Here is a 72,089-nt window from a genome sequence, read left to right as displayed (position 1 = left end):
CATGAGGATGAATTAAGTACATGGGTACTGAGACTCAAGTTGTCTCAATGTTCGTCTTTTTACATAGTAATGTCATTGCTACAGCTGGTAGAAGTACCTTGCTTGGGTTTTGATTCTTTAACCATTCTTTGCTAAACTGGGTCTTTGGTCTTTTTCTCTGTAGAAACCAACAGAACCATGACGACTCCTTCTGCTACCTTTGAGTCCCTTATGACTGGAGTGACAAGCTGGGATATCCCTGAGGATTCTGTCCCATGTGAACTGCTTCTTATTGGAGAGGCTTCATTTCCTGTGATGGTGAATGACATGGGCCAGGTCATCATTGCTGCCTCTTCCTATGGCAGAGGTCGCATGATCGTACTAGCTCATGAGGACTACTTGGTGGAAACTCAGCTCTTTGTCTTCCTTGTCAATGCTGTGGGATGGCTCCGTTCCTCCTCTAAGTCTCCCATTGGCATACACCCAGCATTAGAACCATTGGTGAAAATCCTCGAGAGTTGTGGAATAGACTCACAAATTGAACCTGAAGTAAATGACTCCCTGGGAGTTTACTGTATTGATGCCTACAGTGAAACCATGGCTGACAAACTAGTCCAGTTTGTGAAACGTGGAGGGGGCTTGCTCATAGGAGGCCAAGCCTGGGATTGGGCTAACCAGGGCGAAGATGAAAGAGTTCTGTTCACATTTCCTGGGAATCTGGTGACCAGTGTAGCTGGTGTGTACTTCACTGAAATTAAAGCGGACACAAGTTTCTATAAAGTCTCTAAGAAGATGCCAAAGATCCCTGTCTTAGTTAGGTGAGTATCTTACCACGATGGGAAGTTGGCCTCATATTAAATGCATACATGATTCCATCTGTGGGTTCCTTCCAGACTTAATAGAAAAGAATAGACATGTATTTGCTACAGTCAATTAGATTTTTTTAAAAAATAATCTGAGTCTCGGGATGGGCAAGGTTTCATTGACACTACCTCCACAGACCAATCCACTTTTCTCTTTGAGAAGAATTCCTACTAAATCTGATATTCCTCAGCACTTAGCTTAATAAAAATATTGTTTACCTCAAGAATTGCCATGATTTGGCAGGGAGATTCATAGAAGATTTCCTTACAGTGAAAAGGAAAATATTAGGAAAAGAAAATCATAGAGCAATCCTATGGGCCAAAGTCTGGAAGGTGGTGAGTATTTGAAAATGTTTGCATGGGTTTAGGAAGGAAACAGAAAATTGTAGATTTTGAAGTTGAGTTTAAAAGAGACAGTACAGTTATATGTATAATGCTAGGCTTTGGAAGAGGACTTTTATCTCTGGGGTCAAATGGTTATCTAAGAATGAAGATGACAGATGCTGGTACAGGGGCAAGCTTCACTGAAGGTTCCAGAGAGTGTATCCCGATCTGTTTTATGCACATATGGTGTTATACATGCAGCAGATTAATAAGCACTTAGCAGACATTCATTAGGTGTATGATTAGATTGAGGAATGTGGAGTATTAAAGGCTGTGGTCCTCTCAAGAGCAGAAAACGTCACTAGGTCACTTTCCATTATACATAAAAATTCTTAGCTTTCTCATAAAAATTAACACTGTTAGTTCCAACTAGTGGGAACAAAGTGAGGAAGATCCAGGGAGGCCTTTAGAAGGATGATAAATAAGCTAAATTAATCAATCTTCATAACAGATTAATCAGACAAACTGTGTCCTCTCTATTTTTGGAAAGAAGTCACCTTGTCTCATTTTAACCCCAAATTGGGGCTTCAACAAGAAGTGCAAACTATCTTTCTGTTTACCCATTAGTTATTCCAGAATTTATTGAATATATTGTTTCAGATATTATTTCTTATCTTAAGACTGAGTTACAAAGATTTGAGAATGAATGGCATGGGAGTATCTCTAATGACAATATCTGGAAGACATTTAAAAAGCCAAATAAGATATGATGCATTATACTGCAGAAGAATTTGGAAATGAATCTAGAGCTAGTAGCTGTACAGTGTTTCCATAGAATGTCCTTCCAACTCTTTCCACCTAGAAGGAGAGTGTCGGGATACAACCTCTGGGTTATCCTTTTAGGTACCATTCCTTTCAGATCTGGTTAGTGTGATCCTGTGTGTTCCCAAAGTCAATAGGCATACAAGGAAATGAATGTTCAACAAGTGATCATAGCCTGCATATTCAAGTGCCCTAAACACATTCACTTAAATACCATGTTGAAACCTAAATGAGCCAACCTTCAAGTTGACATTATATGTGTCCCTTCCATCCTGAATATTAGTGAAATGATATTATCCACAGAAGAATCTTTTGACTTTCAGATTACTATAAGAGATTTCTGAGTTTTGCAAGTTGTATCCCCAAGTGACTTAGAAAACATCAGGGTATTGGGAGAAGCTGTTAGTTCATTCCCACTTGCCCAGCCCTGAAATAATCACGCAGAAACTATATTATTTGTGATACTGTTTGGCTAACAGCTTAAGCATATTTCCAGCTAGCTCTTATACCCTAAAGTAACCCATCTCCATTGATCTGTGCATCATCATGAGGTCGTGGTCTATGGGGAAAGTTTTGGTGGGCTCCAGCAAAGGTGTCTGTCTCTGGGTCGCAATGTGTCTTCTCACTGACTCTGCCTACTCTCTCTATGTATATCTCTTTCAGCCTGGCTTTACTTTTGACAGAAGTTTCTGTCCCTACTGGTCTCACAGTTGTTAAGTCCCAAAGAAATCACACAGAGATCTCCATTAGTTATAAACTGATTGGCCTTGTTATTAATTAATTCTTATGTCTTATATTAACACATTATTCTTGTCTGTGTTAGCCACGTGGATTGGTACCTTTTTTTGGTGAGGCAATCACATCTTGCTTGCTCTGTGTCTGGCTTCCTCTCTGTCTGCATGACAACTGCAAACTAAAACTTCCCTCTTCCCAGAATTCTCGTTGACCCACCTCTACTTCCTGCCTGGACACCCCACCTATACATTCTGCCTGGTTACTGGCCAATCAGCATTTATTTAAAATACAAGTGAAAGGGTACAGACCTTTGTCCCACAGCACTTTACCCTGTTAAGCCATTTCCCAAAAGCAGCTTCTTTATTAACCAATGGCAATAAAACATATTCAGAGCATATATCACCTCCCACATCATTGGGGTAGGTATAGATGAGTATTTGCAAGAAGGAGCTGCAGGTAGTTCTGTGCTGAATATATGTAGGATAGAGCAAATCAGTAAAGTCAATAATTGTTTGATTGAAAAAAATCAGCAAAGTGATAACCACTAGATAACCTGATCATGACAATAAAGGAGAATTAAAAATGTAAAGAAGGGAAGTAAGATCATTAATATGGATCTACAAATATTAAAAGGGTAATAAGAGAATTTGCATAATCTATACCAGCAAATGCTTCAATAACTCAGGTGAAATGGACAGACTTATTGATAGACACATGTAAACAGAGACTGTGCATTGGTTTCCTGGTTGTCCAGACCCAAAAAATCACACAGAAACTATATTAATAACAACACTGTTTGATCAATGGTTCGGGCATATATCTAGCTAGCTCTTATATCATAAATTAACCTATTTCTATTAATCTATATATTACCATGAGTCTGTGGCCTACCTGTAAGGTTCTGGCATCTTTCTCCTTCAGCAGCTACATGGCATCTGCCTGACTCCACCTTCTTTTTCCCAGCATTCAATTTAGTTTTCCTGCCTAGCTCTATTCTACCCTGCCAAAGTCCAAAGAAGCTTCTTTATTAACCAATGGTAATAAAACATATTCACAGTGTACAGAGGGGAATCTCACATCATCTCTCTTTTTTGTCCAAAGGAAGGTTTTAACCTTGACATAGTAAAAATTACATATAACAAAATAAGTGTCAAGCATGAATTTCAGTTAGAAAAATTCTTTGTGAGCCTAAAGCATCATATCTAATTTATCTTTTATCATAACTAGGGAAAACTATAACTTTCTTCAACTCCACCAAAGACACCAGAAGGATATAATATTACCTTCGTAAACAGGAAGTGAATTATAAGCAACTTTCAAAACTCTAAAATAGACAGAGGCATCTTGTTGCCTGGACAGTCACCCAAATTTCTTTTGTAATGTTGTTGCATTCATCTTCAGCCTATAGGCCCATAATATCTGGCAAACTTTTCCATGAAGCAGGAAATTTGAAAGACTGTTTTGCCTGCATTGGTAGTTTTTCAGTTACTTTTGTTTGTATCCTCTATAATGTCTGGCAGACTCTTTCATGAAGTAGGAACTCTGAAGGACTCTCTCACCTTCTTTATGCAAGTTCAGCAGTCATTTTTCTGTGGGTCCTGCATGTCCAGTTTATATAACATACCATCAAGACCACTTCCTTCCTCAAATGGCTAACCAACACCATAAGGAGCCTCTTCAGTGCCCATCCTCTTCTTGAAGTAATTGGTACTGCCAGGAGAAGATGTATGTCAAGTATAGTCTAAGTTCTTAAAACTTTTTAAATGCCATATTCTATAGATCTTTGAAGTGTTGAAGATTATCTATCTAACTGAAATATATTTCTGTATATCTAGAAAACATAACTAACATAACTACAAGTTTGACTATTATAAATGATTACCTATTAATCTGAAATATTTAATTATACATTGCATTTTTAAATGAGCTATATAAACATAATACCTTAAATAAGAGTACAAATACACATATAAAAAACTGACTTTAAATTTTATATCAATAAACCAAAGTCCATACCAAAGTAAAGTATTCATTTCTTTATCATATTTCTCTTTAAATGAAAACAAGCATTTATAAACAATCATTCTGGGAATTTGGGCATAGTTTTCGCCAAACTGCTTCCTGCTGTTTGTTAGGTGAAGTAACTTTAGGGTTCATGGAGACCTTTCGGGTGGTCTTGTTTCATCAAACCACATTAGCTTAGAAGGAATCTACAGGTTCTCATCTTCTATAAAAACAGAAACAGAATCTCTTTTCCAAAGTAACATATCCTTAGAGTCAGATTTTCAAGTCATGATACCTTTAAAATATACGTGTTGGTTTAGCTTAGCAGGTCCCAGAATCAAATGTTTTTCAGCAGTTAACTCATTAATAGTAAAAAATCCAGTGAAAACACAGTAATACACATAATACAGACTCTCTGTGTATATTCCATCTTTACAGGACTTATTTTTTTTAATCTATTACTTTTTAATATTTATTTTACTATCTTTACTTTTTTAATCTATGACTGTCTATACTCTTTCTTCTCTCTCTCCTAAACCCATGTACATTTATCTAACACTGTGACACATTCAGAGGTATTTTTGTTTGAGTCTGTCTTATTGTGTATCTGTAATCATTTTCTGACATGGAGAGGGTTTTTTTTTTTTTAATGCTAAGCAGCATGGCTAGGACTATTGCTGTGGCTTTGCCTGTTGCCCCATTCAACATGGCAGCTGTATGTTCACCACCTCTATGAGCCATGCTCATTGCCCCAGATCCAGGGACACAGTGGGTCTGTGTTGCCATAAAGCAATTTGTAACAAGCTGCTCACAAACCCCATTTAAGTGCTCTGTAGCAGAAATTCTGGGAAGAGCCAGAGCCTTTCATGCTGCCAGCACAAAACAGGCAGTTTTTGCTGCTAACACTGAGTCAGAAAGTCTTCTCTTAAAGGAGCCATGCCTCTGCTCACTACCAGCAAACAGAGCCTTTCTGAAAATATGCAGGTACCACAAAGCTCGGATTGACTCCCATTTTTTGTGGGTCTAGAAGCCCCCTTTTTTAAAGCTTAGGCATTAAATGAATGCACATTGCCCCCACGTTGAATGCCTTTATGTAAATGGAAATTGTGCATTGGTTTCCCAGCAACCCAGACCCAAGTAATCACACGGAAACTATATTAATTACAACACTGGCCAATAGTTCAGGCATATTCCTAGCTGGCTCTCATATCATAAATTAACCCATTTCTATTCAACTATGTATCACCACAAGATTGTGGTCTACCAATCAGGTTCTAGTGTCTTTCTCCTTTGGCAGCTACATGGCATCTGCCTGACTCTGCTTTGTTTCTCCCAGCATTCAGTTTAGTTTTCCTACCTAGCTCTATTCCACCTTGTCATAGGCCAAAGAAGTTTCTTTATTAACTAGTGGTAATAAAACATATCCACAGAATACAGACGGGAATCCCACATCAGACACAAATTATGAAACTAAACATAAGAAAAGAGACAATATGTACTAAAATAAATTGAATGGTAGTTAAAGCACCCCAGTTCTGTGTGGAAGTTGGTTTCCTGGATTGAATTCTAGAAGACATTAACAGTAAAGCAAGTAAAAAATATACAGTTTTCAAGGTATGGTGGTACATGCTTTTAATCCCATCACTCAGGAGGCAGATATTGCTACATCTCTGCACTGTAAGTTCCAGGCTACCTGGTGAGTTATAGGCCAACCAAAACTACATAGTGAAATGTTGTAAATAGTAATAATAATTATTATTATATTATATAATTACTATATGTTTATATAAAAGTACAGTATATATAATTATATATTTTAATATCATAGCTATTATAATAATAACAAAACTATAATGATAATGATAACAATAATCAAAAAGTTAGAGATGTTTGTTCATTTGCAGAGCTCAATGTGAAATACATACCATCGTTAGACTAATCATCATCACTTCGACCTCATCATCCTGTATGCTGGATGGTCCAGTGTTTACCACCTGTTAGCTAAAGATAGTTGTGTAGATAAACAGCTTTCTGTGTTAGCATGAGAACTTGAGCTGGATTCCCAGGAGTCTCCCCAAAGAAGAAGGAGGAGGAGGAGGAAGAGGAGGGGAAGGGGGAGGGAGAGGGGGAGAGGAAGAAGAAGAAAGAAGACAGCTAGTCAGGGTAGTCTAATTGTAATCTCAGCATTGAGTAAGTAGAGCAGAAGGATGTCTGGGGCTTGCTGATAGGCAGTCCAGCTCAGTTGGTGAGCTCAAGTTCACCAAGAGACCCTATCGTATAAAATAAGGCAGAAAGTGGTTGATAGAGGAATGGCCACATCAAACACACACACACACACACACACACACACACACACCCCAAAATGAAATAATAAAGCCAGTGAAAGACACTTTTAAAGGGAGAGGAAATCTACAGAGCAATATCCCATAAATGCAAAGTTCTTTATTTTTATTTTTTTGTGTTTTTTTATTATTATTTATTTATTTATTAAAGATTTCTGTTTCCTCCCCACCACCACCTCCCATTTCCCTTCCCCTCACCCAATCAACTCCCCCTCTCTCATCAGCCTGAAGAGCAGTCAGGGTTCCCTGCCCTGTGGGGAGTCCAAGGACCTCCCACTTCCTTCCAGGTCTAGTAAGGTGAACATCCAAACAGCCTAGGCTCCCAAAAAGCCAGTACATGCAGTAGGATCAAAACCCAGTGCCATTGTTCTTGACTTCTCAGCAGTCCTCATTGTCCGCTATGTTCAGCGAGTCCAGTTTTATCCCATGCTTTTTCAGACCCAGTCCAGCTGGCCTTCTTTTTGTTTGTTTTTTCAAGACAGAGTTCTCTATAGTTCTGGCTGTCCTGTTAGTTGCTCTGGAGACCAGGCTGGCCTGGCCTCGAACTCATAGAGATCCACCTGCTTCTGTCTCCGAAGTGCTGGGATTAAAGATGTGTACCACAATAGCCTGGAACAAAGTTCTTGATTAAATATTAACAACTGAAATAGTTTAATATACAAAAGAATAAAACAAAACTCAACCATCCTACTTATAAATGGCTGGTTTGTTAATCAGAACCCAAATTAATTTAGCATGATAACTGGAGAAAATGAGATTATACAATTCAATAGATATACACAAAGCATTTGAGACGATTTCATACTTGATCATGCTAATACACAGAAAAACTCAGTATAAAAAAATAATTTCTTCAGTCTGAAAAGAGGCATTCACTTTGTTCTGTTCGTTTACCTTGTTTTGTTGGGATTTTTGAAAAAGGGTCTCATAGCATAGGCTGGTCTTAGCTTACTGTGCAGCCAAATCTGTCCTGGAACTTTAATAAATCCTACTGCCTCCACCTCCAAAGTGCTGGGGTTACAGGTGTATGCCTTTGTATCCAGCTATAAAAACATTCTTAAAGATGCAGCAGTGTTTTTACCTTAGAAATGAGAACAAGGCAAGACTAATACTGGTGCCGTCTTTCTATTCATCATTGTATAGAAAGCATTTATGAGCACTGTGGGGCAAGAAAAAGAGATTAAAAATCAGGAGGGAGATTTTTTTTCTTTACATACCTAAATATACGAAAAAAAAATTTAAATATTTATTTATTATGTATATAATATTCTGTATGTGTGTATGCCTGAAGGCCAGAAGAGGGCACCAGACCTCACTACAGATGGTTATGAGCCACCATGTGGTTGCTGGGAACTGAACTCAGGACCTTTGGAAGAGCAGGCAGTGCTCTTAACTTCTGAGCCATCTCTCCAGCCCTAAACTAAAGTTTAATTTATAAATGAAGTACATTGTGAGTGTAACAATAGCTATTAATAAAAATCTAAGAATTGTACAATATATTCTAATAAAAGGATTATGAATGTGGTCTTTCAATCTGTCTTTTAACAATTTATTATTATTCTTTGTGTGTGTGAAAGAGAGAGAGACATGGAAAATAAAGTGTCAGAGTACAGCACACTTGTGGAATCAGAGGACAACAGAGTCTGTTCTGTCCTTTGCCCTTTACATGAATGTCAGGGGTTGAACTCAGGTCCCTACCCTTGTGCCAGCAAGGCCTTTATCCATTGAGCCATCTCACCTTCCTCTCACAGACGATCTCACTGCACTATGGTCACCCTTTTGGTGGGTGTATGGATAGCATAAATAATAAAAAGCCAGAGACAGATATTGGGGTTCAAGCTGAAGATCAGAGAAGCAAATCAGCCAACCACTAGAGAGCTCTACGAAATTTTCAGACTGAAAAGAGAGCGAGTACCTGTCTCATCCCTCTTTATCTTCCTCTCTAGTGCTAGGATTAAAGGCTTGCATCACTACTGCCCAACCTCTATGGATAACTAGTGTGGCTGCTGGGATTAAAGGTGTGTGCCACTACTGCCTGGCCTGTGTGGCTATCTTTGCACTCTGATCTTCAGGTAATGATACAATGCCTGTGTGGCAAAGTGAGTTGAAGTGAGCGAAGTGACTGAAATACTGTGCTTCTCGCATAAGGGTAGACAAATCGGCCACTGAAACAAGTTATGTAGTTCAGGCAGACTTGCTCAATGAGGAAAAAGCTGTGTTCTCAACATAAAGTTCAGGAACAACCAGATACCATAATGGGAAAGGTGAACTTTGACCCTTATTGTAGTTCATACAATACTCAAACATAGGTCTGGACTCAAGTACAAAAGAAAAACTGAAAAACTTTTAAATGATAGCCCAGAAAGCAAGCAAACAAACAAAAGCAAGAAAACCAAACCAAAAACAACCACAACAAAAACTCTTGCAACCTTGCATTAGGCAGGGATGGCCTATGGAAGACAATGTACAAGACTATAACATGGAATGAGGGGTAGCATCTCAGCCACCTCATTCCTAAGTGTTACCTGAGAGACATGAAGTCATGTCTTCCTCAAAATATCACGTAACATGTTCCCTTCTTATCACTGGGTACCCTGAGATTTTCTTCTTTTTCTTGGCTATTGTGAAAATGCTACAAGGAACATGGAGTCTCTGGAAGGCACCAGTCTTATTGCTGTGGGTACATACCCAATGGAGGGTTGGCTAGGTCATGTGGCAGCTCCCTTTTAGGTTTCCAAGGTCTCTGCAAACCATTTTCTATAATGGCTCTACCAGTTTACATTCCTCCCAGCAGTGTGCAAGAACTCCCCTTTCTTCACATCTTGGTCAGTTTGAGAGTACTCATTCTAATAGATGGGGAGAGGTTCCTCCCTCTGGATTTGATTTCCACTTTCTTGGTGAGTAATGGTGGCAACTTTCTCATAGACCTGTTGACCATATGCATGTACGGTCGTGAGGTGAGGTGATCTTGTCCATTGTCAAGTGCACTGAAGTTCTCCGCTGATCACTATTGGCTCCTGGGAGGTGTTTTCCCAAACAAATGAGAATCCTGGCACTTCCGTTTCTCCATCTTCTCTTCCTTGTATGCGTTCCAGATTCTTCTGTTAGCAAAGGTTTCTGATTCAGCTGATTCCATCTATGCTGTGTCCTACATAAATACCCCTCTTCCAGCTTGCTGAGTGTGCCTTGATCGGGTGATAGTTTGAGTTTATCTTTATTTTAGTAACTTCTATCCCATCTCAGAATGCTGTGTGAAAGAGAAGAAAATCGGAGCAAGAAGAGATAGTTAAAAGATTTTTATGGTTGATGCCTCAAGGAAGGAGAGGACCAGTCTGCAGCAAGGCCTTAGTTTCCCTGCCAATTAGTCAGAGCTCTGTACAGTACAGGAGCTGAAAATCCATTGTCTATCTGACACCCATTTTGTATCTCCTCTCTGCCGGCTCCTGTCATAGCTTGACACCTAGCAGAAGTGACAGATTTTATTCTGGAGTTGCAGGCGTGTGGAGGTCATCCTACACATCAAGGGCTCAATCTCCCTTTGGAGTTTGGAGGTGACTTGAGGTCCTCATGGTGGGAGGGGTGGCTTATGCATAGGAAAAACACTGGTGCTGAGCAAAATGGCACAGCATGTAGCACTGCTCTCATCGTGGGCAAGCTGCAGACAGGCGGTGTTCAGACATGGTACTCCCTCCCACTAAGGGACCGCAGGTCTCATAAGAGTTGAGACTTATGACCGCCTCCTACTCCATCTTCTGAGGTCCTGACTGTTCACTGGCACCACTAACTCTGCTTTTATCCCAGCCGTTTTCTCTATCAAATTAGTGTTGTGAATATATACATGAAGCTCATTATAGAATAAAAACATGATTCCTCGCCTAATTCTTCACAATTGGAATACATACATGGGTGGAATAAGCGTGAACTTAAGTCTGTACTGTTCTGCCTTAAATATAGTATCTGATAAGCACACAGCGAGATTTTCCGTGCAATTTCCTTTGAAGAATTGTTGATTTGAAAATGAGCATAACAGAATTAATGGTCAGAGTTGTGCCCTCTTTCCAAAAAAAAAAAAAAAGTTCATCTTCTCAGTTCTCCAAAATCTTCCACAACATCTTAAAAAAAAAAAAAAGAAAAAAGAAAATAACAATATTAGTGAAAGTGTTGGGACGCTTGTGTCATAGCGTTCAAGGAACTGCATGCGGAGTGGTCCTCTAATCAGGAGTGTGTATTCCTTCCACAGTTGTGATGATGACCTCTCAGAAGACAGAGATGAACTTCTGCATGGCATCTCAGAGCTGGACATTACCAACTCGGACTGTTTCCCATCCCAGCTTCTAGTGCATGGGTCTCTGGCTTTTCCCTTAGGGCTAGATACCTACCATGGCTGTGTGATAGCCGCCGCCCGCTATGGCCGGGGACGAGTGGTTGTAACTGGTCATAAGGTGTTATTCACGGTGGGTAAACTTGGCCCATTTCTGCTCAATGCTGTCCGCTGGCTGGATGGGGGCCGCAGAGGCAAGATTGTGGTACAGACAGAGCTGAGAACACTAAGTGGTCTACTCGCAGTAGGGGGTATAGACACCAGCATTGAGCCCCAACTGACCAGTGATGCAAGTGTCTATTGCTTTGAACCCACAAGCGATGTAGATGTTAAGGAGCTGCAAGAGTTTGTAGCAGAGGGTGGCGGGCTGTTTGTTGGAGCCCAAGCCTGGTGGTGGGCATTTAAGAACCCAGGAGTGTCCCCTCTGGCTCGCTTCCCAGGAAACCTGCTCCTCAACCCTTTTGGCATCAGCATCACAAGCCAAAGTCTCAACCCAGGCCCCTTCCGCACCCCTAAAGCAGGAATAAGGACCTATCACTTCCGTTCCACCCTGGCAGAGTTCGAAGTGATAATGGGCAGGAAGAGAGGGAATGTGGAGAAGGGCTGGCTAGCCAAGCTGGGACCAGATGGGGCAGCTTTCCTTCAGATTCCTGCAGAGGAGGTCCCTGCTTACATGTCCGTGCACCGACTCCTGCGGAAGCTGCTGAGCCGCTATAGGCTCCCAGTGGCAACCCGAGAGAACCCTGTAATCAATGACTGTTGTAGGGGGGCCATGCTTTCCCTGGCCACAGGTCTGGCCCACTCTGGAAGTGACCTCTCACTACTAGTCCCAGAAATTGAAGACATGTACAGCAGCCTCTATCTGCGCCCCTCAGAGTCTCCCATCACCGTGGATGTCAACTGCACCAATCCAGGTATGACGGCAGGAGGATGGAAGCTTAGTTTTATGGGCATCAGCGAAATAGGGACATGAGATTGCTGCAGTGTTGGGAAGTTTGGTCACCTGAAGAGGGTCATCACTATCCTTCACTATCTTCCTCTTCAAGAAGATAAGGGCTGGGTATTAGGCAGTGTTTGGCAGAATCAGAACAGTATTGCGGGGGAAGGAGTGGCTGATGTCATGAGGGGTCTGTGCAGCAGTGTATGGAGCAGTCTGCCCTTCCTGTGCTTTGGCAGGCACGCGATACTGCTGGATGAGCACCGGACTTTACATACCCGGAAGGCAAATCATAGAGGTCTCCTTGCCTGAAGATGCTGCGGCTGCTGATCTAAAGGTAGGGCCACTCCCCATCTCACCATGTGATGCAGAACCCCGATGCTCTTGCAGAACCCTGATGCTCTGGCTAGCCTAGTTGGCATTGGATAGGGTCTGCATAACACACTACTGACAATACAGTTTTTAAACACCTTTTCCCTTCTTAATGGTGAGGAAACTTTGTTTTGATATATAACGAAATATATCAAATAATACATTTTGGAGCCCAGGTCTCTGTAAATCATCTTGCCTCAGAATAGCCATCTCTGCTCTTAAAATTTGTTCTTTTGACTTACATAATAGAATTAGGACTAAGAGACCTCGATAGAAGGTTCCCTGACATTCTATAAGCATTCAGTCAGTGAGTATTACCTTACTTTATGTCTCATAACTTAGGACATATGAACTCAAGAAATGCTATTTTATGACTACCATACATGACATCATGAATGGTACATGGGGTCATAGCCTAATCCCCTTCCTGAGTCCATCTCCTGTTCTTTCTTCTACCACCCACACATACTCCATGTGACTGTGAGGGTGATTTCTCTGCTTCAGATACAAATTGGCTGTCATACTGATGACCTGACCAGGGCCAGCAAGCTTTTCCGAGGCCCCCTTGTGATTAACCGGTGTTGTTTGGACAAGCCCATGAAATCCATCACCTGCCTCTGGGGTGGCCTCCTTTATATCATCGTGCCTCAGAATAGCAAACTGGGCTCTGTGCCCATCACCGTGAAGGGCGCTGTCCGTGCTCCATACTACAAGTTAGGTGAGTCGACATTATAAGGACACACTGAAAAGTGGGAAGCTGAGAATGAAGAAGTTTCTGGGACTATTTAGTACAGGAGACAGGGGTAGACCAGTGGAGGGAGGTGGTTGGTTTCTTTAAGTTCTGCTTTGGTAAATTAAATCATACCCATAGGGGCTTCCAAGAAGGATGGAGAAAAGGGATGGCTTTCATCTTGGGGTTCTCATCTGGGGTTCAAGTTGTAAGCATGTTTTAACTTAAGGGACTTAAGGACGGTTCAAAATCTATTGCCTCTCTTGAAAGGGGAGACATCCCAGGAAGAATGGAAGAGGCGTCTCCAGGAACATCCTGGTCCATGGGGAGAGCTAGCCACCGACAACATCATCCTGACTGTGCCAACTGCAAATCTTCGAGCTCTGGAGAATCCTGAGCCACTGCTCCGCCTCTGGGATGAAGTGATGCAGGCTGTGGCGAGGCTGGGTGGTGAGCCCTTCCCTTTGCGTCTGCCTCAGAGGATTGTGGCTGACGTACAGATCTCAGTCGGTGGGTATTCTGAGCGACACTTGCTTCCCCAAGTATTTTCTTCCTTCTTTCCACAGCCATTAAAGCAATGAGAGTAAAAATGGTTTTTTGCTAGCAAGACATGTAGTTATATTCCTTGTGGTTTAAATGGAAATGGGAGAAATTACATCAAAATAAATACTAGCTTCAGTTAGCATGTTAAGAAATGTAATCAAAGAAATCAAAAGATGACACTTGATCTCTGTTAGGTTCCACCTGGGTATCTTAAGAAGTTTGAAAATACAGCAGAGGGCCTTAACCTTGTTGAGGTAACTGGAAAACTGAGAACAAAGAGCTATTTGAAAATGAGTCCAGAAGCCTAAACAAAGTGGATAGGTACAAGCCTGGAAGCACCAGGGAAATTTTTCTAGATCCTCATTTTTACACTGCATGACTGTATCTTGCAGTGTGCTGTCAATGTAGGTAATCCCACATGGGAGGATGGAGCAGAGGCATCTTCAGAGAGTTTGAGAAAGGGTTATAAATTAGTCTCACATGGTTACTACCACCACTCCACCCCATAAAAGCTGGACACTCAAATAGCAGCATGAATGGCCTTCAGCAACCTGTACTCCTCCAGGGCTCAAATCAGAAGAAAGATGAAAATGTCACTGTAGAACGAGCACAAAGAAAACCTGGAAGTTGTCTGGGCTTGGATGACCTCTTGGAGCAATAGGGATGTTAGAAGGAGCCAGGGGCTACTGTGTGCTTTGGAAAAGAAACAGTTCACAGACAGACTTAATGACGAGAAGAGAGGATGCTGACCTGCCCTTCTTCTTCTGTATTCCCTAGGCTGGATGCATGCCGGGTACCCCATCATGTGCCATCTCGAATCAGTGCAGGAGCTCATCAGTGAGAAGCTCATCAGGACCAAGGGGCTGTGGGGCCCTGTGCATGAGCTGGGCCGCAACCAGCAGAGGCAGGAGTGGGAGTTCCCACCACACACTACTGAAGCCACCTGCAACCTGTGGTGCGTTTATGTGCATGAAACGGTCCTGGGAATACCTCGAAGCCGTGCCAATATTGCCCTGTGGCCCCCTGTTCGGGAAAAGAGAGTCCGAATCTACCTAAGCAAGGGGCCCAATGTAAAGAACTGGAGTGCCTGGACTGCATTGGAAACATACTTACAGGTACTGGGAAAAACTGCAGGGTGGTAAGGCAAGGGGGGCACCAAAATCACATGGTTAAATGATAAGATAGTGACCCTGGGGACCACCTACTTTATCAGCTTCCCACATTCAGCCACAGGAGTCCCTGAGAGAGTCTAAGGCTAGCAGCACGTGATGATGGCTCTCTGTGCAGTGCTTTGTGTGACCCTACGAAATGTACAGCCCTGCACTGGGTTAATAACGTCAACTATACTCCCTTAGTGTGGTAAAGTGTGCATAGTACTGAGAAATCTTAAATCTGGTTGAGTTACATGGTAACACACTCTATTCTCCGTGACTTTCAAGCCAAATAAATATACCAGTGATTGAAACCAACCTCTCCTACTTTATAGCTCTCAGGCCGCCCTCCCTACTCATTCTATGATAGGTTGTGACCCATTTTTTTTCCTTGCTATTAGAAAGCTTTGCTATGCTAAAGCTTTGCTAGAGATTCCACTGTATATAGACAATCCAGGACTCCTCTCTGCCTTGGATATGGAGGTTCACCCTGCCTTTAAACTGACTTTCTATACCCCAATTTTTCAGCCCCAGTGTCTAGATCAGTCCCTAGATCACTCTGGGGAGTGACGTCATCTTGGATTTAAGCCCGGCATGATTTATTCTGGTTCCCCCACCTGTTCCAACCCTTCACTGTCCATGCTCAGAGCTACTTTCTCCTTATGTGCTCATCCATGAAGCGAAGACATGTTTGTTCTAATAACTGCCATGAGGCCCCTGAACCCCAAAACCTTGTGACCCTGGCTAGCGTAGACTCGTTCCAGTAGCCACATGAAGGTTGCTTTTAAACAGGCCCTGTGGCTCTGTCAAGTATGAGCTTTTTCCAGTGGCTCCCAAAGATGACAACTTCTAAAATTCTCGTTCTTTGTTATAATTATCTATAGACTTCTACCTGATTCACTTACTCCCCCAAAGACCACTTTTAGTGGCCTTGTGAATTAGTATTAGGATGAGGGTTTGGGGGAGTTCCAAGCTGTGGGAATTTAACCTGGCAACTGTGAAGGCTAATGAGATTGCTCCACCCCAGCCGGTTTTAAATCCCTGTCTTCTTATCACATTGTTCTCTTCATGATCTCGCGAGTAGATGAACACACAGTGTGAGAAACACTGATCTCTGGAGCTACTTCTGTGACTGTCACTCACTGAGGGTCTGCCCAAGCACTGTCCCGGCCTCGACACTTTTCTTAAGATTAGTAAATGAGAGAGGAGGGCCTGAGGCCCACACACAGAATGATCCGTGGTGGATGAAAAGCTAAATTTAGCAAGCTGAACTGACTAACTTCACTTGTGTGTGTGTGTGTTGCGCCTTATTTTGGTAGATTGGGCGTCTCACCTGCTTTCTCAACTTTCCCTTCTAGCTCCAAGAGGCCTTTGGTTGGGAGCCGTTTATTCGTCTCTTCACAGAGTACAGAAACCAGACCAACTTGCCGACTGACAATGTCGACAAAATGAATCTGTGGGTGAAGTTGTTCTCGCAGCAAGTGCAGAAGAACCTGGCTCCATTCTTTGAGGCCTGGGCCTGGCCCATCCAGAAGGAATTGGCTACCAGCCTAGCCTATCTGCCTGAATGGAAGGAAAATATAATGAAATTGTACCTCCTCACACAGATGTAAGGAGTGCCCATCAAGGTGGCAGGTAGAGAGGTTTGGGGAGGTAGGCAGAGGCCGGGGTTTACTCCTCTACCTCTGTCTTCTAAAGTTCTGGCTTTGTCCTCTTGATTCATTGCTCCTGTGTCTTACTCCTGACTTCTGTCTCTACGAAGCGGGTTAAGAACACGGCACAAAAGTGAAGCCAGACTTTCTTAGGAATAAGGCCTGTGTTTAGGAGCCCTACCCCTTTGCCCTCCTGACCCTGTACTGGCCCAGTGCTGGGAGCTTGGGCATCTGTGTCTGTGCTGACCACTGGTCTATCGTGACGGGCCATAGAGGGCAGTCTTTCCGTTGTCTTCGGGATAGGTATAGAAGTCTCTGCCTCTTGGGGTGGTCATGGAGTGTCTGACTGATGGTTTTGAAGAAACTTGTGAACTATATGGTGCATGCCGACTAAGGGTTGCTTCATTTCATGCTGACCCGTCATTCTCTTCCACAGCTCAGAGGTTAACAGCAACCTTTTTCTTAGCAGACTCCTGGTGCCCAAACGCTAGGTCTTTTATTGACCATTTGTATGTTACTGGCAGCAAGATCCTTGACTTGTCGTTGGCTCTATGATCTCATCCTATAAATTGGGATCTATTTCATATGATTATTGGGAGAACCGAGCTTTGCAATGTCTCTAAAAGTGATTTTAGCAGTTAAAGGGTGTGAGAAAATGTCATATTTAATTAACCCAAAATTATTATAGAGCTAGACTTCACTTTTAGGTGGTATTAACAGATGTGGTCATAGCCCTTTAAGGTTTTTAAGCTGATATATGAGAATATAAAACCAGCATATATTAACAAGATGCCATGTAATATCTAATGTATGAATACAGTTTTTTATATCTGAATTGGATAAAATGCATCTGTCTACTCCAGCATCTATCACTTCTTCAGACAAAATGCCTTCAAAATCATTTATAGTTTTTTTTTTAATATACAGTGCATAATTGTTACTGAAGGCCAGTGGGTAAAGACACCTGCTGCCGAGACTCAAGACCTGAGTTCAATTATCAGAACTCATTTAGTAGAAGGAAAGACCCAACTCTTGCAGGTTGTCCTCTGACCGCCACATGTGTTCTGGGATACACACACAAACACACTAAATAAATTTAAAAGAAATGATTTATCTGCCCTACCCTATCTTACACTACACATACCAACCCCTAAGATGATTTTGGTACTTTGCTTTATGAATATAAAGAAAGGATTTGACACTCACAATGGAGTTTTTCGATGGTTGTTTGAGACCAGGCCTCTCTATCTAGGTAGAGCTGGCTGACTTCAAACTCAGTGATCTTTCATCCTCAGCCTCCAAGTGTTGGTGTTACAGGTGTGCACAGCCACACCCAGTTTCACAATGCAGTCCTTTTTCTTTTGTCTTTCACATCTACTTATATTTGACCTCTTTACCCAGTTCTTTCAGTTCAAATTCCTTCTTTGAAAAAATCCAGAGTGGAGATCTTAACAAAAACCAGAACAATCGTAAGATAGTGTTTAGCGTTAGCAAACAATAGATCCCCAGCTTTTGATATGTTTCCACAGTGAGGTTCAAGACACAATTGCTGTCAAGGGTTACTGATTACATATCTACAGAAAACTTCACTTTGGAGCAAGATAATTCCACAGAGCTAACCCAAATTTCATTAGTTACTACACATTCAAAGATCTCTTGGTTTTCCCCCATTGTCTTTTAAAGTTTCTTTCATAGTTTTAATGAGTGCTTGCCTCTAGGATTGATGTTGTGCATAACCAGTGTTCCCTCTTATTTTCAATTTGTTTTAGTCTAATCTATTTTATTTATATAGCTTGTAAGTGGGTGAATGCACAGACTATAAAGTTTATGTATGTGTTTTTTTATCATGCAACTTCTCAATTCTAGATTTATTTCATGGATATTTATCACTGAGGCATTTTGAACATAAACATTCAATATTTATAAAATAATTATTTTTAATTATGTGCTATAAGTATGTGCCAGGCATTGTACTGGTTCCCATATATAGGTTTATCACTTATTCTTCCCAATAATCTCAAAGTAGAAATTATTATCACTCTTATTTTATGAATAAGAGAACTGTATTTTATGGAGATTAAGTCAATTATGTGGGACTCCACTGCTAATAACTCATAGGTCTATGAGTTTGAAACCAAGCATTCTGATTGCAGATTGGGTATTCATAATCGCGGTGCTTTGAATTGCCAAATAAAGAAACAAATCAGTAACACAGAACATTTATCCTCCTGCTTGCCAGAGCATGGGCTCTTTAGGCTTAGCCCTTATCTAACCTTAGCAGGACAAAAAGTCTCTGATTGTCTGGAACATCTCTAGAGAGGGATAATTTACGTCAGACTCCTAAAGTGCTTCCCTGTAGAAAAGTGGTGAGCCATTAGCATCAGGCAACTCCTTAGGTTCTGGTTATTCAGACTATTTGTCACTCTCCCCGGAGTACGTGAGAGCATTTTGGGGTTTATTGGATTTTGAATCATGATCTATTTTAGTGAAGTACCTGATTTCCCGAAGTCCCAAATGCTTCGTGTTTGCAGAGAGAAAATTGGATCTTCAATCTTTTAGGATAAGCTTTTTCCATTCTCACCCCTCCGGCTTAATCTGTTTCCGTTCTCACCCTACCCCTTTAATCTGCTTTCAGTTGAAAAGCCTGGGTCTTTTCAGTAAAGTTATCTATGCTTTTTCCCTGTCGAAAGCTTCCAGTGGTGCTGCCCATTTAAGATGATGGACTAAACCTGTGCATTTGCCTTCCCTCCTTTCCCAGGCCCCACTGAAACCGAAGACAAGGAATACAAAAGAGAATTGAGACATTGAGACACTCAGCAAAGAAAACTAAAAAAGCATTTGGTTGAAGAAGATCGCAACAAATTTCTGGAAGAGATAAAGTAAATGAAGCTTGCTAATGAATGGGAAATATGAAGGCACGTTTCAGACAGAATACACTGATCTGACCATCGTAACCCCAAAGAGACTTAAACACTAGAAAAGTCTAGCTACTAAATAATTGTACCAGTTGTAAATTGATCCCCCCATTCTACCCTACCCCAACCCTTGTACATAGAACACAGAAAATCTACCATTGGTACTAGTGAAGCTGTTATTGTTATTGTTGTTTGAATAAAGGAATCAAATAAACCACCTGAGGAGAGGGAAGAATTAGTGTTCCAAAGAATACTCTTTTCATGGAAATAAGTGGCCCCCTAGCCTAGCCTTTTTGTTAATTTTCTTCTGAGATGTGGGACTCCTGTTCACATACCCAGGGCTTCTAGTCATAGGAGAGATTTGCTGGAGAAACAGGAGTTCTTTTAAAAGACAATAGTTAGCACAGGTTCTTAATGTGGACTTTCTGACAGGAATTCCATGCATGGAAGGAACCAAGGGAGACTCCTACCAAAAATAACAACTTAGATGTAAAAATGTTTTAAAAAAATATTATAAACTTAAGGAAACAAAATTCACAAAGAAAAAATTTCCTTAAAAATTTGGCCATCTCTCCAGGGAGATCTGAAGAGCATTTGTAAGATAATATACAAAGGGAAAATTTTGAACATTTTTAAAGCAAAATAAGACTGCCAAAAATGTTCAGTAGATAGGCTGGAAAGTGAAATAGAATGAATCTCCCCACATACACAACAAGATGAAGTAAGAGGAAGGAAAACAAGAGGAAGAAAAGAAAGAAATAGACAATCACTGTTTAACCACTGTGAGATCTCAGAAGACAGGACATAGATAGCATGGATAAACAGAGAAGAAGAAAGACTTGAGGAACCCTAGAATGAGGGGACCTAATGCCAACTACATCTAAGTACAGTGCTAATAAAATGAAACAGTAGGTCTAGAGCATATTCGAAGTGCCCAGAGAACGGAAAACAGTTGAGCCAAACCTGGATGAGAAGTGTCTGGCAACTTCAGCTGTGGCGCTGAAGGCTAGAAGTCAAGGGAGCAGTGGATTTACTTTACTTTTGAAAATGCTTGTTTCTGAAACTCCATATGGGTCAGATTGTCGAGAGTAATGTAGAATTAAAGATTGCTTTTGGCAGGTGAGTTTTTAGAAACCCTCTTTCCCTCCTCTGCTCTTATTAAGGAAATTTTTCCATGTTAAAAAAAAAAAGGATTAAAGTCCCAAAAAAGAAGGAAAGTGGTCCTGGACACAGGTGGACCTCACCCAGGATGTCTTAGTCTGGAGTGGGAGTTATCTAATAGACCCATTTTAGAAAAAAACACAACCATTGGGCTCCGAGAAGAATGCGCCAGAGTAGTTCTGAGTAAATGAGGCATTTGGAGATGTGGAAGACATACAGTCTTCTATCACAAAAAAAAGAAGAAAGAAAAAAATAAAGAATACGTCAAGAAATTTAGGCTCAACTGTGCAAGGAGATAGAATGGGATAGGATTCTGAATGGGCTATGAGAAGGGATTTGATTGGCCATTGGCAGCAGATAGATAAGTTTTGTTTCCAGTGAATCAGGCATATGACATTGGGAGTGTAGAAATATGTATATCTGTCCACCTATCTCAGTAAAAAGTATTTTCTAGCCAAAATAATGTAAATGCCACTTATAGGTCTTTAGTGTTGATCGCCTAGGAACAAAGCCTGAAAGAACAGAACAGAAGTGGGAAGTGACATTATCCTGCTGAGGGACAGCAGAGTGGAGGCTGGACTCATCGGGAGAAGAGGAGTAGAGGGAAGAATGAGGCTACTTGAATATTCAGAGTGGGGTTGAACACAAACTGTTCAATTAATGGAACACAGCTATATGGTCAGTGCTAAACATTAGACCCTCAAAAGAATGAAAAATGACATATCTATTAAGCATTTGGAGAAAGCCAGGTAAGGGAAAGGTGGAGAAGATGTACGTTAAATCCTTATCTTTTGTAATGGTGAATTATTAAAGATTGTCTAAAGTTAATAAGCCAAGAGATTATTGTTCAAACATGTTATTTAAAGGTAGGAAGCTAGCCACCAAGAAGATCCAAAAAATAGATATTGTTAAAAAGCATCTGGGAAATGGGATTAGAGAAGGGGGGTGGGGTGGGAACTGTGTTTTCATTTCAAGGTCCTCTGTATTATTTAATTTTTTTACCTTGTGCATGTATTACTTGGAAAAGTTTGTAATAAACCAAAATAAAACATCCTTCAGAGACTTCATATTGACCAAGATATGGTTGACTAGCTGGCAAGGGCAGCAAGCACTGGGATTCATCCAATGTGCCAGTCTAAGTGGTCACAAGTCCTCCATTGATGGAGGAAGGTCATTGGTTAAAAAATAAAGAAACTGTTTGGCTGGCCCTCATAGGTTAAAACATAGGTGGGAGGAGTAAACAGAACAGAATGCTGGGAGGAAGAGGAAGTGAGCTCAGACTCGGCAGCTCTGCTCTCTGGAGCAGAGACGCCATGCTCCCCTCTCCCGGGCAGACGCGATAGCTCTGCTCTCTGAGGCAGACGGCAATGCCACCAGCCACCATGTCAGACATGCTGAATCTTTCCTGGTAAGCTCACCTCATGGTGCTACATAGATTATTAGAAATGGGTTAAGAGGCTGAAACTAATGGGCCAGGCAGGGTTTAAAAGAATACAGTTTGTGTGTTGTTATTTCGGGTAAAGCTAGCCGGTGGCAGGAGCTGGGTGGCGGATTGCAACCTGCAGCTCCCCATGACCCTGTAATTCTAGCTACTCTGCCTGGCAAGATTCAAGCACACTTCACCTCCTCTTATTTCTATGGATATTCAACAGAACACAAAGCCTGCTGCGGTTCTCACAGGCCTTGTGATTAAGCTTCCTGCCTAACAGGCTTGCAGTACTTTGGAATGAAGGAGTGTCTGTAAGGGTGACCGTGGGGCTGTATTACTCTCGGATTTCAGGCAAACTTTATTTATTAAAATACAAATGAAAAATTACTCATTCTGTTGTTTTGGGCAGGATATGCAGCAACTACACCTGAGACCAAGTATTCTTTCTGTAGGCAGCCACTCCCTGGGTTAAACCTCCTGTCATCTCCCTGAAGGAGCAGGAATAAACTTGAATTCTCTGACGTTTGATCAAGATGGAGCAGACTCACCTCTATGGGCCGTCTTAATATCTAAGAACCAAGTAACCACACCCTAGGTTGGGATATCTTGCTTGTAGTCGCTTCTCAAGGCAGACCTCTTGTCAATAACTTTGAAAGAGCAAGAGTAGGCATAAGCTCTCTGACCTTCAGTCAAAGTGGAATGGATCCACTTCTGTAGGCCCCACACAAAATGAACCTGAATATTCATTTCCATTAGATTGTGTCTGTGTGTGTGCGTGTGCATGTGCATAACCTAATAAAGGGTAGTAGAAAATATTTTTATCAGTACTCAAATTACCTCCCTGAATTTATAACCTGTGTATGACTGGAAACTAGGTTGGTAAAAGTTTTGACTTCATTTGACTTTCAACTTCTCTGGTAAATTAAATTAAACCACAGGATAATTATGTCCCCAAATAAAATCAAAACTGCTTTATATGGGGCTCTAGAGGCATGTCTCAGCACTGAGGAGCACTTGCTACTCAACCAGAGGACCAAAGTTCGATTCCCAGGTCTCACTTGACAGCACACAACTGTCTGTAGCTTTAGTTTAGAGGAATCTAATGCCCTCTTCAGGCCTCTGCAGAACTATGCCCACACATGGTACACAGACATACCTGCAGACAAAACACTGTTACACATTTAAAAATAATTTAAAAAAAATCACAGAATCATCATAAATTTAGGACTTTTGTACAATAGCTACCCAACATTTGAGCACTCTATTTTAGTCCAGCAAGTAAATTCATTCATACATATTTACATTTACCACAATTTGCATTTACATATACTTTAATCACAATTGTTCTATGGCCTAGAAATATAACTAATAAAACAAACCTTTTGCATTTCTAGTTGCCATCACAAAGCACCCTGATCAAAAGCAGCTTGAGTAGAAAAGGGTTTATTTGGCTTATACTTCCAGGGCATTATCTGTCATTGAGGAAAGTGAGTATAAAACCTCAAGTAAGAGCTTGAAGAAGAAACCATGGAGAAATTCTGATTGCTGGCTTTCTCACTGCCCCGTGCTTAGCTATCCTTCCTATGCAAACCAGGATGACCTACCTGCCCTGGGAATGATACCACCCTCAGGGAACTGAGCCCTATACATCAAATAATAATAAAGGCCATGCTGATGTGAGAAATCCCACAGTTGAGATTCCCTTCTCAGGTACAGTTAAGGTAATGTTGACTAGGACACTGGTCCTCAGGGTGCTTTGTTCTAATATGAACATAAATATCTAGAAGAAGATGTGAAGTGGTGTATGAAGTATTACGAAGAAAAATATTGTAGATAAGGATGGAAATGGATGGATGGGTGAGGCCCATAAAATGGGCACATTTGCTGCCTTATGTAATGTGATCTAGGGAAGCTTCTGAGGGTGATATTTAAGCAGATCCTAAAGAAGAATGGTGCAGCACACCATGCAATTAACTCATAACATAGGGAAGTAAAAGTATGCGGAACACATAGAGGAAACACTAAAGCAGACGCTTTGGAATGCCATCGGTAAACAGCTACTTTTCCAGATGTAAATCTTTTATGCTGATATTTATTTTTATCGATGTGCATTTGTATATATCTTCGCATGTATCTGTCATGTGTCGGCAGATTCCCAAGGAGACCGGAAAAGAGCTTCAGATCCCCTGGAGTTGGAGTTACATGTTAGCCTCCCAGCATGAGTGCTGGGAACTGATTTCTGGTTCCTCTTTGAGAACAGAAAGCATTCGCAACGCCCAACACATCATTTCAGCCCCCACCAAATGAAAGTCTTGAAATGAGGAATAACCATTAGTAGGATTCACTGACTGTTACAGTTTTAAGAATGAACGTGCCCCCATCCCCATCCCTGAAAACACTCCTGTTTTAAAAGCTTGAACTCCAACAAATTAGGTCCCTTTAAGAGAAGGGATCTAGTAGGAAGTTGTTCGTTAAGGATGTGGCCTTGAAAGAAGTGTTGGAAGTTCAGCTCCTCCCTTTCTCTGTTTCCCAGATGGCATGAGGATCACAAGCATGCTACACTACACATGGTCTACCTTGTCTAAAAGAACAGGAAATGGACCATAAGCAGAAATGTCTGAAACTTTAAGCCCAGAAGACCCTTCTTTTCTTCAAGTTTATCGTCTTGGGTATCTTGTCACATCAACGCATAGCTGACCAACACACTGACCTAGTGGAAACTCACAACTTTTGAATTTCAATTGTGAAACTTCAAAATTAAATTGCATTTTTCAGTAAAATTTTTGGCTTCTCCATTCTGAAATTACTGTCCAATAGGGAACAAAATAGGTTCATTTTAGTGGTTGCTATGCTTTTTGCCAAATGGAAACACAATTCTATCCATTAGCACAATAATATCTGGGTCCTTATCGATGATCTGATGCATTCAGGAAAATGGAAATTTAAACCAAATTCATATGAAGAAGATTGATTAAAAATATGATTTGGTTTACTCAGACATGGACATTTTAGTCTTATGTATTGGAGTTCATCTGGACATAAGATGGACTCAAGTCCCATGATACCAGGCTTCCCGTTCCACATCCACTGTCATCCCACCGATCAGACTGGTGTCTATTTAGCTTCAGCTGAAATTAAAGACACCCATGATCAGAAAATCTCAGTATAATGAGAGACTTTAAAAGACTTGGTTTTAATATCATAAGAAATTTTGGGAGAGAAATCAATAATTATATTTTCAGAAAAAAAGTGCTAATCATCAGGCACATGGATATTAACTTACTCATCTTCTGCAAGAGGTTTTTGGTTTTTGCAAAGAAACTTTGTTTTGTGGTGCTGAGGACCAAGAGGTTTGAACATGGTTAGGTAAACAATCTATCCCTAAACTATTTTTCCCATCCTTTCTGTGGGCACATTGACCATTAGTGAGTGCCAGCTCCCACCCTCTAACCCCTCTGGTATTTCAATACCTTCAGCATGAATAAAATTGTGCATAGAAATGTCTGTGAAAATATGGGCATCATATCGGTTTTGTTGAGTAAAGATAATTTGTCTACTGTGGCTAGTAAATAAGATATTTCAGAGTCTGAAAAACATCAATTGTTAGGTTCAAACTGACATAATTTTGCTGATTCCCAAAAGTTCAAGTCTTCCATAAATACTAAGGTTTATATATGACTAGAGGTGGCAGAGTTTACAGATGTAAGACCACCCTTGTCTCTTACTAGAGGAAGAAATCTAGACAGCAATCTGTATCTCTGCAGCAATAATGTGTTCTAATCTGTCACTAGAGTATTAGCGGCTTCCACCACAGATGGTCCATGCATTTCCAATACAAGCAGACAGAAAACATAGGTTCTAGTTAATTTCACAGATCTACCAAAGGAGAATGTGAAAGTTTTCCTAACCAGAACTTAGGACTGGCCACCTGCCAAAAGAAGCTAAGGAGCTCAGGTTCGTTGTTTTCAATGAAGCAGATTGATGCTTATCCTTGGAGACAGCCTGTGAGGTACTCCGAATAAAAGTTATCACAAATGTAGCAGAGAATAAATTGTGAAATAGTCTCCCATAAATGCTCAAGTTAATAATTTTCCCCTTGCTCCTATTAGAAGACAACTTTCATAAATAGACTTGAAAATCAGACTGTGTGGAGCTATATTTATAATAGTGCTTATGCTCGTCTCTCTCCTCTAAGAGGAAGAAGCCAAGAGAGGATCCCATGTGTTAGACATTTACTAAGGGAAGTGGTTGTTAGCTGATCTGATGAGGGGCTGAGAGGAGGCTGGGAGTAGCACTAGACTGCAGTGTAGGAGAAAGAAGAAAGCTAAGGCTGACATTGCATACAGATCTCATGGAGTTTCTTCAAGACCACTGTGGAGTCCTTGAGCTAAAATTACCATCAGCAGCATCCCTTGTCTTCCAGAAGTGCCCAGGCTTGCTTTATAATTCCTGGTATATTCACTCACTGGCTGGGAGAACCCTTGGGCATTATTGGTGCCAAGGTTTCCAGGACACACCAGCTGAGACCGACTGGCTCTTGTATGTCCTGCAGTTGGAAATCTGAGAGCAGCACTTTCATGGCCAGCACATTATTTTTTATTAAAAACAGCTGGAGACACCTGTTTTGGAACATCTCTGTGGCTTAGTGAACCTCTCCAGTGACTCACACCAGTCAAAGCACATCGGTGGATTCAGTCATTTCATCTCCTAAATTAGATCAGAGCTAATATTTTCCACATTCTTGAGAACATTATGGGTAAGAATATACAAAATCACATTAAGTTAAACTAGTGGCTAAAAATAATTGAAGAAGGCCAAGGACTATTAGTTATAGTTCACAATTACAACACATTTATATGAAGCTTTATCATTCGGTTTAGTGATAAACTGGAATAACTACAGATAATGCCTTCTAGTCTACAAAACTACACCAACATACCACGAGTAACAACAGCTTTTCAAATTTTCTATTATATAGTGGACAATTAAGTAGTTTTAGGAGTCATGGAGAATTTTCAGGAGGTCTTGTTCCATCAAACCACATTATCCCAGAAGGAATCCACTGATTCTCATCTTCTGTTGAAACAAAAGCAGAACCTCTTTCCGAAGAAACATATCCTTAGACTCAAATGTTGAAGTCAATGTACTCTTATTTTGGTTTAACTTAGCAGCCCCCAGAATCAATTATCTCTCTGCATTCAAAAAAATTCAAAGAAAACACAATGATATACCAAATCTAAACTCTATCTGTATATTCCATTTTTACGTGGCTTATTTTTCGTTACTCTTTTTTTCACTTTTTTAATGATTTTATTGAGCTATACATTTTTTTCTGCTCCCCTCCCTGACTCTTCCTTCCCCTCCTATCTTCTCCCTTGGTCTCCATGCTCCCAATTTACTCAGGAGATCTTGCCTTTTTCTACTTCCCATGTAGATTAGATCCATGTATGTCTCTCATAAGGTCCTCATTGTTATCTAGGTTCTCTGGGATTGTGATTTGTAGGCTGGTTTTCTTTGCCTTAAGTTTAAAAACCACCTCTGAGTGAGTACATGTGATAATTGTCTTTCTGGGTCTGGGTTACATTACTCAATATGATGTTTTCTAGCTCCATCCATTTGCCTGCAAATTTCAAGATGTCATTATTTTTTCTGCTGTGTAAATATACCACATTTTCCTTATTCATTCTTCAGTTGAGGGACATTTAGGTTGTTTCCAGGTTCCGGTTATAACAAACAATGCTGCTATGAACATAGTTGAACACATATCCTTGTGGTACAATTGAGCATCCTTTGGATATATACCCCAAAGTGGTATTGCTGGGTCTTGAGGAAGATTGTTTCCTAATTTTCTGAGAAATTGCTATACTGATATCTAAAGGGGCTGTACCAGCTTGCACTCCTACCAATAATGCAGGAGTGTTCCCTTTACCCCACAACCTCTCCAGCATAAGCTGTCATCAGTGTTTTTGATCTTAGCCATTCTTACAGGTGTAAGATGGAATCTCGGAGTTGTTTTGATGTGCATTTCTCTTATGACTAAGCATGTTGGTCATTTCCTTAAGTATCTTTCAGTGATTTTAGGTTCCTCTGTTGAGAGTTCTCTATTTAGGTATGTCCTCTTTTACTCTATGACTGTCTGTACTCTTTTATACTACAGCTACTGTCTCTTTAAAAAATTTTTTTTATTTTTTTAAACTTTTTTATAACTGTCTATACTCTTTTTCTTCTCTCTTCCAAGCCTCCGTACATTTTTAAACACACTGTGACCCATCCAGAGGTTTATTTCTGTCTAAATCTGTTTTTCTTGTGTATCTGTAATCATTGTCTGACCAGGAATGCTTTTTAAAATGCTAAGAAGCATGGCTAGGACTAATTGGCTCCACCTCATCCAACATTGGCCAAAGTAGGTTAATCCCCAGCTCTATGAGCCATGCTTACTGCCCACATTCAGGGATGCTGTAGGTCTATGTCGCCATTAAGCAAGTTGTAGTACTCTGCTCACAAACTCCATTTAAATGCTCCATAGCCAGACCCCCCAAAAGAGCCAGAGCTGTTCCTGCCAGAATGAACCAGGAAGTCATTTTTTTAAAGGGGTTGCATCTCTGCTTTCAGCCAGCAAACAGGGCCTTTCTGGAAATAATGTGGCTACCAAGAAGCTGCATTTGGCTCCTGTTTTGGGGGTCTAGAAGCACTCATTTTAAGCTTTCTTAGGTTTTATGTGAATGTACATTGCCAAATGTTCAGGCGCCATTTGTAAAAGGAGACTATTTGTCCATTTCCCAACTGCTCTGACCTGAATAGTTATACAGAATTAATTACAACACTATTTGACCAATAGCTTAGTTGTATTTCTTTCTAGCTCTTGTATCTTGAATTAACCCATTTCTATTAATCTGTGTATTGGCATGGGCTGTGGCTTACTAGAAAGGATCTGATATCTGTGTCCTTTGGCAGCTACATGGTGTCTCTCTGACTCAGCCTACTTTCTCTATATATCTCTTCCAGCCTGACTATATTTTCCCTGATATAGGCCAAAGCAGTTTCTTTATTAACAAATGATAATAAAACATATTCACAGCAGACAGAAGGGAATCCCACATCATCACAGCATAAAATATAAACATCCTAGAAACTTCCACAGCCTTTAGAATGTCAAACACTTTAAAATTTCCATCTTTTAAAATATCCAACATCTCTTGACCTAGGGTGTGGTTACTTGGTGCTTTGGATATTAAGATGTTAATTGCTTTGTTTGTTCCTTGCATCATGGTAAAAATGTTTTTTGTTGCTGGATGATGGTGGCACTTGTCTTTAATCGCAGCACTTGGAAGGCAGAGGTGGGTGGATCTGTGTGATTTCCAGACCAGCCTGGTCTATAAAGTGAATTCCAGGGCAAGCATCAAAGCTACACAGAGAAACCCTGTCTCAAAAACAAGCAAACAAAAAAGTCTTTTGCTTTCTTCCCCTCCTTTGGATTGGAGTATTTATTTAGAAATCATGAGAAATAAACACGGGCAGATTCAGCATTCACTGAGTTGCCCTCCAGACTTTATCCTATGTCTTTGTATCTCTTTTGTATCTGTCTATTCTGCCTAACATTTCTAATCCACGTGCCCCTACTCTGGAACGTATGAGCCCGTCGAGGTTGGACCCCAACAGAACATACATATATTCAAGCATACACATACATTTGAAATAATTAACAAAAATCATTTAAAAAAGAAACTAATGTTGTCCACTATACGACTTTTAAAAAAATTAGACAAAATTCATTGGACTGTATTCCTGGAAGCAATGACTAATAGTACATAGCAAAAAAAAAAAAATCTTGTTTTCTAGAGGGAATTTCCTCTTTGACAAAGGGGGTGGGGGCACTGGGCATTCAGTAAATTTAAAGGAAACAAATGGGCCAGGATCCTAGGAGAAGATAGGAACCAAGGTGTCAATGAAAGGTGGAGGCCCAATCAGAAATTACCCATGTGGATGGCATGTGTCTAGGTTAGGATCCCAGAGTTATAGGCAGTTAGTGCACGGCAGCTAATGTGATCATCCCTGAACTTTGGGATGGACACTGTAATGATGCCAAGATGCTTTGGTGGTAAGAGTGCTGGTTATACAACTTGCAAATCTGACCACTGTATGGATATCTGAATAAGTAATTCTGAACTGTCACTTTGTTTAAAATAACTTGGCCATGAGTATCTTCTGTTAAATAACCATGTATCCATTTACATAGAGTAAATTTCTATAACTGAGATTGCTAGGCCATGGAAAACATACATGCATATACACACTTTAATAAACATTCCTGGCTTTTCTTATTCTTATTGCTAATAACACGTGCTCTTTTTGACTTTATTTTTTGGTTCTTCATGGCAGTGAGTGGAAGGAAGACATGGTTTGGTTATAAAAGTGAGCCTTGCAAATGTATTTTCCACCCTAAAACCAAATCAGTAACTGAACACAATTTGTATGATGTAATGAGTCTTTTTCTGTCCCACTGACCAACTCCCAAATAGTGACATGAAGACTTTTTTATTAATTATGAAATCTCAGCATATAGCTCAGGTTTGTTCCTAACTAGCCTTAACTATGCCATAAACTAACTATTTACATGTGGTGCTACCTCTCTTTCACTTTGCACCTCCCATTTCCTCTCCCTGCCGTCTCTCCTGAATGTCTAGATTCATCCGCAGTCCTTCTTTTTGCCCAGAAGTCCTGCCTATACCTCCTGCCTAGCTGTTGGCCGTTTGGCTCTTTGTTAAACAATCACAATATATCTTCAAACAACACAAATATCCCCATACAGTATGCATGTATATGTATGTGTGTACCCATGTGAGGATAAAGTGTGTATGCACATGCATATGGAGGCCCAAGGATGACCAGTGCCATCATCAAGGATACTATCCACCTCCTTTGATACAGGCTCTCTCATTTACCTGGAGCTGGCCAATTAGGCTAGACTGGCCAGAGAGCCTCAGGGGTCCTCCTGTTGCTGCCTCTACAGCGCTGTGATCATAAGGATGAACCACCACACATAACATTTTCATGAAGATTCTGGGTATAGAATATCTAAATGTTAGGGGTGTAAACACTTTACCAACTACCCCCTCCCTTTGCTTCTGGGTCTGTGCAGGTCCAGAAAGCAATACAAAACTACTTGCTTAATGTTCCTAGGAATATACCTTTAACATTCGCTAGCTTGTTTAAAGTAAGGGGAGGGCATGTTTATTCCTTGTCTAAGACATAACTGTCACAGGCAGGGTGGTTTAACAAAGGCACTTCTGTAGCTTGGCAGTCTGAGATCAGGGGACAGGCAGGGTCTGCTTTTCCTACGGCTTTCCTCCTCGGCTTACAGGTGGGTAGCCATCGTTTCCCTGTGGCATCACACAGTATTTCTTCTGCATTCCTGTCTCCTTTTCTTCTCATGAGGACACTGGTTATTGTCTAGGGGGTGAGGAGGCTACATTAATGGCTTCCTTTCAACTAAATCATTTCTTTAAAGACGGTCCCTGAAAATATAGTTATAATACGAGATACTGAGCATTACAACTTTATTTGAAAATTCTGGGGTAGGGGCACAAAATATTAATATTATTAATAGTTTATTATGAGATGTCGTACTAGAGAGGCAGCCCTGGACTAAATTTAACTTAACTGAAGATATATTGGATAAAGTCCCAAACAGAAACACAGTCAACATTTGCCAGCTGTGGGCTGAAGGCAAGGAGGGAAGGCAACCTCCGGTGACCACGGAAAAACATGAAGTGTTGGAACAGAAGCTGGTTATAGTGCTGACCCTCCTCCACGCAGAGTGGATGGCAGGAAAGAGTGCCTGGTGTATACAGAAAAGTGTGGACGAGAGTCTAGCCAAGTAAACTGCCAGGTATCACCAAAAAAAAAAAAATGCAAAGTGATAGACAACTTCTCAGCAAGGTCCTGGGGTAGATGCTGTTCACTCATGAAGGGAATGAGCTAGGAATCTGCCTTGGCAAGACGGAGAGACTGCTGGGAAAATTCAGCATGGTGTTTATGATAATAACTAGTGCTTTTTAATAATGCAAATAGAAGACGAAGCACATAGTCGTTTTAAAAATAAATGCATAATTGTAAAAACCTCAATGGTTGAATGTATAGCTAGTGGTAGACCAAATGAGCTAAAAAATCTCTTTGTAAGTATTCTCATCGTATCTTTTTACCTCTCTTTTGGTCCCCTTCCTTTTCATCAGAAAACAAAATCATACAATATATTACAAAAGTATAAACAACACACTGATATACAAAGCTGTGCTCAAACCGACACACTTATCTGCCCTTCACCTTCATTTTTCTGACCCCCTTTGGGCAGAAATTCGGGCAGTATCGAAGCTTTAACTTTGGTTAACCTTGGTCTTGCCTGTGTAGATCACGCCCAGTAGCAATGTCTCTGGAATAGATTTCTATGCATACTCAGGCCAAAATGTCTAGTATGTGCTCCCCTCAGATCCTTACAGATGCACGGCCAGTGTCAACCACCAGGGGGCAGGCCCTGACGCCCGAGCCAGGGAGCCGGTTAACAACACAGTGAAGCTCTGACTCGGCACCGTGTCGGTTGGAGCCAGATTCCGGCTCTGGCGCAGTTGTTGGGTGATGTTCGCCCCGAAATCTGATTAATTGGAGATTTGGAGTTTGATTTTTCTCCCTTGGTCCATCAAGAGCTTTGCAGAGAGTCCTCTCTCTAGGTAGGTTGCGTCAGCCTTCTCAGGAAGAGGTTCGCCTCAGGAAGCGCTCCGAGGGCAGTCACCCCTCCCGGTTACAGGAACAGCTCAGCTTCCCGAGGGCCTTGCCTCCGGAACAGCCCCACCCCTAACCAGCCCAGTTCCCTGGATAGCCCACCCCGCAGGACAGAACACCCTTACCCAGCCCAGTTCCCTGGATAGCCCACCCCGCAGGACAGAACACCCTTACCCAGCCCAGTTCCCTGGATAGCCCACCCCGCAGGACAGACCATCCTTACCAAGCCCAGTTCCCTGGATAGCCCACCCCGCAGGACAGCCCATCCTTACCAAGCCCAGTTCCCTGGATAGCCCACCCCACAGGACAGCCCATCCTTACCCAGCCCAGTTCCCTGGATAGCCCACCCCGCAGGACAGACCATCCTTACCAAGCCCAGTTCCCTGGATAGCCCACCCCGCAGGACAGAACACCCTTACCCAGCCCAGTTCCCTGGATAGCCCACCCCACAGGACAGCCCATCCTTACCCAGCCCAGTTCCCTGGATAGCCCACCCCGCAGGACAGCCCATCCTTACCCAGCCCAGTTCCCTGGATAGCCCACCCCACAGAACAGCTCATCCTTACCCAGCCCAGTTCCCTGGATAGCCCACCCCGCAGGACAGAACACCCTTAACCGGCCTTGTCCCCTGGTAGCAAGGCTCCGGGAAAAAAATCCGCCCCCGAGAAGCTCCGCCCAGGAGATACAAGACGGCTCCGCCCAGGGAACCCAGCTCGACTACTCTTCTCCAGAGAACCTACCCTGCTTCGGTGACAGCCCAGCCCTCCGCGGCCGGTCCCCGGGAGGTCCCGCCCCTGTGCCGGCCTTCACCCGGACTGCGCTCCTCCAGTCTGCTGCTACAGTCTGCAGGCACAGCGGCCTCCTCGCGTGAGTATTTTAGTCCTTGCGTGTTCTAGAGTGGGGCTGGATGTTTGAGCACCTGGGCGACTCTGGGAGGGAACCCCTAAAGTGTCAGAAGGCTACCGGACGCCATTCCCGACAGTGTATCTTCCAAAGGTCTGTTTCTCTTTTAATTTCATGTATCTGGTACAATTTTCTACTTAACCCAGAACTGATTCATCTCTGCTCTTTACACTGGAGCGGTGTGTGTTCGCGCGTGCAAGCGCATTTAGTTACAAAGTGGTGGGTGGGCCTGTCGTTTCTGAACAGATTGCCCAAGTGGTTTTTGTGAGAGAACTTTCTTCTCAAACAAACTTAACATGACTTAACATTGAACTTGGAGTTCCTGATCCATCTGAATTTCCCACTGTTCACTTTCCTGAAAATTGCACCGCAGTGAAACGGGATGGAAAGTGGGAGTGGCGGTGGCGAAGAAACACATACAGACATGCCAAGGCTAACATAACAGACTTTCAACGCACAGGGAGTGGCTGAACCGAGGGCTCTGGAGTTCTTAGGCAAGCGTGCTGAATGAAAGTGGAATGCATACTACAGGCTCAGACAGGGTTAGTCAGCCTGCTTGTGATAATGAGTGGAGACGGACAACTTAAGCTCTTGACAATTCATGAGAACGGGAGGAACAAAGGAGACAAGAGGGGCTCTTGAGTCTGATCTGTTCAGGTTCTTCCCTCTCCTTGGAGGCTTTTTGGGGAAGAAAACCCTGAAAATCCAAGAGAATAACCTGGGGAGGGGGACTAGGAAGGAGGGAACTGAACAAGGTGAGCATTGGCCCTCTAGAACTGAGCCTGCCGAGGGACCCTCTCAGAACGCTCCTCCTTAAGGCACTGGGCAGGTGTCCATGGTTCCCTCCAGTATACCTGAAGCTAACTTAGGATATTACAGCCTTAGGATACCAGCTCACAGCCATTGAAGGACTGCCCTGCCAGTCATGTGAGTGGAAAGGAGGTCCCTCATGGGGAGCTATTCAGATGTGGGGATAGAGAAGTTGTGTGGGGCACCAGCTACGATCCACAGCAGCACTCATGGAGATGAGAAGGGGAAGAAGAGAGAGTCGCTCAAGGTGGGCTCACTGTGCCAGTACTCTGTAGTCTAATTTGTAAAACAAGGGAGAAACTCGCAGGGAGTACTGGAGAAGCTCAGCTGCTAGCAGACAGCCATCAGCAGGTTTGTAAAGATCACTGGCCAGAGAGTGGGCAGATTTGATCATCTGGAAGCCATTGGCAACAGCCTGACAAGTCATGTGACCCTTTTGTCTGACCAAATATAAGAAACACTAGGTCAGCTCCTGCATTTGATCCACCAGGCCAGTCAGGAATGTGAACCTCCAACCTACCTCAGGTCCTGTTAGGCCTTTGCCCTTGACTCTATGGCTGCCCTGGTGTGCCTCTTACCAAAATGTTCTTCCCATTCCCACAGCATTTCAGTTTTCAGCTTCAAGGCTACATTCTTACCAGGTCTTTCCTGTCAGTCAGTCTAAAGCAGCCTTCCAGTTGGCAGGTCTGTATCTCATCACCACATAGCATCTGGAAATTGATGCCTATTTATTTATTATCCCACCTTATTTATCATCCTTACTCTTCTTGTGTATTTGAGTCATGAAATTGGGATTGTAATAACGTGCTTGCTTTTTTTTTTTAAAACAGGTTCCTCAATCCATTTTGACCTACCCGAGTCTCTGCTTCCCCTGCAGCATCTGCAAGAATCATGGCAACAAATCCTGATGCTGCTTTTGAGACCCTCATGAATGGAGTGACCAGCTGGGATCTTCCCAAAGAATCCATTCCTAGTGAACTCCTCCTTATTGGGGAGGCTGCCTTCCCAGTGATGGTGAATGACAAGGGCCAGGTGCTCATTGCTGCCTCTTCCTATGGCCGAGGCCGCCTGGTTGTCGTATCCCATGAGGGCTACCTGCTGCATGCTGGCTTGGCCCCATTTCTTGTCAATGCAGTGAACTGGCTCTGCCCCTCGCCAGGGGCTCCCATCACAGTGCATTCCTCCTTGGCATCACTGGTAAACATCCTAGGTGACTCTGGTCTAGAAGCACTGGTTCAGTCTGAGCCTGGAGAGGCTCTGGGTGTTTACTGCACTGATGCCTACAATGACAGTTTGACTGAGAAGCTGGTCCAGTTTGTGAAGCGCGGTGGGGGCTTGCTCATCGGGGGCCAGGCCTGGTATTGGGCCAGTCAACATGGCCATGACAAAGTGCTGTCCAGTTTCCCCGGGAACCAGGTGACAAGTGTGGCTGGCGTGTACTTCACAGATGTCTATGGAGATAGAGACAGATTCAAGGTCTCTAAGAAGGTACCCAAGATCCCACTCCACCTCAGGTGAGTGTGCCATTACAACCCCTTGTAGATTCTAACTCTTTGTAGATAACGCTGGTGTCCCCTCTTCAGTGAGTGTCCATTTAAATGCTAGCGATTATTTTTACTCATTATTCTAACTGCTGCAAATCAAAAACATGGTCATGAAAATGCCTCAAGGCACAAGAAAAGCCAGTCCATCTGGCCACTCCCTGCTCTGGGAAAGCAATCACACTTCAGAGAAAAGCTCGCCCTATTTGCCATTGTTTCTACACAGGGAGTGCCTGAAACGTAGATTGCTCGTCAGTGTCCTAAAACACTGATGTATCTATATGGACTTCTGCAGTTGGGCCCAGCCCACTGCAGATGGGAATGTAGCAGAAGTCAGAACAGGCTGTGAGCTACTATGCCTATCAGTGGAAAGATCAGCAGGTCAAAGCAATAGATAAGAATTCTACCAGATATTGATAGGAGCCCCAGGGAAAAAGGCGTGACCTGAGATAAACAATTAGTGGGAGACAAAAGGCTGGTTAGCTCTTCAGGGAAGGCATCAATCAAGCTTGTTTGGAATTCTATGGTATTTCAAGCAGAAGAAATTTAACATACAGAACGCACAGTTCAGGTGAGAGACTATTAGAAAGAACACAGGACTGGACCTCTGTCCAAATAGCAGGACAGACTGAAGAAAATGGTGTCCAGGATTATGGCAGTTTCTCCAAGATGTCCCAGCTCCATGCTTCCCTCGCTGTCCCCATTTCCATTGCTGTTTTTGCCTTTTGTTACAACATGAACGGCAGCATGGCTCCAGGCTCGATACTGGCACCCGGGCATGCTTCCTGGAGCATACATACTACACGGGTTTATCTGTTTTAGAAAAGAACCTATTTCATTGCAGTCCTGGAAATTGCATGGATCTCTAGTTATATTCTAGTGATGAAAACTTAATCAGGTGGCAGAGGGTATTTTTAAATGGACTTCTCTGAAAAAAATCAAAATCCTGCCCCAAGGGAGAAAGGGAATGTCAGTGGTGACTAAGCGGAAGCAGTGCCCAGGGCCCTCAACCCCAGGAAGGTGCCTGAGATTCCTTCCCTGCAGAGAGGGTGGGGGTGAGGGGCTAACCTGGTACACCCACACCAAAATGAATCTGATTTGGCCTAAGCTTTGATTCTGTAGCCCATTTAAAGCTCGGACCTGCGGGCCAGCCCCTGTGTTTGTACATAGGGTTTTACTGGAGACCAACTATGACTTTTTATCCCTAAATTGCTTGTGCCTGCTTCCAAGTCACACTCGTTCTTTCAGCAGAAAACATGAGCCCCAAGCATTGGTCTGACACCTTAAATGGCTCCTGACATTAAGTCTCAGTGCCTAGTTCTCTCAGTGGCCTCAAAGAATTCCCTCTCTCAACAAAGAAAACTTGTTTTTCCTCATCTCCACCTACATTTTCCATCTCTGCTACTAAACCTGAAGCTTCCTGGCTTTCTTTTTTTAAAGTTTCATTTTCTATGAAACTTAAGTATTCACAGAACTAGAGGAGAGGCAGTAAACTATTCCTTTGGGCAGTTGTGGCCCACCCCTGAGAATGGTCAGCTTTTGGTCAGTCTTACCATCTACAGCAAGAAATTGGTCAGCAGAGGAAAATGGAAGAATACATGCAGTTCGACCTCAAAATGGTAAGAGCAGACTTGATTGCTCTGAGGAGCTGACTCCCCCAAGCCCTGCTACTCAGTACTGGAAGGTCCAGGAAAACATGATAAGCAGAGTCTGAGAATCACCTTCTATACTGGAGAGTTGGGAGGGTCTGGCTTCAGCAGGCCCTTAGCAGATATAGGCACATAAGCAATAAACCAGATCACCTGCTTTGCCACTAACTAGCTCCAGGCTCTCAAATTCCATGGACAGCAGGTTTCTGTAAGCCTGTTTTATAGCTCCGGTTTCAGGGTAGAGAGTTTTCCTATAATCTACAGTTTCACTTCAGATTAATTTGGAGCAAATAGCACATATTGATACCCACTATTTGCACTGCTGTATTGCTCCACAGACATAAACTCTTGTGAACACAACCACAGTGATGTCACCAATCCTTTCTACAACTATTGCCAGGCTTCCTTATAGTTTGGTGTGTGAGGTTTCAGGTCATTCATGTGCATTTCTTATCTCAGAGCTGGTGTCTGTGATTCTTTATGGGATTCTGTTCCTTTTGTGGGACATACTTATTTGTACTAAGCCATTGTCTATAGACCTTCCAAGTGATCAAAACTAAGAAAGATCTTTCTGTTTTTGGAGCAACAATTACATCAGCGTTCACACTGGTGCTTCTTATTTGAATTCAGAACAACAGGGATTTTATTTAGTTTCCATAATCTCTTTAGAGATCCGTTTTTATTTTTTCCCATTTTGTAAGACACCAACATAATAAACTACTTGCTTTACCATAATATACACCCAACAGTTGCAAAATCCAAATGATAAAACTAGCAACAGCAAAATAATTGTGGGATTGCTGACTGATGGGAATTCCAAGGAGTATTTGCTAGATTGCCAAGTTTGCTTTGATGGTTTCCTAAGAACAGGTATAGAGAAATAGAGAATTCCCCTTTGCAGGAAGGGTTTCCCAAGAAGTTGACTGTACAGAGAATAGTGTGCGGGAAGTTCCTTAAACTGCTTTCAGTGTGGAAAAAGAAGAAAGAAAAGTGGGACGGGGTGCAATTGGTTGGGGGGGGGGAGGTAGGCAATTAGCAACATATATTTAGTAGCAATAAATCATAGCAATGATTATTTCCTGTGCCTTTCATCCCTGCAGCATATTTTCCTAGGGATAGATTAACTTAGGTCACTGAACTTTGATGCCCTTTAAAATAGTTTCCTTTTCTGTGCTTATATCACTGAGTACCTGGAAATGTCTGGTCACTTGTTGATTTGATTTCCTGTTTAACTCTTTAGAGTTATGCCAAATAGTTCTATAGTGCAAAAATAAAAGTTTAAACCTATATTCTATCCCCACATGCAATTCCCTCCTCCCCTCCCCCGCTTAAGTCAATTAATGCTGCATCATTTCTTTATATACATGAGCAGACATTTACATATATATCAGTATTTTTCTACTTCTTTGAGAAGCAGTGGAGCACACTATCCATTTTTCTCCACTTACTCTTTCCACTCAATAGTACGCTGGATTATCAAGTTGGGCACGGCCAAAAAACAGAATACCAAGATACCCTGAATGATCTTTTGTGTTTCCATGCATAGTTACCATGTAATCTATTCTTAAGTTCCTTAATGATAGACTTGAATTTCCAATATGAGTTTTTATTTCTCCAGTATTTTTACTCCCATAGAGGGGCTGCAATGAATATCATGATAGATACATCTTTATGATCTCACTATGTCCGTGGAATTGGAATGGCTGGCTGATGGGGCATGCATGTGTAATATTGTTAGCACTGCCATGTTACCACTGTTAGAGACTGGGCTCCTAAGGAGCTTACACAGAGACAGAGATTGGTATGCAGAGCCCTCATTAAGAAGCATCCCCAGTGCAGATAAAGAACAAATACAGGGCAGGGACAGAGGGTAAGGGATGAGGCAGTATTCAGTACATATTTCTTAGTGACACTGTCACTATCAAGTGAAACACAGAAAGACACATTGTCTGCAACAGAGGACTCTAATAATCTGGGTGAATACTGCAGTTATAGAGTGGATGATTATGTGGCCATTAGAAATCATGTGTTCAGAGACCTCAAGGGGAGAGAAAATACTCACAATGTAGTAGGCAATATTAAGACATGCAGTTCTGTTAAAACGATGCCAAATTCATGGAGGTGATACATGTGCAGGTGGAATATGAACATGAGAAAACAAATGTGGAAACAGGCAGTGTATAACTGGTGATTGTTTCAACTAAAAACATGTTAAATTCTCAGCAGTTTCCCTATAATTACAACATTAAAATTACGTTTTAAATAACTTTTCCTTATTAAAGCCCTTGACAATAGGAAAATGCTTCTTGATCACGTTAAGGTGCCATCCTTTCACCTGATGTCAGGCTAAAATGTCTCTACAGGTGTATGCATCAAAGGCCTGAATTTTTGGCTCATGAGGGCCCTAACCTTGCAAGTAGGTTAATCAACTGATGGAGTAATAATTTGTTGGCCTTATTGGGGAGTGGTAGAAACTAGAACATGGGCTACTGGAACACTGGAAGGGCGTAGCTTGTTCACTGTCTTTTTCTTTTTCTCTGTCGTACCTTTTGCTTCCAGCAATCCTGAGATGAGCAGGGTTGCTCCAAGGTGTTTTTCCAGCTTGGATGTGCTGCCTCAGCACAAGCCCAAAACAAGGGAGCCATCTGACCTGAGCTAACCAAGAGCTGAAATGAACTTTCCTCCTTTAAGCTATTTTCTCCAGGGATTTAGTCATGATGACCAAAAGCTGGCTAACACAATTTATGTTGAGATTTCTTTTTAAATTTTTTTAATTACGTGTATGTATATCTGGAGTACATTATGAAGCCATGATGTGTGTGCGTGTGTGTGTGTGTGTGTGTGTGTGTATATATATATATATGTGTATATATATATATATATATATATATATATTATAAATATGGGATGCTTAAGTCAAAAGAATTGGCACATCCATTACCTCACATGTTTATCCCTGCTTGTAGTGAGGACATTTGCAATTTTCTCTTAGCAATTTTGAAGTACACAGCAGTATTATAATTGTGATCATGGTTTGTGATAGACCACTAGAATTGACTCTGTCTAACTTAAACTTTTACCTTTAGCTAATAAGGATATGAATAGAAAGTTATAATCTGTTTAGGACAGTTCAAAGTCATATTTGGCAGCACTGATATGCAGAAGATGCAAGTTGCCAAATAATATAACAATGTGTTATTATTTCTGTTAATATAAAATCTATATATTTTATATAAGCCTACATTTTACATATGTCCATAAAAAATACAAAAAATTAAAATACTCACTAATTTTTATCAATTGAATTTTAATGTATTAACTTTCAAAAATAAAAATGACATTAGGTGTTATTTTTATAATTTTAGAGCAAAAACAAAACTTTGAAAAGTGGTTTTCATAGGTATAAGTCATAATCATCAGCAATCAGTAGATCTCACTCCATTTTTTGTTGTCTTAGGAAAATATATTCCCCTTAGCAAGCAACTTTAGGTGTAAGTTATTTTTTTTTAGTTCATTTCATAAAGATCAATTGATGTTAGTAGAATTTTTGTGTTTCATTCTTGGCTTCCATAATGTTATTCTTTGATATGAAGAATGCATTTTTAGATGTGTTACTATGTAACTATTCACTTAATCTCTTGGTAGTATTTCTGAGATACTTAACTAAAGTCATGATGTTTGAGTCAGAGAGGCCTGGATCTGAACCCCAGTTTTGCACTTTTCTTGGCCTTTTGCCCATGAGGAAGTTGGCTGACCTCATTAAGCACCATTCATGCAATTGACTAATTGATGCCTTGTGTTTGAGTGCTGAAAGCTATGAAAGGAACAACCCCAAATGGATTTTCTTGTTATTCTGTCTCTCTAGTATACCGTATCTCTTACTTCGTTCATATGTAGTTTGCTAAATGCCTGTTAAATTCTACACTTCATTCTTGGCAAGGGTATTTAGACCTTAACACAGACGATTTCTATGAATGTAAGTTTTCACACTGCTACTTTTCATAATTTAAAAAAAACAACTGAAAAAAGAGCAGTGCCACACTGAAGCAGTTGAGTGTTGTTGCTCACAAAGGATTTACTCACATGCGTCTTCAGTCGCTGTGCATTACACACTCCTGCTTTCTGTTCTGTTTAAAAGCAATTTGATGTTTAAAAAGAATCTCCTGAATGAGAATTTTTAGTCACAATATAATGTCAAAATTTTTCATAACAATTTAATCAATTTTTTTGTTGAATGTGCAGAACTTTATAGTTTTGTCCTTTGAGGGAGAAGGAAAGGAACCCTATAATCATTTCATGGTCACTACACATCTTTAAAATAGTCTGACTTTCTCTATCAAAGCAAACACAATAACATGCAACGTAAAATGTCTTGTTTTATTAAAAAACTTAAGGTATCAAGGTATTTGGAAACCTGGTTATTAAAAAAAATCTAAACAATATATGTCAATACTTGACTTTCAAGGTGCTTTCTCTATCATGCATCTCTTAGCTCTTAAGATGCAGATCCTCCTTATACAAACTCAACATGAACACCCTGAGGACAGAGCCCTCTCCCAGCCCTATTAAACCAGAAGTGTCTTGGAGTTCCACTTTACCATAGTTTCCAACTCCTGGGCACATCACCTAGCACTGTCTCCATGTTAGCCACTGGCCACTACTTGCTAATGTTTCTAGTCTACCAGAATGTACAGCTTGGACAAGGTGTGAATGTCATCTGTCCTGCCCAATGTTTCATTTCGTCACCATCTTGTGGTCTTGATTGGTTTTGTTTTCCCTGTCAGTTAAAAATTAAAAGGCAGAAAAAGTCTCTAGGAGACAAAATCTCAAACATAGCAGATAGCAGCAGACAGATTCAACTGGTAAAGTAAGGCTTTTATAAGGGGTGAAAAGGCCAAATATACACAGAAATACACAGCAAAAAACCCTTCACAAAGCAGAGAAGGGAGGCCTCTTCTGGAGGTCTGGGGTGGGTGTTTTTTTGTTATATATATATATATATATATTTATATATATATAATTTATATATATTTAATATAAATATATTATATATAAATATAAATATATATAAATATATAAATATATATAATATATATAAATATATATAAATATATATATATATATATATATATTTGAAGGTTCTTCCTTCCCTAGCTTGTGGTTGGTCAGTTTGAAAAAAAGACAGAATAGCAGATCTACCCATAGCTTCACATCAGTGTAGTGGTCTGTCCTGTCCCTTTAAGAGACAAGCCCTGCACCTCCACCCCAGTCAGATTTTCCCTCAGCTTTCAGCCTTAGCTCTCTCTTTTCTGTTTCTCTCCTGATCTCACACCTCCCCCTTCTCTTTCTCTCTGCCTCTCTGCTCTTCTCTTTTCTCCCCTTCCCCCTTCTCCTTTTGTGGTCTCCCACCCACTGCTTGAGGCCACTTGGGGACCTGTGCCACTTTTATCATTGTGATCAGACAGGAACTTGTTGAGTCAGACCCTTGGCAGGGCCCCTACTGATGGGAGCAAAAGCCACCACGAGTTGTTTTTTTTTTTTTTTTTTTTAAACTGAGAGACTTTTGTCTCTGGTTAGGAAGGTGAGGAAGAAACCAGCCATGTTGGAATTTCAACATCTTTATTATTTTGCTATGCCTCCTGTCCTAACTCTCTGCCTACCAGGGAAACTAAATCCTAGTCCCTCAATCCTAAATGCCCCATGTGTGAAAAAACAGAGCTCAACAGTATTTGTAAACTGTATAAATTAATGAAAAACATTTTAGGCAAAGCTATCACGGGAGAAAGGGTGGCCTGTGCCTCCAGTGTTAGCTCTGCAGAGAACTTTGCATTATGGAAGATAGTAAGTACAAGACTGAGTTTCGGTAAACAATGAAAAAGGCTGACTACACCTTTAAACTCTGAAAAGATCCCTAGCTTAGGTTCTGCTTCTTACAGCCTTGCTGTTGAGGTTTCTGTAAAGTTCCCTGTTGAGAAGTCTTGGGCCAAAGTACCTCCCTCCCCAAACCTGACAGGTTCCTTATCTGCAAATCATTGCTGAGAGGTCCTGAAGGCAAGGAGATTCTTTTCTGCATCACCCACCCAGCTTCATCTGCTAAAAGGAAGGGTAGGGCCATAAATTCACAAAGTTTCTTCCCTCCTGGCTCCAAGAGCAGCTGACTACCTGTTTGTACTGATTGACCTCAGCACAGTCCTGTGGAGCAGAAAGACCTTTGTCCAGGGACCTCAGGTTGTAATCAGCCTGGTTCTTCTTTCAGAGTTTTGTATTTCATATAATCCATAAGCATTGACCATTACGAGGTAGGAATTTGTGTGAAACAAATGGCTCAAGGTCCTGTAAAAAGATTCACAACCAATGGTAATGCAAAACTTAAAACTGTGACTGGGGAATAGCACATAAGCAGGTGGACATGGAAGGTTCTGCTAACGATGCTGTGGATGGCTAAGGTACATGCTGCACCTAGCCAAGGACTGGATTCCTTTGCTAGAGCTGCTCTAACAAAGGGCACACTTCTAAAGCAGTAGAAATTGATGATCTCGTGGGTTTTGGAGGTATTACCTTAGATGAAAATATTTGTAGGTTAATCCCTCCTGAGCATGTGGGAAAGGCTGTGCAGTGCTTTTCTCCGATTCACGTATTTTGAAGGCCATCTTTCCTGGCCTGTCCTTTGACATCTAGAGGCATCATCTTAGGGACATCACTGACCCTTGGTATTCTTCTTGATGCTTGCTCAGTGATCTGGTCTCCATTCTTGATAAGAACACCAACCATATTGAGACACCCTACTTGAATAAGGTTTGGTCCTTACCTAGCTAACTATGATGCTATTTTCAGTCAAGGTCACATTCTGAGGTGCTGCAGTCTACACTTCAACATATGGATTTAGGGTGGGGTGAAATTCAGACCGTAAAAACAACCATTATTGTATTCCTTGTTTATCAGGTACAGAGTCCCTAATAATCAGATCTTCTTAGTGTATTCATATGCATTAAACAATCACTAGCATGTTAGTGGCTTACTGTAAATCAGACACTATATTAACTAGTGCATCAGTGAGTTCTTTTAGCACTGATATGAGACTGTTCCACCTTGACTAAGGGTCAGAGAGTTTGAGCTTACTTTACTCTTTCAAACCTATTCCTGGTCCTTCATTTTAAAACAAGAAATTTAATATAAGGAGTGGCTCCCCACAGGATACTTGGTCTAGAGTGTATTCACTGCATATCCTGCCCAAAACATCAAATGTTTTACTTAGGAAGTAATGACATGATGTCTCAAATATTGAAGCAAGTAACTGTTCTGGTTGTCCTTTGTGAGATGTTAAAGCAGTCTTTTCCCTACTCCCCGGCCCCTTTTGTATTGGGATATAAAAGCATATGAAAATTAAACACGGGCGAATTCAGTATGCAGTATACACCGAGTTGCCCTCCTGGTACTCCTATGTCTGTGTGTTTCTTCCATGTCTCCGTTCCTCCTACCTAACATGTCTAATCCATATGTCCCTGCCCTGGAACATATGAACCCATCATGGCTGAACCATGACAGAAATCACCCAAATCACCCCAAAAGTGTGACTTACGACAGTTATCTAGTTACTTTGCCAAAATACAATGAGTGACCCACTCCCCGGATCATAGCAGCTGTGTGCCAGCATGGAATGCAAACCTTCAGGTAGCTGTAACGACCACTCCTCAGAAAGCTCTCCACCAGCAGCTCAGAGTTCCAGAAGCCTGTCAGGAGATGATGGGGGAACACTGAGGGTGGCCTGTCTTACTGCCGGTTCTTGTAGCCTGGTGTCAGGACAACTCAGAGTAAGGCTTGAGCCTCTAAAAGGGAAAAAAAACAAAACTGAACCCTGAACCCACATGACACTTGCTGTGTCTGTTTGAAAATGAGATGATGAAATGAGACACCATGTTTGCTTTTCTCTGCGCTGACGTGGAATTAAGGAGGAACACTGCACAGGATAGACTTCCTTTCAGTAGTGTTTAACTTATTGCTTAAACATGCTTACTAATTTTACTTTTAAAAGTACTTGATTTAAAAGTACACTGTTTTTCAACTTGAAATGATAAAATTATATAAAATGATTTAAATAAACTATAATTCTAATAGTCAGGATGATCCCAGAAGACATTTTGACAAATATGGGCTAGATCTTGTTTCAAAGTCTAGTTTTATTATTTTTTGAAGTTTAGCATATTTTAAATTTGGCATAGTGTCTTGGGGGGTCTAATTTTTACATTCCATTCAGCCCACCCAATACCATATAATTACTTGCTTACTATATAGTGTTAACATGACTTATTTATCCATCTCCTATCGTTTCATTCTTAATGCATCTAGAAATTATTTTTTTTAAAATTTTGAAATACAAAACCTCTTAAAAATATATGTTTAATGTTAACCACTTCTCAGTAAAAGACAGAAAATACTCCTGTCAGAATAAAGTAAGAATTTTTAATATTTTTGCACTTACTTATTTAGTGAGGGTGTGTGTGTGTGTGTGTGTGTGTGTGTGTGTGATGTACACATATGTGTGTGTGGGTGAGTGGGTGCACATGCCATGGTCAGAGAACTTTCAGGAAATGGTTCACTCCTTCTAGGAATTGAACTCAGGTCATCAGGGTTGGTGACAAGTGCCTTTACCCTCTGAGACAAATCACCTGCCCTAAGTAAGATTTCTAAAAGATATATGGCTATATAAAGTAAGTAGAAGTAAAGAGCAATTTTACTTGTAACATGCTCCTGTTTCTGAGCAAGCCTGTGGAGAGTCCAGTGTGATGTGTCTTACTCCAGGGGAAGCATAGCATGAGTTTTGTCTTTCTCCAATATGGTGGGTTTTCCAGCATTGTTTATACACTTTGAAAATGTTCGAGACACATGAAATTTGAGCTACAATATTCACTTGGACAGCTAAAGTCAAGAATTCTTGAAGGGGTTTAGTTGGAGAATGTGTATTTTAATATATATGAATAAGACCACTATCTCTCTCTTCAAATTTATGATAATCTCAATTATGAGTAGCTCTGGTGTTCAGTGTGTTGCTAAGGAATAGCAAACATGAATAATATGTGATTAATTGTGAGATGATGAAAAATGCACTATGTTGATAAGACACACATTATTAAATTCCAAAATAACATTAGTAAAAAAACAAAGATTGTGAACCATGTTATCTTTCTCTACTTGGTGGACTAGAATGAGCGGCTCATCAGCTGAATACAGTCTCTTCAGCTCTCTCACTTTCTTCCCAGGTGTTGGGAGGAGATTGAGCGTGACCAGGAGCAGCTTCTGGATGGCATCTCTGAGTTGGACATCAAGACTGGAGGTGTCCCCTCACAGCTGTTGGTGCATGGGTCCCTGGCCTTCCCTCTGGGACTCAATTCCTCCCTTGGCTGCTTCCTAGCAGCTGCCCACTATGGCCGTGGTCGTGTGGTATTGGCTGCCCACGAGGCCATGCTCTCAGCTCCTAAGATGGAGCCCTTTTTGTTCAATGCTGTACGTTGGTTGGCTAGAGATCAGAAGGACAAAATTGGGGTGAACAAAAGTCTAAAGAATCTGCATTCCTTATTGTTGGATCATGGCTTGAATTGCAGTCTGGAGTCCCATTTGACCAATGACATGTGTGTCTACTGCTGTGGGGCTTATAGTGACCAGGATGCCAAGAAAATACAGGAGTTTGTTGCTGAGGGTGGGGGGTTGCTCATTGGTGGTCAGTCCTGGTGGTGGGCTTCGCAAAATACAGGCAGTTCTGCTTTGGCTGGTTTCCCTGGAAATATCATCCTCAACCCATTTGGCCTCAGCATCCTGCCTCGTACCCTCAGCCCAGGCTCTTTCCCTGTTCTTCCTACAGAGATAAGGAACTATCACTTTCGCAGGGCTCTCTCTAAGTTCCAGGCTGTGTTGAACCAAGAGGGTGGGGACTTGGAAAAGAAGTATTTGGCAAGGTTGGGAGTAGATGCTGCAGGCTTCCTCCAGATTCCTGCACAGGGTGTTCCTGCTTATACATCTCTGCACCGGCTCCTGAGGAAGATGCTTAGAAAGGCAGGCCTTCCAGCTGTGAGCAAGAAAAATCCAGTTTCCAGTCACTCCTGTGAGGCTGCAATGCTCCATCTGGCCACAGAGCTGGCACATTCTGGGACTGATTGCTCCCAGCTAGCTGAGGGACATGGCTCTCAGACAAGCTCCTCCAATCTCTGCCCCTCGGAGCACCCCATCACTGTGGAGATCAATGGAACCAATCCAGGTACAGAGTGGGCAGAGAAGGTGGGTTTGGCTGACTTTGCAGAACCTGGGAGGTTCTGATCCTCAACAAGGATAGCTCCTTGCTTGCTACATACTTCCAAGACAATGGAAGCTGGGGTGGTGCTTAATTAAGGCCAAGGAGGAAAGGATACAGGAAGTGTGGATGCTGACTTGGAGGTCATGGAAGAAAAGCTGTGTCTGTGGGAGGCTCCAGGTAGAGTCAGTCCAGTAGGAACACAGAACTCAGCCTTCTCTGTGTCTTGTCAGGTGATAGTGATGCCTGGATGAGCACTGGTCTCTACCTTCTGGGAGGACAAAGCGCAGAGGTCTCTCTCTCTGAAGCTGCTGCCTCTGCTGGCCTGAAGGTAAGGCTAGACACTTGGAACCAGCACAGCCCCAAACATAGCCAAGACTCTCTCACACCACAGTTACTTGTTTATATCTCCCTCCTTTAACCAGAAGGATTCCAGGGGAGGGTTCTTCTGCCTTTTTTATAGATGGAACAGCAGAAACTGCAAGCTATTAATCATGCAAGGTCATTCCTAAGCCTGATTTCCAATTTTACCTCCTTAGAGGAATAAGGAAGAGTGATTTTACCTACCAGTACTGACCATTTTTCCCTAATTCGGAGGCCTGAGTTTGTTCCCTTCACCTTGACTCCTACAGGATGTGATTAATCCCATTACCTGTATCATGAAGAGAAATGAACTTATGCAGAAGTTAAATTCTTCTGCCCTCTCAGTTCTGAGCCTCGTTTCCTACTACAGTTAGGGGCTCTTATTTTGGCATTCCAAATATCTACTTCAGTCTGACAAAGGCAAAGTGGAAACCCCACGGACGGAGCACTTAGCAATGAATTGGGAAAAGGAGAGCTGGAGAGCTGATAGTTTTCTGGAGTTTTCTGCTTCCTGGCTAGACTCTGTAGCATGTGAAAGACCTACTATCTGCTCATGATGGATTGACTGGGATGCTCTGCCTCACATAAAACAACTGAGCCACCTTGTATTTTAAGTTCAATGTCCAGGATTCTCCCTAGAAGTGCGACTCCATGAGTCCCTCATCAGCTATGCCTCGTAATTATCCAATGAACATCAAAGAACAATCCACTGTTGGACTGTTTCACACCCCTAGAAAACCTTAAACTTATGTTGAAGTCGGGAAGACTTTGGAGTGCTAGAGTTTCACAGATTGCAAACATCACAGAAAGAGGAAGCTGGGATTTTACATATAAAGTCCACCCTCCTTATGCCCCTAACAAAACACTGCATGCTTCTTGGGTGCTCCAGTTCCTCTCCTGTGGTGCAATTGCCTGTGCAGGTGCAGATTGGATGTCACACTGATGACCTAAGCGAGGCCGAGAAGCTGTCTCGAGCTCCTGTGATAACTTACCAGTGTTGTATGGACAGAACCCAGCGGTCAGTCTCCTGCCTCTGGGGTGGTCTCCTGTACGTCGTTGTGCCCAAGGACTGTCAGGTGGGCTCTGTCTCTGTTACCATCCAGAAAGCAGTGCCTGCCCCATTCTACAAGCTAGGTGAGTGGACTGGGCATTGTGGGAAGATTTACAGCAGGTGTCTGGGTGACTAGAGGGTTGTGATTGAAGCGGGAGAATAACAAGCATCAACAGAGGGGAAACGACAGAAGTATTCATCATGAATCTGCAGGCAGGAGGTAGAATCACCCTTGTCGATGGAGAATTTGGTACAAAAGAGAGGGATCTAGTAGTTTGTCCTTCACCTACAGCCTATGGGCCTGAATGATAGCAGGACATTATTTCGAGGATTTCCTTCTGGAATTCCACTCCTCTGTGTCTCCCTCGCCCCCTCCCTCCATCTCTGTCTCCATCTTTATGTCTGTCTCTCTCTATTTTTCTCTGTCTCTGTCTGTCCAATCAATGGGAAATGTACCCATGTTCCATGCTATGTACTTCCAGGGAAGACAACCCTGGAGGAGTGGAAGAGCTGTATCCAGGATAACGTAGGCCCCTGGGGAGAACTGGCTACAGACAACATCATCCTGACAGTACCAACTGAAAACCTCAAGACTCTGGAGGACCCAGAGCCTCTGCTCCAGTTCTGGGATGAGATTATGCAGGCTGTGGCGAGGCTGGCAGCCCAGCCCTTCCCTTTCCAAAGACCTGAGAGAATCGTTGCTGATGTGCAGATCTCAGCTGGTGAGTGCTCCAGGGGAGTGCTCCCTGTAAGCAAACTCTGTTTTGCTATTATTTTGCCTTTCTTGTAGTGCACAAGCATTGTAAAGCATCATTTCATTATTAAACTGCAAGAGGGAAGGACCTAAATGCATGGACCATAATGTGAATGAAAGAAGTTTACAAATAAACGGTCAATCGTTGGCATCTTACAAAATGCAATTTCCTAAGACAGTAATAATGACCAGAAACTCGGTGCTGGGAGGTCTCCAGGGGCTGTCAAGATCTTTTCAAAAAGAGTATTTAAGATGGACTACTTTCCTCAGACATATATCAAAACTGAAATGGAGGGGAGGTGCATAAAGCAGTCTGAGGTAGATATGGGAACCAAGGACTTTGCAGAGAAGATACATAAATGTAGGAAATCAATTCAGAGTCCTGCTCCCTATGATAAGGAAGCTAAATTTTTATCTACAAAGCTATCTCTATCATGACATGCAAATCTGGTTAACAATGCTGATTTGTGGGAAAACTGACATTACCCTGGCTTCTCTAGTCTGGACAATAGGGCATCATGTCATAACCTCACAGGCAAAGGAAGATCTTGAAAACCAAGAATTAAATTCCAGCATGGACAGTTCTGTAAAGTATCTTCCCACCCTTTAGAGTCAGAGCGAAAATGAGGACAAACCTTAATTGGTTGAATCTGCGAAGGTGTCAATTGCTGAAGAAAAGTCAAACAGCACAGATATTCTGGAATCAGTGGATATGAGCAGAATTGTGGAGGAAAAGCTCAACAGTAGAAGGAGAAAGTGGAGGCAAACTGTGCTTTCATGCTCCATCTTTGCCTTTGCATCCTCAGGCTGGATGCATGCAGGGTACCCCATCATGTGCCATCTGGAGTCTGTGCAGGAGCTCGTCAGTTTGGAAGACATGAAAAGTAAGGGCCTGTGGGGACCCATCCATGAGCTGGGTCACAATCAGCAGCGTCATGGCTGGGAGTTCCCTCCCCACACCACCGAAGCCACCTGCAATCTCTGGTCAGTCTATGTGCATGAGACAGTCCTGGGGATTCCCAGGGCTCAGGCCCACCCTGCGTTGAAACCTAAAGAACGAGAAATGAGGATCAGAGACCATCTTCAGAAGGGAGCACCTCTGGATAACTGGCATGTCTGGACAGCGCTGGAGACATATCTGCAGGTATGGAGCACAAATTCAAGGAGATGATGCTGACAGACTAATCAGTCATGTAGTAACCTGCCTCCTAAGAGTGCTCCAATTCCTACATGACCCCCAAACCTGGTACCACTACCACCACCCCTTGATGTGGATCATTGATAGCACCTCTTAGCTCATATACTTGTATGTTAAAAGTGAAACCTCTCCCAGTTCCAGACCCAGGATTTTGGAATATACAAGGTAATGGAAAGTATTTTGAGAAATTACATGGCATTTTTTTCTATACTATCCTGATCTTTGACATAAAGGGAAGGCCCAGGGTCATATTCCAGACTTTTTTTCTCACTGGCTTTGCCCTTCATCTCCTAATAACTCTTCCCTAATAGCCATTGTTTGGTTATAATTTGTTTTCCTTACCTTTAGAGTTTAGTAACTGTAACCAGCCTCTGTAACAGCAGAGAAATATCTACTTGCTATGTATAACTATAGACGTATCTACAAGTTGGTATTGTAGGAAATATACCTACTAACTTTGATTACCTCGCTAGAAGCAGAAGCATTGTTTGAATAAATGATAACCAAGCAATAGGAGAACAATGATGTCATAAAATTAGTCCTTTTTTTGTGGGTAAGCATCTATTCCTGCCCACCCACCCCCCCAAAAAAAACATGCTTCCTGGTTTCCTGGTCAGTCATCAAAGCTTCTGGCCACAGCAGACCTTTTGCATTGTCTACTCCAACCCTGTTCAGGGGACTTATAGAGCTAAGAAGTCACAGAGGTTCATAAACCGTAAGTTGTGAATTTAGCCAATTTTTTTCAAAAGCACCCCTTAAACAGCAGATTTAGAACATAGAGTCAGGATTTAACAGCAAGCCCTGCTGCTATACTCTAATGTTTCCCTTCACTGATTTTGAAGACTGGGTGAGATATGGTCTCAGTCAATGAGCAACTCAACTCAGTCAGGTTGGGGAAAAATCTTAAGATCTGGATAATACATTAAAAAATAAAGCTAATAATAGTAACTGCCTTTTATTGAGTGGCTCTTTATCCATTAGGGTTTTAGAGAGCATCTTTCCTAGATTGCGGGATAGAGTTTGACTGTCAAGGGCTGCTGTGATCCAATAAGATCGTATTTATATGGAAACGCAGAACTGGAGATGGGACAAACAACAGGTTCGAAGGTGATGGGAAGCGGTTCCTGATGGCAAGATATATCTAGGACCATGCACACAGGCAGCATTCACATTCGCAAGCTCAACATCATATTCCTCCCTTTCTTTGTCTTTCCAGCTCCAGGAGACCTTTGGGTGGGAGCCATTCATCCAGCTCTTTGGTGAATACCAAACCTTCTCTGATCTCCCCAACAACAATGAGAGCAAGATGAACTTATGGGTGAAGAAGTTCTCTGAAACCGTTCAGAAAAACCTGGTCCCTTTCTTTGAAGCCTGGGGCTGGCCTGTCCAGAAGAAAGTGGCTGAGAGCCTGGCACACCTGCCCTCCTGGCAGGATCACCCCATGAAGGTGTACATGAGTGTGGAGAAGTAAGGGATGTGGAGCAGGAGGGGCAGCGGTGGGGTGGGATGAGAAAGGACCACACTGCCAGCTTCACCACTGTGTTCTGGTTTGAGATTCTCACTGTCTTAACTATTTTTCTCAACCATTTGTCTTTAAAATGTATTTTGGGTTGTTTTCAATATAATTCCAGTCTCTCTTTAAAGTCCAGAGCTCCTGTAAAATGAACTTAGAGAATGTCCCTCTGACATCCCATCAGCACATTCTCAACTCAGGGACCATATTTTTAGATATTGACATTCCTTAGATAGTTGACAGTTGTTTTGCACATGAAAGGCGTTAAGGAATTCATGCTACATGAAAGAACACCAAGGTTTCCTGACATAGAAGGAACAGTCAGTCCAATTTCCTAGAAACTGTGCACAGTGTTTTCTGAGTTACATGGATAATAATTCCAGCAGATTTCCAAGGCCGATACAGCTAACATCACCTCACCATATAGGAGAAAATGATGTGGATATTAAACAAGTTCTGGAATCAAAACTGAGAAGAGAAAGATTCATGCTTTGACAGATGTCCATAACAATGATAAACTGTAGAGCATATTCTCAACAGATTGGTAATTTTAACAAAAGTTTTCCCAAAAGAGAGATGAAAGTTTAATGATCTCTAATTTTTTCCTATGTTCATTGTTGCATTTTGACTAAATATCAGATTGAATCTCTCAATGGTTTTAGTATCTAATATTTTTAACCTCAGCATAGGCTCATCTGGCTTAGGGGGACGAGCCTTCAGAAGAAATTTGAACCAAGGTGTTTCAGTTCCCTAACTTATGGTATTCTTAAATCATGATTTGAAGAAGGGTTGAGTAGAGGGATAATGCTGGAATTAGCAGGTTACCTAGGAGACAAAACCAAAACCTAAGCTTGTACACACCAACTGTTTGTAGGACTTTGAGCCCTGTGGTGGTTTCTTCTCACTTGTGCTTCTGGATGCTGCCTTAACCTCTTGTTTTAATGCTCGTGATTTTGAGCCTGTGGCTACAACATCCACAGATTAATCTTGGATGCATAAAACCCATTCTCCGCTCACAGTATTATTGTTCTAAGGTTAGAAACCTTATTAGGAGAAAATGTTGAAGAACAGTAAGCTCTATGACAAAGTCCCAGTGTGAGTGTGTGGGGGGTCATGAAGTCCCACCTCCAACTGAAGAGCTGTGGCAATCTATGGCTGCTGGGAGAGGAGTCAACTTTCTTCAGAGCTGTAGCCCCCAAGAGGCTACCTATGACTTACACCACTCACATTACAGGCAACTCTAAGTGGACTTGGTGCATTTAATTAATGAGCATATGAATGTGGGGGGAATAGATATCTGGGGATGGGGCATGTGGAAAAGAAATGTGAAGTGGTTTTAATCAAAGCACCTTATATGCAGGTATGGAATTCTCAAACAATAGAAAAAAACAACAAGCTAGATGCACCCAGCTTTTCTAGATGGGAGTTTGTTCTTGTGATTTCTCTTAAACTAGACACTTTGGTTTGGTCACCTCTTGTACAGGGCATTGGTTTTTTTTGGATTGGGTCTCTCTCATGAGCCACTTTCTTTCTTGGAGTCAGAAAGTCCCATCAGTTCTCCTGTGTGTGCAATAGAAAGAGTCAAGCTGGTTTGGAAGGGATTGATTTACTTGTAGAAGGAAGCACGAGATCCCAGCTTGACCCATCTGATTCATATCTTCTAACCTCAACTAGTTCTAGTACTGGAAGGTGGTCCAGATCAAGTTGATGAAGGTCAAGTCACAGATTTTAATGCACAGACTGGAAAGCAGACATTGCCTTAGGTACTGGGGGAAAAAATCTTAATTGCACAAAGTTTTAATTATTGTAGTTAGAACAAGAGATGGTTGAGGGTGATTTTTCTTTTTGTTTGTTTGTTTTTTGTTTAGAAATTTTATAACAAGCTTGTATTATGATTTAGGAATTTCATAATGTAAGCATATTACTCATAGCATTAGAAATAGATTTTAATGATTCATTTATTTTTATTTTGCAAGCAGTGGTATTATGTATGGATGTGTGTCTGTTGTGAGGGTGTCATATATCCTGCTTAGCTGTACTCTGCTAAGCAGTTGCCTGAAACAGCTTTATTCATCAACTGTTTCAGTAAAAGAAACACATATGCAGAAGGACATCACACATCAAACTTCTCCCAGGTCCTCCCCACCTACCTGTCCACTCAACTTTTTGTTCTATCTTTATATATAATAAAAAAAGTGGGTGAAGTTTTCCTTGATTTGAGCACTGCATGTATTTGTAGACTTGAGTCTCGTCTCTCACTTTCTTCTAGCAATGATAACCATGTCCTTTATGGACATCATCTTTCTTATCTTTAGACTGTTCACTGCTTCTGTATCTTTCTTCCATCTATCGTCTTGTTCTGGCTTCTAGGCTTTCTCTATGGTAGAATGAAAATGAACAAGCCAACAAAACACATGTTCGACTGGAAATTATTTTTTAAAAGATGAAGAATCATAATGCATGCATGATTTTATATTTATCATAAGAAAGGGGAGCAATTTTCCATTAGGTATTCATGTATCTTTATTCAGACAGCAAACATAAATGGCCTATAATCTTTTAGAAATACAAATAATTTCAACTTATATTTTATCTGTTATTTAAATATCAGTAAAAATTAATCCATATGGTTTAGTGTTGCATTTAGTAAAACCTTGCCATGTAAGGAAAGATGCACCATCTTGGGACCCACATTATAGGATCGTGATGGGGTGTCTAATCACTTAGAGCAACAGAGAGGTCTTTCCTAATTCACAAGAAGCTGATATGGATTTAAAGAAGAGACATCTGTGTATTAAGTTGTATTAATATGTTGTTGCCTTTAAGGTCTTCTCTTTCAGCAATCCATCCATCTACTCATCTGCTATCTTCTCCTTCTTCAGTTCCTAAACTAAAGATCATCTTCTCCGGCCATATCCTCATGCTTTGATGCAATCTGTGTTTTCCTTGTATGACAATCATCCCCTAGGTAATGACTTAGATGATGTCTCCCACTCCATGGAGACTTTGTCAAAGCAGAGACCATGTCTCTCTATTTCACTGCTGTGCTTGCTAACCCACCCCCACCAGATATGAGTCTGTCATGAAGCAGGTTGGCTGTGGGTATTCCCTGCACTAGCATACTCTAAACAATCTGCAGTTGTGGGGAAGATCAGAAGTGGAGTGCCGATGCCTGTTCCTGCTCTGTCTGTGAAGGACTATCCCTATCTATCACAGTCCAGGAAAAAAATACCTCTTTCACTCTTCCACAGTAAAGCTTCAGTGGTACAATTACCATAATTCCCTGTGTCTACCTCTGTATTCAGGCTTCATTGTGAGCACAGCTTTTCCAATTCCGTGTGTGTGTGTGTGTGTGTGTGTGTGTGTGTGTGTGTGTGTGTATGAGTGTTCTGCTGCTGCCTAGTGCCTACAGAAAACAATAGATGTTATTGGATCCCTTTGGAATGGAGTTAAGATGTTTACTTTATGGAAAGCAGAAGCCACATCGCTATATACCTACAGGTGATGAAAGAAGAGAACATCACTTTTCCATGTTAGGGGTAAACTAAGAAATAAGGGATTTGGGGAATGGTTAGAAGTAAAACTGTAAAGTCTATCAAGCCCCGGTCTATGGGACAAACCCAAGTGAGAAGCACTACAGACAGATGGAGAAAGGAAGCTCTTCACCCTGAGGAATAAAAGCTCACTCTGAGGGGAAGCCCCTCCGCAATCACTTAAAATAACACACTGCATACTCTGAACACAGGGATCCTACAAGCTGCCAACCCAGAGGGGCAACTGGACTAGCTCCATTTAAGAAGTCTCTCAGTGGGACCTCTATAGTTTTATGCTTTCCAACAAATTTCTAAACACTGCTTGACTTCATTGTCCTTTCAAAGCAGCAGGTACAGAGTGGGGAAAAAGGTGATTTCCAATGACAATTCTGAGGGAGGGCTGTCTTAGTCAGGTTTCTCTAGAGGAACTGAACTAACAGAATGAGCATGTATATATAGAAAGGGGATTTGTTAGAATGAGTTATAAAATTTAGTCCATGTAACCCAACAATGGCTGCCTATGAACATAAGTTTCAAGAATCTGGTAGTTGTTTTCAGTCCACAAGGATGAATGCCTCAGGTGATCTTCAGTATATTCTGGAGCCCCAAAGACGGTCTAATGCCAGTGAGTGTTGGAAGTCCCTTCTGGCAGGTCCAGGTTGCAGTCTCTAGGGGCTTGGCAGCTTTTCCCATAAGTCTGACAATGTGGAAACTCCCTCCCTCCCCAGAAAAAAAAATTTCCCTCTATTTGCCCCGGTAGAATGTTTCTAGGCCTGGAGGACTGACCTTATCTGAAAGTTGTATCTAAACCAAGTGCTTGACTTATCTTTAGCTTGAATCCTGGCACAGATTCCTGCTAGCAGACGTGTGCTCAGAGCTCTGCTATAGGACCCTGCTGCCTCATAGGAAGCCTTGTGATAGAAGTGTGACACGTAATGCAAATTAGGGTTTGTCCCCAGGCTTCCCAATCCTACATATTTCTTATACCCTGGAATAAAGTTGAGCTGATTCACCAAAGTCTGTCTCCAGAGGGCTGTCTCTTTCATACACACAGTCGTCCTAACCCTGTTCCCCACTTCTGCTCCTTCCATCCTCTAGACCAATGCAGTGAATGGTCCCAGGGAAGAGGCAGAACCACAAATGAGGAAATGGACTTGCTAGGAAGGGCTTTCTTCTTCCATGTCCTTAAGGTAGGCTGCCAGCAGAAGATGTGGTCCACACTAAAGGTAGATCTTTCTAGCTCAATAGATCTGGATTGAGTTTATTTCCCCACTTTAAAGATCCACATTACAAGTAGGTCCTTCCACTTCAATTGACTTAATTTTTTAAAAAAATCCTTTACAGGTATGTCCAGTCATTTGGGTTTTTGTTAATTTCAGATGTAGACAAATTTGCAACCAAGAAGAGCTGTCACAAGGACTAATATAAAATATATGAAGAACAGAATAACCAGGATCAATAAAACAAATTACAGCTTACGCTGGTGAGGATGTGGAGTAAGGGGAGCACTCTTCCACTCTTGATGGGAGTACAAACTTGCGCAACCACACTAGAAATCAGTGTGGTGGTTCCTAGGAAGCTGAGAATTGATCTACCTCAAGACCCAGCTATACCACTCTTGGGCAAAGGAAACTTAATCCTGCTACAGAAACACTGACTCAATCTTATTTATTGATGCTCTATTCATAATAGCTAGAACCTGGAAACAATATCAGTGTTTCTCACTAAGAATAGATAAAGAAAATATGGTATATGTACACAATGAACATTACTTAGCTGTTAAAATAATGACCTCATGAATTTTGCAGATAGATGGATGGAGTTAGAAAAAAAATCATTCCTGAATGAAATAACACAGACCCCAAAGGAAAAATATAGTATGTATTCACTTATAAGTGGATGCTATCTGTTAAGTCTTCTATAAGCAGTCTATAATCCATAAAAGCACAGAGGTTAGGTACAGAATAAGGGACTAGGGGGATGACTAGATCACCCCAGGACAGGAAATACGATAGATGGATCAGGGAGGCTAGTACAGGAGAATCAAATGTGGGGGGAAGGAAGGTCATGGGGGGAATATGGGGAGGAACAGCTGAAACTAATGGCCATTTGAGGGGTTGTATGGAAACTTAATACAGTAGAAGCGTCCTAAAACATATACATATGTGAAAGCTATCTAAATTGAATTGCCTAATAACAAGGAAATCAGAACCACAATTGCAGTGCAAGAGCCAGAGAGGATCAAGGAATGAAAGTTCTTCTAACCACCACAGGATCAATGCACATATAAACTCACAGAGGTTGTGGCACTATGCACAGAACCTACACAGGTTTTGGGACCAAGGAGTCCCCAGTGCTGAGAGGAGAAGTGGTCCCAAGCTCCCATCCCTAATCCAGAAGCTATCTCCAATTGATAATACTCACAAATTTAAAATTAGTTTTCTCCAGAGAGTCTCACTGGAGATGCAAACCATTCTTAAGGCCAGGTCCCTTGTCCAGCACTATATTCCTGACACAAAATGAACTCAAGGATACTTTTGGAGGTTTGTTTATTTGTTGTCTCACAGTGCTCTGCCTGACCTTTTCCCCCACTTTCCCTACAGGTCTTTGCTTATGGTTTCTGATTTTTTTTTTTTGAGAATTTCTATTCATGCTAATTTACATGTCTCTGCATCGATTTGTGTTTCTTGTGCTTTTTCTTTGGCTCTTTGTTTGCTTGTTTGTTTTTCTTTTTTGGTTTGGTCTTCATGTTTTTATCTTATTTTATTTTTTTTTGCTTTTGAGTCACTTCTTTTTTTTTTTCATTAGATGCCTGCTTATTTTCTAAAGGAACAAAGCAGAATTAGGGAGGTTGAGAACCAGTGACTTAAGGTACGTGTACCTTGGTTGAATGACCTCTATTATCCAGTAATAGTTTTCTGCTTGAATCCAGAATATGCAGTCCAGAATCTGAGTGGGGTATAATGCAGGCAGAAGCTTGGGCCATGGCGAATCTGACAGCAAGTTAAAACTCTCCCATCAGCATACGTACCTTAGGTCAGTAGTTCTCAACATCCCTAATGCTGCAACATTTAATACAGTTTCTCATGGTGTGGTAACCATAAGTCAAAAAATTATTTTTGGTGCTGCTATATGATTGTAATTTTTCTAGTTATGAATTGTAATGTAAATATTTGTCTTTTCCCATGGTCTCAGGTGACCGTTTTGAAAGGTTCATTCAATTCCCGGGCGGTCATGACCCAAAAGTTGAAAACCACTGACTTAGGGTATGATCAACATCCTGTCCTACCTACACTAGTTTAAAATCTCCAAAAATAAGGGCTTAGTGATGCCATAGAGAAAGTTGGTCTTAAGTTCAAGACCTTTGTTTTCTTAGGGATATTCCAAATCCATGATTACTGTATTGGATAAGAGAACCACAACCTTCATATACGGTATGATATCCAGAGCATGAAAACAAACTACATTCCTAGCAAGATGTATGCATTTTGAGAAAAGGAGTCACCCTGACACATTTTTGAGAAGTAAATACTAATAATCGTAAAGAATATGTACCTCTTCATCTTTTGGTGAATGTGATACAGTCAGTAACTTGTTAAGAAAACGGACAATTACTATCAGAAAACCAGAACACTGGTATGTTGTCTCACTAGGTGAACCACCAAATAGCCGTCTGCTGGAAAATACTGCTAAAATGAGATAACAAAAACAGCTAAGGGGAATCACTTAATTTTGTTTTTTTAAAAAAGAAGACATGTGCTATGGGAACTCTTTCAGTCCATAGCGTTTATGATACCAGCCCACTTGGGCGTGGTCTTTTATACTATATATGCAGCTGTAAATCTTGCATGTGCTCACTCTCCACTGTAGGATTCAGTTCCTCTTCCCCGTTCATGTAGAGGACTGTGATCTGTGAGTCTACCTCTGAATAAAGAACCCTTTATTATACTCAATTCTGAGGTAGTGTGGGATTACTTTATAGCATTCATCATCATCTTGTGCCCACACAAATCCCAACTCCATGCCTACCAGGATAGATCCAAAAGACCCAAAAGGTCCACTGCCCTGAGGTCTCCCACCCTACCAGTCTGGCTTGACTTCACCTACTAAGCAGTTTGTTTGTTTGTTTGTTTTTCCAAAACCCCACTGCAGCAGAACTACTGAAAGGTGACTTGGCAATCTCCCAGGTTCGCACGCGCCTCCCCACTCCTGCCTTGCACAGCTTCTAGTTTGTGTTCCCTGCTTTGGGATCCTTGATATTCTAGTCAAAATAAACTTTCTGTGTGTGGAATTGGTTTAATGGCTGTTAATTGTCAAGCAAAGCATAATTGCCAGTATTTAACTAGGCACCAACTCACAGAACAAAAGCAGCATGGGACTGTTCACGCAGATGGGTGTGTCTTTCCACCATTCAGCTGCAACTGTGACACCGGTGGACCAATAAAGATTACTACACCTACAGCAATTTACTGGAATCCCCCAGCAGAGGTAAGTGAATTAATAAATTTGAAACTTATACAATTGAAGACAATATTACCATTCAAGAATTTAATAACATTTTTGCTTATAGTATAGATCGCATTCTGCAAGGCTTATATGGTTTTTCTGATACATCCATTTACTGGATATTGGGACTTAGCCTTGTTTTTCATATTCTATTTCGAAGAAAATGGTTTGATAGCAGAGCAAAGAATCAGGTACCTTTAGAGATGATAACAGTCTTTACAGACTAAAAATGAGCATCTTACTGACAGGATTAATACAGTCAAAATTAAAAAGCTAACTGAAAAGGGTAACTTTAATTTGACAGACAAAATTCAATCCTTGTCAAATGGTACTGGAAAATTATCTGAAAGATTTCATACTATTGAATTTGACAATCAAAGGGGCACGCCTTTAATCCCAGCACTCGGGAAGCAGAGGCAGGCGGATCTCTGTGAGTTCGAGGCCAGCCTGGTCTAAAAGAGCTAGTTCCAGGACAGGAACCAAAAGATACGGAGCAACCCTGTCTCGAAAATCAAAAAAAAAAAAAAGAGTTATGCTAGGTTAGCAGATAGATTTTATCTCCAGGAAGGCAATCCGCATGCTATCCACATAATGTCCAAGGATGAGACATTCTTTTTAACAGAAAAATTTAATACCTTGGAATAACATGTGCAGAATGAGGACCAGACGCTAGGTGTGGCAATGAGATCACTAGAAATATATAAAAGCCAAGAGATTCAGGCTTTATGAAAGACAGTAGTTGAAAGACTTGAAATGATTGGAGATAAGATAAAGATAAGAAATAATTGGAGCTGATAAACAGGGAGAGAAGGTACAAAGACAGGCTTAACATCACCAGTACATGTCAGAGTTAGAGATGACTTACCCAGGGTATTAGTTTCCTACCCTGTAATCACCTCTGAAAAAGCACCAAGTTCTGAATGCCCAAAAGGATCCGAAGAATGTAGATGAAAATTTATAGGTATGGACAATCTTAAAGAAATTAAGCAAGCAGTAGTATCTTATGGCTTGCATTCACCATTTGTTAGGGAGATGATAAGGCTACCACACATGATTGGCTTCAATTAGTTTCAGTGGTCCTGGAAGATGGGCTAAAACTGCTGTGGAAATGCTACTAGTGAAAAGAAGAAAAAAAATAGAAAAACAGGGAAAAGCAAAAGGATTTGAGGCTTCCCAAGATCCAATTCTTGGTGAGGGCAGTTATGCTGATCCACAGGATCAAACTCTTTACAATGAACACATATTATCTCTATGCCACACAGCAGCCATAAATGCAAGCATTTACAGTATTCAAGAACCAGGACAATTAATTGAATCATATATTATGGCTAAATAAACAAGGCCAAAGAGAACCCTTTAGTGACTTTTTATAAAAATTAACTAAGACTATATAAATAGGAGTAACAGACCTATGTTAGATGAGTACTTATTGAATCTCTGCCTTTTGAAAATTCCAACTTAGAATGCCAAAAGATATTTGGGCCTTTAAAGGTTAGATCAGTGCCAATGAATGAATAGATTCTGCATGCAATGAATGTTGAGACATTTAGCTATAAAACTGAGTCTTGGGTAAAAGAAACAATTTTCAAAGTCTGAGGATATATCAAAATGCTAACTAACTGTTTTAATTGTGGTAGAATAGCACATCTAAGAAAGGATTGTAGACAAGGCATTCCTAGGATTAATGTCTCCTCTGGGAATGGCATAAATAGAAGATCTCAATTTTCTGGATTATATAGAAGATGTGGCAAATGCTGACATTGGACCAATGAATGTAAATCAACAAAAGACAGGGCAACTTGATACCATTGGAGAACTCCTTGGGGGGCCTCTTGCAGGCCCCCAAGTCAAACGTGGTCCAGTCAGTCTCGGTCACTGTGGAGGACAGCCACACCAGGAAAATTAAAAAATCCATTTCCTGCTGTAAAAAAAAATAATGCTCTAGATGATGGAATAAATGTGGAGGATGATTCAAAAATTCCAATAGAAAATATATATTCTGGAAGACTTCTATAAATGATCAATGACCAAAGTGAAGAGTGTGTATAATTACATTGTAATTGAGGAATCACTGAATACAGGTGTGTATGTGACTATCATTAGGCATCCAAATTAGCCTCTTCAAGAAACTGATGTAAAATATGACATTTAAATAAATTAGGGTTCTGTTGACATGACCACAATTGCTCCAAGCACCACAAATCTATTTCTGAGAGAATGTTGAGCACCAAAGAAACTCTACTTGGGGCTTGCTTTCTTCTTGGCAAAAGTGGTCTTTGAGCAAGGAACTACCATGTCTCGACCATTGACAAAATGCATGGTGTATTGGATGGGAAAATCAGGACACAAGAAAAAAGATTGCCAAGCCTTGCCTAAACAGGGTAAGATGGTTTTGAATTTTCCTGCCTCTGAAAATGGTCTGTCAGTTACTCTAGGTATTATCCAAAGTTGGTTGCTACAATGTTACAATGAGACTTTGTGTGATTGTTCAGGTAGCCAGTTGTTTCTCTCATTTATTGCACATTTTAGAAGTTGCTTGATTGTGCTTCCTGTCTACTCAAGTAACATAATTTCCTTTCTCAGGTCTTTAATGGGGTTTAAGAGTAGATAGTGATAGTTACTTTCCTCTCATGACTTAACCAAGCCATTTCTAATATAAGAATTAGACTCCTTAAAATGGGATAATTATTAAAACATTTAGTATATATTTATTGCTTGATATTGTTTAGGTTTGTTGTAATTCTAATTTTTATGCTTGATAATTGTTCTTACTGTATATAGTTTTGTATTAAGCTTAGAATTCTTTTATTTAAACAAAAGGGGGTGGTGTTGTGGGAACTCCTTCAACCAATAGCCTTTAAGATACAAGCCCACTTGGACACGATCTCTTATACTATAAATTTAGCTTAAAACTTGTGTGCACTCTCTCTCTTTCCTGCTGGATTCTGTTCCTGTTCCTCACTCATGCAGAGGACTGTGATCTATGAGTCTACCCCTAAATAAATTATTATACTCAGGTCTGAGCTAGTGTGAGATTACTTTATAGAGTCCATCATCAAACAACCTATTTTTTTTTCATTTTATATACCATTCCCAGTTCCCACACCATCTCCTCCTCCCATTCTCTCCACTTTCCTCCCTACCCCACCAACCACTCCCCAGAGAGGGCAAGGCACGTTGCTCCCAGGAAGGATCAAGGCCCTCCATACTATATTCAGGTTGAGCAAGGTATCCATCCAAAGAAAATGGTTTCCAAACAGCCACTACAAACAGCAGGGACAAATCCTGGTGCCACTGCCAGTTGCCCCACAGTCTACTGCAGCCATACAAAAGGCATCCACATTCAGAGGGTGTAACTTGGTTCCTTTCCTGTCTTGCTAGAGTTGGTGAGCTTCCATTAGCTCAGGTAAACTGTTTCAGTGGGTGTCCCCATCATGGTCTTGACCTCTTTGCTCATATTTTCACTCCTCCCACACTTCAACTGGACCTTGCGAGCTCAGCTAGTGTTCCCCTTTGGGTCTCTGCCCAAAGATTTTGTGGTGACAATTAAGATAGTCATCATTCTGACTACAGGTCAAGTCACCAGTTTGGGTGCCCTCTCCACTATTGCTTAGGGTCTTAGCTGGGGTCATCCTTGTGGATTCCTGGTAATTTCTCTAGTGCCAGGTTTTTTGCTAGCCCCATAATAACTCCCTCAATCAAAATATCTCTTTTTTGCTCTCTATCTCTGTCCTTTCTTTATCTTATTTTATTTATTTATTTATTTATTTATTTATTTATTTATTTATTTATTTTTGGTTTTTCGAGACAGGGTTTCTCTGTGGCTTTGGAGCCTGTCCTGGAACTAGCTCTATAGACCAGGTTGGTCTCAAACTCACAGAGATCCACCTGCCTCTGCCTCCCGAGTGCTGGGATTAGAGGCGTGTGCTACCATCACCCAGCTCCTTTCTCTATCTTGACTATCCTGTACCCTCAAGTTCTTCTCCTCCCATCCCTTCTCCCTTCCTCCTCCCCTTCTGCCCTCCCTTCTCCCCCCAACTTCATGCTCCAAATTTTGTCAGGAGTTCTTGTCTATTCTCCTTCCCACAGGGATTTGTATACAATTCTCTTAGGTTTCAGGTTGTTAGTTAGCTTTTCTAGGGTCATGGATTGTAGGCTTATTATTCTTTTCTTTACAGTTAGTATCCACTTATGAGTGAGTACATACCATGTTCATCTTTCTGGGTCTGGGTTATCTCACTCAGGATGTTTTTTCTAGTTCCATCCCTTTGTATGAAAATTTCAAGATGTCATTTTTTTTTGTTATTTTTTGTTTCTGCTGTGCAAATGTGTCACATTTCCTTTATCCATTCTTCAATTGAGATACATCTAGTTTGTTTCCAGGTTCTGGCTATTACAAATAATTCTGCTATGAACATAGTTGAACAAATGTCCTTGTAGTATATGATTGAGCATCCTTTGTGTATATCCCAATGTTGTAAAAGGAGCGGCAGGGCTGTGTACCCAGCACCATGGCCGCCTGCGAGCTTATGCCCCGAAACAACAACACACAAATTGTATTCATTTAAACACTGCTTGTCCCATTAGCTCTAGCCCTTACTGGCTAATTCTGATATCCTGATCAACCTATCTCTAATAAACTTGTGTAGCACCGGTCTTACCGGGAAAGATTCTAGCCATATCCATCCTGGGTCAGAGCTTCATCATGTGTGCCTCAGAGTGCAGAGCTCTCACATCCGCCCAGGAGAGGGGAGCATGCCGTCTCTCTGAGCTCACTTCCTCTTCCTCCCAGCATTCTGTTCTGTTTACTCCTCCCACCTATGTTTTAACCTATCAGGACCAAGCAGTTTCTTTATTGCATAACCAATGAAATCAACAGATTGATATATGACATTCCCACATCACTTGCCCTTTTTCTGTTTAAACAAAAAAAGGAAGGCTTTAACTTTAACATAGCAAAATTACATAAAACAAAACAGTTATCAAGCAAGAATTACAGTTACAATATTTATATCTATTTTATGTTTTAACATAACAATGGAAAACTATAACTATAACTATCTATCTATTCTGCAACTCCATCAAAGACTCCAGAAGAATACAATATTACCTAAGCAAACAAAAAATAAGCAATTTTCAAAACTCTAGAAATGACAGAGATATCTCGCTGCCTGTATAGTCACCCAAAGTTCCTCTGTACCGTTGGGGCATCAATCTTCAGCCTTCAGGCCCATAGTATCCAGCAGACATTTCTATGAAGCAGGAAAATTCAAAGTCAGTTCAGTCACTATCTGTTGTGTCCTGCAGAATGTCTTGCAGACTCCTTCATGAATCAGGAACCCTGAAAGATCATCTCACCTTTAGGCAAGTTTAGTAGTCCTCTCTTTGTGGATTCTCTGTGTCCAGTTTATGCAATAGTCCAGGCAAGAGCAGTTTCTTGTCCAAATGGCTATCAAACTCCATAAGGATCCTCTTTGATGCCCATCTTCCTCTTGAAGTAGATTGGTGCTGCCAGGAGCAGAGTGTCTCATTGTTATGAAAAACCCTAAGTTATTAAAACATTTAAAATGCCATATTCTAAATTTGAAAAATATGAAGAATGCCTATCTAAAATATATCTATGTACATCTAGAAAATCTTAACTAACATGGCTATAAGCTTGACTATTATGATTATCTATTAGTAAGCTATATATATTACATTTTAAGTGAACTACACAATCACAATACCTTAATCAAGATCAGAAACACATATACATATAACAATATTGACCTTAAATTTATATCACTAAAGCAAAATCCATGTCAATGCAAATTATTCATATCTGTATCATATCCCCCTTTAAATGTAAAAGAACATTTATAAACCATATTTGGGAACATGGGCGCAGTTTTTTCTGTCCAAACTGCTTCCTGCTGAATGGGGGCGCTGTTAATCATATCTTTCATGGGGTAAACTGTGTGCCAGGGTCATCTCAGTTGGCATTTGAGTGAAGCAATTTTTTGAGGGTGTTCACAGCAACCTTTCAGGTACATCATACCACATTGGGCAAGAAGTGATCCACAGACTCTCACCCTCTGTGAAAACAAAATAAGAAACTCCTTTCCAAAGCACCATGTCCTTAGATCCAAATTTCAAAGTCAAGGCATTTTCAAAATATCTATGTTGGATTAGTTCAGCAGCATTTATAAACAAATATCTTTTTTTATACAAGTAGTTTTTAATAAATCGATGTATTTCAATGTTGTAACATGATAACTCAGTGTTGTATCAAGGTAGCAAAAGTGAAGGTTCCTGGTGTTTTATAAACACTGGATGACAGTAGACTTGCATTCCACTTCACAGGAAATTTTCTTCAGGTCCAGGAAGATTCATTGACAGCTGTCCAACTGTTGACAGTGGAGATGTGTGGGTATAGAATGAGCAGATAAAGTCTAACAATCGAGCTACACTCTCAAACCCATACTGACAAGAATGAGGTGTAATAGCAGGACGGCCAAATGCTGACAAAAACTAACTTTTAAAATTAGTCATTTAAAGCAAACATAGCATATACCAAAGCTGCAGGAAACTTTTTAGCAGCTGTTGCTCCTTCCTCAGCATTCAAACAATTCAAACAGAGCATAATAGCATACAGTATCAAGATTCTCTGTGTATTTTCTATCTTTGTGCATTTTATTTTAACCTCTATTTTGTTTATTTTTATTTTTTGTTTTTTGAGACAGGTTCGCTGTATCTTTGACCTGGAATAACTCTGTAGACCAGGCTGTCCTTGAACTCTCAGAGATTCACCTGTCTCTGCCTCAGAGGCATTGGAATTAAAGGTGTACACTACTACACCGTGAACTCACAGAGATCTGTTTGTTCCTGCCTTCTAGGCACTGGGATTAAAGGCATGTGCTACCACACCTTGAAGTCACAGAGGTCAATCTCCCTCTGCCTCCCAAGTGTTGGGATTAAAGGTGTGTACTACCACACACAACAACTCTCTTCCTTTTTTTTTTACTTTTAAGAACTTTAACTTTTAGTTTGCATATATTTTTAACACACTGTAAAGCATTTAAAAGTTTTCTTTGTCTTTGAATCTCTCTTTACCATATATCTCTCTTTTTCTGACCACATGAGTCTTTAATGTACCAAGCAATATCAGTAGGACTAAAGCTGTGGCTTTGCCGGCTAGATGTAGCCCATTCCTTAGCTTTCTGCCATTCCACACTTGTGGCTGAGGTACCAGCCAGAGCCGCATTCAGTGCCACAAGTCTACAGTGTTTCAAGGTCCTTGCCATCAAACAAGCTGCAACAGACAACACTCAAATCCTCTCTCTGTAGGTGGCCCTCCTGCCTCAAACAGTCAGTGTTTGCCCTGGCAGGACAGCCAAGAAAGCCGGCATTTTAAAACAACACAGGTTTTTCCCTGCTACTGCTGAAAACAAACAAGCATTCAGTTTATGTGTTTCGTGGAAGGACCTCTTAAGAGCTGCAGGGTTTTGCAGCTAAAGCTGAGTCAGGAAGCCTCTTTTAGATGAGAGTGCTTGCTTGCTTCTAGCAAGCAGAGTAGACCCAAGAAATCACTGCTACCAAGAAAACATGCTTTACTCTTACCCAAGCTTTCTCAGGCTATCAGTGGATTCAGTTGTCCACATGTCTGGGCACCATTCTGTTGTAATAAGAGCGGCAGGGCTGTGTCCCGCCACCCAGCCGCCCGCATGGCTAGCTTTACCTGAAATAATTACACGGAAACTCTATTCTTTTAAACACTGCCTGGCCCATTAGTTTCAGTTTCTTATTGGCTAGCTCTTACATATCGATCTAACCCATTTCTAATAATCCGTGTAGCTCCACGAGCTGGCTTAACAGGAAAGATCTTAACCTGCGTCTGTCTGGAGTGGGAGAATCATGGCGACTCCTAACTCGGCTTCTTTCTCCCAGAATTCTGTTCTGTCTACTCTGCCTACCTAATTTTCTGTCCTATTAGGGCCAAGCAGTTTTCTTTATTAGTTAACCAATGAAAGCAACAGATAAGATACAAGACCAACCTCCATCATCCCAAGAGTGGTATTGCTTGGTCTCGAGGTAGATTGACTCCCAATTTAAATGGAGAAAAACTCAAAGTGACTCCACAGTAGACAGGGTTGTCCATTCTTTGTATATCTATTCAACATAGTTCTTGAAGTTCTAGCTAGAGCAATAAGACAACAAAAAGAGATTAAGGGGAATCAAATAGGAAAGGAAGAAATCAAACATTCTTTATTTGGAGTTGACATAATAGTATACATAAATGACCCCAAAAACTCTACCAGGAAACTCTCAAAGCTGATATATACCTTCTGTAATGTGGCAGAATACAAGATCAACTTAAAAAAAATCAGTAGTCCACCTATAAACAAATGATAAAGAAACTGAAAAAGAAATCAGAGAAACATCACCCTTCACAATAGCCACAAATAACTTATAATATTTTGGAGTAAAACTAACCAAAGAAGTGAAAGACAATCACCATCAGAATCCTAAAACAATTCTTCACAGACCTTGAAATAACAATACTCAATTTCATGTGAAAATAAGATACCCAGGATAGCCAAAGCAATCCTGACAATAAAGGAACTTCTGGAGAGATCACCATCCCTGACATCAAGCTCTATTATAGAGCTACAGTAATGAAAACAGCTTGATATTTGCATAAAAACAGACAGGTTGACCAATAGAATAGAGTTAAAGACTCAGATATTAAGCCACACGCCTATGAACACCTGATTTTTGACAAATAAGCTAAATTATACAATAAAGAAACAAAGGTCTTTTCAACAAATTGTGCTGGCATAACTGGATGTCAGCATGCAGCAGAATGCAAATAGAACCATATATATCCCCATGCATAACACTCAAGTCCAAATGGATTAAAGACTTTAATATAAATCTGACCTGATAGAAGAGAAAATGGGAAGTATGCTTGAACACATACACACAGGAAACCACTTCCTAAATATCACCCCAGTAGCACAGACATTAAGGACAACATTGAATAAATGGGACCTACTAAAACTGAGAAGCTTCTGTAAAGCAAAGGACACTGTCACTAAGACAAAAATGCAGCCTACTGAATGGGAAAAGATCTTCGCCAACCCCACATCAGACAGAGGACAGATCTCCAAAATATATAAAGAACTCAGGAAATTAGACGTCAAAATTTCAAATAATTCAATTTAAAAATGGGGTGCACATCTAAACAGAGACTTCTCAGCAGAAGAATCTCAAATGGCTGAAAGACACTTAAGGAAATGTTCAAAATTCTTAGTCATCAGGGAAATGCAAATCAAAATGACTCTTAGATTCCATCTTACACCATCAGAATGGCTAAAACCAAAAACACCAATAGTAGTTTTTGCCAGAGAGGATGTGGAGTAAGGGGAACATTCATACATTGTTGGTGGAAATGCAAACTTGTACAACCACTCTGAAAATCAGTATGGTAGTATCTCAAAAAATTGGTAATCATTTAATTTCCATGATGAATCGGTCCTGTGTAGTGTGCTGTCTTGCTGTCTACAGTGATTTTTCTCTCCCCCTTGTGGCCATGTATGAACATTGCAGCTTCTGCCCTTCAAATACATTGAAAACTGTTTCATCAGGCAAACTCCATTTCCCATCCTAGTTTTAGTGAAAAAGAAAAGATCCTTCCTCCTGAAGCAAATTATTTTTCACCATGATTTTCATTTTCTGTCTCTAAAATTCTCCCAAATTAATATGCTTCTTGAGGGAAACATTCACATATATTGTGCTAGAATGAATTCAAGATCTTAGGATATAATAGCTTTGCCTTCACCAGTTATATACATGCAATATATCTAAATCATATCTCATTAATCTTATATCTTCTAGAATTAAATAAATACTTGGAGAATAACCCAAGAACTGTCTAAAACTGACACCATGTGTCTGGCTAACAAGACAGCTAAACTGTAAAGAAATATGTGCCTAAAGAAAACATGGCTTCTCTCACTTAAACATTGCCTTCTAAATAAAACATTGACAGCCTACCATGACTTTAAAATTAATAGAAGCAACCTACTCAGTATTTTCACAACCTTCTCCCATCCACTTCTCTGCAGGCAGAGTTCTCTGAGAAAGGCAAAAAGGTTGTTCATTTCAACAAAAGTGAGTAACTGGTGTTGATTCAAACTTCAGGAGTCTAACCCCCAAGTAGTTTATTTTAGGCATACTTTATTTGGTAAAAATAAATTAAAATTTATGCACAATCTGGTGAAATCTTTTCTGCTGATAAAGAACACAGTCCCATGTGTACAATGATGCTTAAGATATGACTACATCTTAAGTCTTTGTAAAGTACATGTGACATCTTCTATAAAGTCGGGTTCTATAAGTTGAATACATGTGATACCTTCCATAATGATAGGTTCTATAGGTTGACATTCTTACAACAAGGGTCTGGGTGGGGCCCTGTGTGGTCTCAGCCACAGGGTGTAAATGTCACCAGGCTATTAACCCTTCCATTCCCAGCCTTCAGGGCTGAAAGCAAGTCATGCATTTCTCCCATTAAAAGGACAAGTCTTTCACATTCCTGGTTCCCCTGTCAGTGAGCACAAGAACCTCCCTCATCTGGAGTATGCACAAGTTAGTGACCTTTACTGGAGAGAGAATGCAATGTGAAACCCAAGATCTCATGGAGCCACAACAAGGGCTGCCTTTCTATTTGGCTCAGCTAGCATGAAAAAAGGACACTTGGCCAGATGGAGCCTCTTCTTGACCCAGACAAATAAAATAACTTTACTCTCTGAATAACATAGAGTATGAAATAGTCTGTTTATCTCTGCTGTAAAAAAAAAATATTAGAGCTGGCTACTGGACAAAGGTTAGTTTTCAATTGGCATATAGTTCTGGAGCTGCAAGAACAAAGGGCTAAAACTTGTAG

General features: G+C 41.2%; 2 protein-coding genes across 4 annotated transcripts in view; both read left to right on the top strand.

Moving 5' to 3' along the window:
- LOC121435351 (TRPM8 channel-associated factor 1) overlaps window positions 1-21,904 on the top strand; it is a 46,970-nt gene extending 25,066 nt beyond the window's left edge. For 2 of the 3 annotated variants that reach the window (XM_041634615.1, XM_041634616.1), the window contains exons 2-9: window positions 164-797; window positions 11,310-12,304; window positions 12,567-12,664; window positions 13,204-13,417; window positions 13,700-13,939; window positions 14,750-15,087; window positions 16,482-16,732; window positions 19,534-21,904. In XM_041634615.1, the coding sequence (XP_041490549.1) occupies window positions 178-797; window positions 11,310-12,304; window positions 12,567-12,664; window positions 13,204-13,417; window positions 13,700-13,939; window positions 14,750-15,087; window positions 16,482-16,732; window positions 19,534-19,543 (2,766 nt within the window). In that variant the 5' untranslated portion in view covers window positions 164-177 and the 3' untranslated portion in view covers window positions 19,544-21,904. Of the gene's footprint in view, window positions 1-163; window positions 798-11,309; window positions 12,305-12,566; window positions 12,665-13,203; window positions 13,418-13,699; window positions 13,940-14,749; window positions 15,088-16,481; window positions 16,759-19,533 lie in introns of all 3 variants that reach the window. The other variant, XM_041634617.1, reaches the window with a different exon arrangement.
- Window positions 21,905-32,878: 10,974 nt separating this feature from the next.
- Window positions 32,879-53,129, top strand: LOC121435473 (TRPM8 channel-associated factor 2-like). The gene is made up of 9 exons (XM_041634837.1): window positions 32,879-33,004; window positions 33,692-33,923; window positions 35,600-36,283; window positions 47,217-48,208; window positions 48,475-48,572; window positions 49,525-49,738; window positions 50,138-50,377; window positions 51,216-51,553; window positions 52,824-53,129. Exons 3-9 carry the CDS (start codon window positions 35,661-35,663, stop codon window positions 53,076-53,078), a joined length of 2,760 nt encoding a protein of 919 aa, XP_041490771.1. The 5' UTR covers window positions 32,879-33,004; window positions 33,692-33,923; window positions 35,600-35,660; the 3' UTR covers window positions 53,079-53,129.
- The last annotated feature ends 18,960 nt before the right edge of the window (window positions 53,130-72,089 follow it).

This window comes from Microtus oregoni, unplaced genomic scaffold, assembly GCF_018167655.1.
Source record: "Microtus oregoni isolate MIOR12 unplaced genomic scaffold, Mior012 000046F_ref0000063, whole genome shotgun sequence".
NCBI lineage: Eukaryota > Metazoa > Chordata > Mammalia > Rodentia > Cricetidae > Microtus > Microtus oregoni.
Note: the sequence above shows the minus strand (reverse complement) of the source record. Positions and strands in the feature narration are given on the sequence as shown.

Bases quoted from the DNA above. Each gene is read 5' to 3' on its own strand.
- LOC121435473 (XM_041634837.1), top strand. From the start codon at position 35,661: ATGGCAACAAATCCTGATGCTGCTTTTGAGACCCTCATGAATGGAGTG. The intron at 36,284-47,216 runs GTGAGTGTGCCA...CTTTCTTCCCAG, and splicing joins AAGATCCCACTCCACCTCAG to GTGTTGGGAGGAGATTGAGC. The intron at 51,554-52,823 runs GTATGGAGCACA...TTGTCTTTCCAG, and splicing joins CGCTGGAGACATATCTGCAG to CTCCAGGAGACCTTTGGGTG.